Source organism: Balaenoptera physalus, assembly GCF_965194825.1.
Source record: "Balaenoptera physalus genome assembly, chromosome: 7".
Classification (NCBI taxonomy): Eukaryota; Metazoa; Chordata; class Mammalia; order Artiodactyla; family Balaenopteridae; genus Balaenoptera; species Balaenoptera physalus.
In genome coordinates this window covers 82,765,656-82,837,744 of record NC_138886.1, presented here as the reverse complement: position 1 = coordinate 82,837,744, position 72,089 = coordinate 82,765,656, and the positions used below count along the sequence as shown (strand labels likewise).

General features: G+C 37.3%; 2 protein-coding genes and 1 long non-coding RNA gene across 18 annotated transcripts in view; 1 reads left to right on the top strand and 2 right to left on the bottom strand.

Moving 5' to 3' along the window:
- The window catches only part of LOC309664517, a 439,565-nt gene extending 427,977 nt beyond the window's left edge, over positions 1-11,588 (bottom strand). The window contains exon 1 of the long non-coding RNA XR_014265872.1: positions 1-11,588. This exon is cut by the window's left edge and continues 11,530 nt beyond it. This is a non-coding gene — a long non-coding RNA (uncharacterized lncRNA).
- A 23,292-nt stretch (positions 11,589-34,880) lies between these two features.
- RMI1 (RecQ mediated genome instability 1) lies at positions 34,881-58,146 on the bottom strand. Its single transcript, XM_082469709.1, has 4 exons — positions 57,981-58,146; positions 52,876-52,936; positions 44,516-44,612; positions 34,881-43,745 (listed from the first exon to the last, which is right to left on the bottom strand). The coding sequence occupies exon 4, from the start codon at positions 43,707-43,709 to the stop codon at positions 41,826-41,828; it is 1,884 nt and encodes a 627-aa protein (XP_082325835.1). The 5' UTR covers positions 43,710-43,745; positions 44,516-44,612; positions 52,876-52,936; positions 57,981-58,146; the 3' UTR covers positions 34,881-41,825.
- Positions 58,147-58,222: 76 nt separating this feature from the next.
- On the top strand, positions 58,223-70,568 carry HNRNPK (heterogeneous nuclear ribonucleoprotein K). Of its 16 annotated transcripts, none has more exons than XM_082469776.1 (17): positions 58,224-58,359; positions 60,297-60,375; positions 60,483-60,567; positions 61,019-61,116; positions 61,794-61,850; positions 63,297-63,340; positions 64,216-64,288; positions 64,823-64,894; positions 65,398-65,511; positions 65,863-65,991; positions 66,607-66,914; positions 67,032-67,086; positions 67,392-67,475; positions 67,753-67,768; positions 67,860-67,927; positions 68,326-68,495; positions 69,269-70,568. In XM_082469776.1, the coding sequence occupies exons 3-17, from the start codon at positions 60,510-60,512 to the stop codon at positions 69,297-69,299; spliced, it is 1,377 nt and encodes a 458-aa protein (XP_082325902.1). In that variant the 5' UTR covers positions 58,224-58,359; positions 60,297-60,375; positions 60,483-60,509; the 3' UTR covers positions 69,300-70,568. The 16 variants fall into 16 exon arrangements, with proteins under 16 accessions (XP_082325909.1, XP_082325902.1, XP_082325914.1 ...); XM_082469788.1 differs by having other exon boundaries at positions 67,845-67,927; XM_082469789.1 differs by having other exon boundaries at positions 58,225-58,359; positions 69,209-70,568.
- The last annotated feature ends 1,521 nt before the right edge of the window (positions 70,569-72,089 follow it).

Sequence of the window (72,089 nt, the reverse complement as noted above, 5' to 3'; positions counted from 1 at the left end):
ATCCCCAGCTATGCAAAATCGAGGGGGATGATGGTATCAAAAGAAACCACTAATGTGTCCCGAGAAAGTCTGATCACTACTAAGTTCAGACAGAATTAGCCTTAAACAGCTTCAAAGCCCAGGGAACAACAGGCAGTTAAGATGTTTCCTATGCATGATCTCTTCAACCCTGGGTGTGTCAAGTCATGGATGCCAGGGGTGGGGGAGGTATGGTAATAGAGAGGAGGTGTAGCCCAACCTAATCTTAACTGACACAGAAGCATGCACCCTCAAAAAAGTGGTTGCACATATGCACCAAGACCTGTGTGAGGATGTTCATAGCAACATTTGTAAAAGCAAAATACTGAAACAATCTGAATGTCCATGGATACATGGATGCATAAAATGTGGTCTTTTTCTACAATGAAATATTATGCATCAAAACTTGTAAACTGGGCTTCCCTGGTGGCGCAGTGGTTGAGAGTCTGCCTGCCGATGCAGGGGACACGGGTTCGAGCCCTGGTCTGAGAAGATCCCACATGCCGCGGAGCAACTAGGCCCGTGAGCCACAATTGCTGAGCCTGCGCGTCTGGAGCCTGTGCTCCGCAACAAGAGAGGCCGCGACAGTGAGAGGCCCGGGCACCGCGATGAAGAGTGGCCCCCGCTTGCCGCAACTAGAGAAAGCCCTCGAACAGAAACGAAGACCCAACACAGCCATAAATAAATAAATAAAATTTTTAAAAAAACTTGTAAACTATAGCTACATGCATCAACATGGATGAATTTCAGGATTATAATGTTGAGGGGAGAAAAATGAGAAACAGAAAGGTATATATCACATGATTCAAATTATATAATTAACTTTATATAAGTTAATGCTTTTAAACTAATACATGTGACACTAAACAATATATTATTTAAGAATACATACAGAGTGGTAAAATTAAAAAGAAAAGCAAGAAAATGTTAAACAAAAAATTCAGGATAATGGTTCCTTCTGAAGGAGGGGAGTGGAATTGGGAAGGGGCATTCTAGGGAATTCTAAAGTACTGGGAATGTTCTAGTTCTAAAGCTGTGACACTGATAATTTGTTTTATCATCATTCTTTAAACCTTAAATGTATCTTACAAATGCAGTTAATCTATTCATTATTCAATAAAAACAAATTATAGAAAAAATAGAACCGTAGATATTTTCATTAGTCTGAAAATCCCTTAGTTTTCTTTCACTTTCATAATCATGTGGAATGCATGTAAAGCAATTAGCACAGTGCTTAACAAATGCGATCTATTTTCATGGACCTCCAACTCACCGCTTGTTTGTCCTGTGGGGATTTTAAAGAACTAATACAAGAGTAGCAAGAGCATCGATTTGCTGAGACAACAAGTACTCAGCAGCTTTACGTGGTCCCAGGCAGTGTCAGCACAACACCCAGTGGAAGTGGGAAGGCTGGAATTGTCACGCTACCCTTCCGATGCTGACTATCTGATTTGAATTATCTTCTCACTGAAGGGAATGTCTGTCCTTCCTCCACAACTATGTTCACCTTCACAACTTATCACCACCAGCCTGCAGCCTCCTGCTCCAGGACCCTCCGCAGTTACGTTCAGCATGTCGGATCAATAATGGCCATAACCCCATGTACAGAGTGCTACTCTGTGCCAGGCATTGCTATCTAGCCCCCCAAAACCCCCCAGGCATAACGAGTTTTAAGCCCATTTTACAGAAGAAAACAAGCTCAGGGAAGATAAACAATCCGTCTAAAGTCATAGTAGTATCAAGTACTGGAGGCAGAATTCAAGTCCAGGTCTCTCTGACTCCAAGAGCAAACCTCTCAACTGGCACCCAGCACTCTTCATCATGGGACTTCCCTTGTCTCTCCAATTTTCCAATGAACCCTCCTCTCCAGTGAGGCAGGCAAGTATCCTGAATGTTTCCTGGAAAAGTCAGGCTCAGTTTGTGTTCATGCCTTTCCTTATGTTATTTCCCCTGCTGCAAACATCCTCTCCTCCACTCATCCAAATACTACAATTCTTTCAAGCTTCTATTTGGGACTGTTCTTCTGAAGTCGTCCCCAACCAATCCGACTCCAGAGTGGTTTCACTTTATCAGAATCTTTTTTGTCTTCTAGTGTTCTTTTTTTTTTTTTTTTTTTTTGATTACCTAGGCTAAGGTTTCATAATAGACAAGACGCCATCTTCTTTTATATCATTTGGTTTTACTTTATTTGGGGTTCTCCACACCCAGTGACTGCAAAATAAATGAAGACAGTGATCCAGGTACTATACAGACATAATTATAATCCCTGTGGCAGTGGTTCCAAGGAGATTCCAAATTTCCCTCGGAGCTTGTTAAATCTGTAGATGCCAAGCTTCACTCCAGGAACCTAGTGAGTCAGAATCTCCTGGGGTTACAGGGTGGGAAGAACTATGTATCTGTATTTTTTACACATGATTTTAAGTGCACCCTCAGATGAGAACCTTACGCTTTGTTGCAGTTCAGGACCATGTCAATTCAGATAAACACATAAGGAAAAGTGGGTTAAAATTCTAAGAAATATGTAATTATAAGACTTATAAATACATCTTTCAAGAAATCTATTTCCTTACGGGCATGATTTGTTTAAGGGAAGAAGAAGGAGAAGGAGGAAGGGAAGAAAGGAAGCAAAGAGGGAGGAAAGGAAAAGAAAGGGGAGGGAAGGGGATGGGGCTGCAACCTTGTAAAACTTCATAGACTCTCCAAGCATCTTATTCTGCATTTGAGCAGTCCTGATTTTTTTTTTTGAAACTTTCTTAATACCTTATTTTTTTAATTTTTATTTTATATTATAGTTGATTAACAATGTTGTGTTAGTTTCAGGTGTATAGCAAAATGATTCAGTTAAACATATACATGTATCTATTCTTTTTCAAATTCTTTTCCCATTTAGGTTATTACAGAATATTGAGCAGAGCTTCCTGTGCTATACAGAAGGTCCTTGTGGTTATCTGTTTTAAATATAGCAGTGTGTACTGTTGGTGGGAATGTAAATTGGTACAGCCACTATGGAGAACAGTATGGAGGTTCCTTAAAAAACTAAAAATAGAGCTACCATATGATCCAGCAATCCCACTCCTGGGCATATATTTGGAAAAAAAGCATGGTTTGAAAGGATACATGCCCCCCAATGTTCATTGCAGCACTGTTTACAATAGCCAAGACATGGAAGCAACGTAAATGTCCATCAACAGATGAATGGATAAAGAAGATGTGATTCCATATATACAATGGCATATTACTCAGCCATTAAAAATAATGAAATAATGCCATTTGCAGCAACATGGATGGACCTGGAGATTATCATACTAAGTGAAGTAAGTCAGACAGAGGAAGACAAATATCATATGATATTGCTTATATGCACAATCTAAAAAAAAGATACAAAGGAACTTATTTACAAAACAGAAACAGATAAACAGACTTAGAGAACAAATTTATGGTTATGGGGGGGAGGAGGGGAAGGATAGATTGGGAGTTTGAGATTATCATGTACACCCTGCTATTTTTAAAACAAGGACCTACTGTATAGCACAGGGAACTCTGCTCTACCATACTCTGTATTAACCTAAATGGGAAAAGAATTTGAAAAAGAATAGATACATGTATCTGTATAACTGAATCACTTTGCTGTACACCTGAAACTAACACAACATTGTTAATCAACTATACGCCAATATAAAATTTTAAAAATTTGTCTAAATTTAAAATAAATAAATATAGCAAATCCTATTTTTTTAAATATAGGATTCCTATCCTATAATAATATTTTAATCGATTCTCCTTAAATTTTCTAACTTCTCCACTTGAAAAACAATGGTTAAACTACATTAGTACTCAGAATTAAAAGTAAATTATTCTGACTTTTGCTTCCGATTCTGATAGTCAGCACTGTCCCTTTGTTCTTTTTGAAGTATTCCTTTTCCTGTCTTCACTAACTCTTTTTTTTTTTTTTGCTGCGTCAGGTCTTAGTTGTGGCACATGGGCTCCAGAGTGTGTGGGCTCAGTAGTTGCAGCACGCGGGCTTTCTAGTTCTGCTGCACAGGCTCCAGAGTGCACAGTCTTAGTTGCCCCACAGCACATGGGATTCAATTCCCTGACCGGGGATTGAACCCATGTCCCCTACATTGGAAGGCAGATTCTTAACCACTGGACCACCAGGGAAGTCCCTTCACTCTTTATAATGAAAATCAAAACAAAATAAAATATAATGAAAGCATAACCCAGAGCTGAGAATTATAAATTCAGTAAATAAGTTTTTTTGGCAATTACAAGTGTCTTGCTCACAGAGACAAAGGGAACACACCACAGAGGCAGATGTTGGAGTGATACTTCCATAAACCGAGGAATGTCTGGGGCTACCAGAAGATGGAAGAGGCAAGGAAGAGTCCTCCCCTAGAAATTTTGGAAAGAGCATGGCCTAGCAAACACCTTGATTTCATACTTCTAGCCTCCAGAACTGCAAGAGAATATGCCAAAATAATAATAATAATAATAATAATAATAATAATAAATATAATGTCTTGCTCAATGCAAGAACAATACTAGCTCCGTGTAGAAAAATTAGATAAAAGCTGCACAAAAAGAATAAATTTTAAAATATCCATAATTAGTGATGTGAACAAAAATGGCAAAGTAAGGCCTTGAAAATTCTCTGCTCTGTAAACACAAGGAAAACACCAACAAAAATTATCCGAATCAACTTCTTCAGAACTCTGGAAATTAACCAAAGGCTTGCAGTAATCCAGGGAGTGTTTATTCCAGAAAAATGGCTTGATCTCAGTAAGAACAGCAAGTTCTGTGGCATTTTAATTTACCGTGTCTCTATCCCCCTTTCCCCATCTCTGCAAGAAGCCTTGAAAACCAATATCCAGAGACTTCCCTGGTGGTCTGGTGGGTAAGACTCCATGATACCAATGGCCAGGGTTCAATCACTGGTCAGGGAACTAGATCCCTCATGCATGCCACAACTAAGAGTCCCCATGCCGCAACTAAGAGTCCACATGCCACAACTAAGAAGCCTGCATGCCACAACTAAGAAGTCTGCATGCTGCAACTAAAGATCCCACATGCCGCAACGAAGATCCCACGTGCCACAACTAAGCCCCAGAGCAACCTAAATAAATAAATAAATAAATAATAAAATTTTTTAAATATTAAAAAAGAAAGAAAGAAAACCAACATCCCACTAGTGAAAACCAGCAGCCTGGCAGCCACTTGAAGGAGCAGAGTGGTTGGAACTCCTTCAAAGTCCCACTTACAGAGAATTGTCATTATTTGACCCGTCTGGTGGTTCCCTGGAAGACCCCACTCAGAAGGCTGTCTTTGTATGACCTAACTCAGAGGTCCTCTAGTGCTAACAACATTTTCCCTATGGGTGTTTGTCAAAAAAATCAGAGACAAAACAAAACAAGCAAAAAAATAAAACAGAAACAGACTCACAGATCCAGAGAACAAACTGTTGGTTACCACAGGGGAGAGGAGGAAGGGAAGGGGCAGAATAGGTAAAGGGGATTAAGAGGTACAAGATAGCAGTTATAAAATAAATGAGTCACAGGGACGTAACATACAGCAAAGGAAATATAGTCAATATTTTATAATAACTTCGTATAGTGTGTAATCTATGAAAATATCAAATTGCTATGTTGTACACCTGAAAACAATATAATATTGTAAGTCAAATATACTTCAATAAATAATTTAAAAAAAAGAAAAAACAGAGGTAACTTTTTAACAGTGTAGCTGCCTGAGGTGGTAGATAACAGTTATGTTAAAGCGAAAGAAACCAGACACAAAGGGCCACATGTTATATGATTCCATTTACATGAAATGTCCATAATAGGTAAACTCATAGAGATAGACAGTAGATTACTGGTTCCCGGGGGCTGGGGAGAAGAGGGAAGTAGAAGTGACTGCTTAGGACAGGAATAAAGATGCAGACGTAGACAATGGACTTGAGGACACGGGGAGTGGGAAGGGTAAGCTGGGATGAAGTGAGAGAGTGGCATGGACATATATACACTACCAAATGTAAAACAGATAGCTAGTGAGAAGCAACCACATAGCACAGGGAGATCAACTCGGTGCTTTGTGACCACCTAGAGGGGTGGGATGGGGAGGGTGGGAGGGAGACGCAAGAGGGAGAAGATATGGGGATATATGTATATGTATAGCTGATTCACATTGTTATAAAGCAGAAACTAACACACCATTGTAAAGCAATTATACTCCAATAAAGATGTTTAAAAAAAAAAAAGAAGTGACTGCTTAATGGTTAAAGAATTTCTTTTGGGAATGATGAAAATGTTCTTGAATTAGTGATGATATTTATGCAACTTTGTGAATATATAAAAACCACTGAATTGTTCACTTTAAGTTAGAAAATTTTATGGTATGTGATTTCTATTTCAATTTAAAGATAGCAATTTTTTAAATTATATGTACCCACAATTATAATTTTTTAATTTAAATAAAAGGAAATTCATAAAAATATTATCATAATCCCATAATCCAAATATAATCACTATTAATATTTTGGTCTATTTCTAATCTTTCTCTACTGCATCAATGTTATTATGCATTGGTTAAGAGCACTCACTCTGGATCCTCAGTCTGAGTTAGAATCCTGCACTTACTAATTGTGCAATCATGGGCAAGCTCATTAACCTCTCTGGTCTGTTCCTCATCTATAAAATGGAGATAATAATATTGACTTCAAATGGCTGTTGTGAGAATTAAGGGAGTTTAAAAATGTAGAGCCCTTAAACATGTGGCTGGCACATAATAAGTGTTCAATATAGGCTGGCTATTTTTATTACTGAAAATAAAGCTGTGTGAATATCCTTGAATATATATCTTTTCATTTGTCTAATTTCTAAAATTAATTCCACAAAGTGAAATTGCTGTTTCAAAATATACGCACATGAAACAGACAAAATGTTATTTTAAGGTTGCCTGAGAGTTTTCTATTACTGGAAATGGATATACTACTGAGTGTTCACAAATTTGGAAACATGTGAAAAAAAATCAAAATAAAGAAGAAAAATAGTCCTGGGAGAAATAATCAAGGGAGAAAAAAAAAAAAAAGAGTGTTTAAAAGTTATAATCATAATTCTCAGAGAGATTTAAGAAAATATGGGTCCATAAAATAAGAAAAGGATGCTGTGAGAAGAAAATAATTTGTGAGTAAGAACTAGCTTTTGGAAATTAAAAAATATAATTTCCTGAACTAAAATTTAGTAAGGAGCTAGAGACAGAGCTGAGGACATCTCCCAGGATGAAAAACAAAAGGCAAAAATAGAAAAAATATGAGAGAGGGGTAAGACACAGAGAGAGTCAATCTGAGAAGCCTCACATTTGACTGATAAGGCTCCAGCAAAAGAGAAGAGAAAAAATGGAGGATTATCAAAGACCCTGTACAAGAGTTTATGCCAAAAAGAAGAATTTATCTTCATTTTGAAAAATCCACAGAACGAGTGAAAAAGACATACACCTAGACATATCTCTATGAAATTTCAGAACTCCAAGATGAAGAAAAGATCTCAAAATCTCCTGGAAGGGGGAAAGGTATGCACTACCCTGCTTATCAGCAGCCCAAGGTTCTAGAAATCAATGGCACAAGCCCTTCAAACTTCCGAGGGAAAATGATTTTCACTTTAAAATTCTATACTCAAACTTTCAGTCAGTAGGAGGAGAAAATAAGGACATCATCAAGCATTCAAGGACACAGAATTTTTACTTAATCCATATATAAAAGTAACTTCTTTGCAAGTTACTTGAGGATGTACTCCAGCAAGATGAGGGAGTAATAAAGCAAAGAAATAAAAGAGGAATATTCAAAGGAAAATCCTAATATGATAACCCTGTAGCAATTGTAGAAATTGACCAGTCCAGATTGGAGCAAGAATATGGAGGCTTCTGGGAATGGGTGAGTGGTTTGCTATTGCCAGCTCCTACCAGCTCACAAAAGCCCATTGTTAAATTTCAGGAATGTTGCAAGTCAGTTGTTTAAAACATTGTTATTAAAAATTAATGTCTACAAGGGAGAGACCTTCAAGATGGTGGAGGAGTAAGATGTGGAGATCACCTTCCTCCCCACAAATACATCAGAAACACATCTACATGTGGAACAACTCCTACAGAACACCTACTGAATGCGGGAAGAAGACCTCAGACTCCCCAAAAGGCAAGAAACTCCCCACGTACCTGGGTAGGGCAAAAGAAAAAAGAAAAAACAGAGACAAAAGGATAGGGACAGGGCCTGCACCTCTGGGAGGGAGCTGTGAAGGGAGAAAAGGTTCCACACACTAGGAAGCCCCTTCACTGGTGGAGACGGGGGGTGGCCGGGGGAAAGCTTCGGAGCCACAGAGGAGAGCACAGCTATAGGGGTGCAGAGGGCAAAGGGGAGAGATTCCCGCACAGAGGATCGGTGCCGACCAGCACTCACCAACCTGAGAGGCTTGTCTGCTCACCTGCCGGGGGCGGGTCAGGGCTGGGAGCTGAGTCTCAGGCTTCGGAGGTCAGATCCCAGGGAGAGGACTGGGGTTGGCTGCGTGAACACAGCCTGAAGGGGGCTAGTGCACCACAGCAAGCCGGGAGGGAGTCCAGGAAAAAGTGTGGACCTGCCTAAGAGGCAAGAGACCATTGTTTCAGGGTGCGCAAGGAGAGGGGATTCAGAGCACCGCCTAACCGAGCTCCAGAGATGGGCGCAAGCCACGGCTATCAGCGTAGACACCAGAGATGGGCATGAAATGCTAAGGCTGCCGCTGCAGCCACCAAGAAGCCTGTGTGCAAGCACAGGTCACTATCCACACCTCCCCTCCCAGGAGCATGTGCAGCCTGCCACTGCCAGGGTCCCGTGATCCAGGGACAACTTCCCCGGGAGAACACACGGCACGCCTCAGGCTGTTGCAACATCATGCCGGCCTCTGCCGTCGTAGGCTCGCCCCGCATTCCATACCCCTCCCTTCCCCCGGCCTGACTGAGCCAGAGCCCCCTAATCAACTGCTACTTTAACCCGGTCCTGTCTGAGTAAAGAACAGACACCCTTGGGCGACCTACATGCAGAGATGGGGCCAAACCAAAGCTGAACCCCAGGAGCTCTGCGAACAAAGAAGAGAAAGGGAAATCTCTCCCAGCAGCCTCAGGAGCAGCAGATTAAATCTCCACAGTCAACCTGATGTACCCTGCATCTGTGGAACACCTGAATAGACAATGAATCATCCCAAAATTGAGGCGGTGGATTTTGGGAGCAACTGTAGACTTGGGGTTTGCTTTCTGTATCTAATTTGTTTCTGGTTTTATGTTTATCTTAGTTTAGTATTTAGTGTTTATTATCATTGGTAGATTTGTTTATCGATTTGGTCGCTCTCTTCCTTTTTTTTTATATACAGATATATATATTTTTTCCTTTTTCTCTTTTTGTGAGTGTGTATGTGTATGCTTCTTTGTGTGACTTTTGTCTGTGTAGCTTTGCTTTTACCATTTGTCCTAGGGTTCTGTCTGTCCGTTTTTTTGTGGTTTTTTTTTTTAGTATAGTTTTTAGCACTTGTTATCATTGGTGGATTTCTTTTTTGGTTTGGTTGCTCTCTTCTTTCTTTCTTTTTTTCTTTTTTAATTACTTTTTAATTTCTTTATTTTTAACAATTTTTTTAATTTTTTATTTTAATAACTTTATTTTATTTTTTTCTTTCTTTTTTTTGCCCTTTTCTTCTGAGCTGCGTGGCTGACAGGGTCTTGGTGCTCTGGCGGGATGTCAACCTGAGCCTTTGAGGTAGGAGAGCCGAATTCAAGACACTGGTCCACCAGAGACCTCCTGGCTCCACGTAATACCAAATGGCGAAAGTTCTCCCAGAGATCTCCATCTCAATGCTAAGAACCAGCTCCATTCAACGACCAGCAAGCTACAGTGCTGGACACCCTATGCCAAACAACTAGCAAGACAGGAACACAGCCCCACCCATTAGCAGAGAGGCTGCCTAAAATCATAATAAGGTCACAGACACCCCAAAACACACCACTGGACGCAGTCTTGCCCACCAGAAAGACAAGATCCAGCCTCGTCCACCAGAACACAGGCACCAGTCCCCTCCACCAGGAAGGCTACACAACCCACTGAACCAACCTTAGCCACTGGGGGCAGACACCAAAAACAACGGGAATTATGAACCTGAAGCCTTTGTAAAGGAGACCCCAAACACAGTAAGTTAAGCAAAATGAGAAGACAGAGAAATACGCAGCAGATGAAGGAGCAAGGTAAAAACCCACCAGACCAAACAAATGAAGAGAAAATAGGCAGTCTACCTGAAAAAGAATTCAGAGTAATGATAGTAAACATGATCCAAACTCTTGGAAATAGAATGGAGAAAATACAAGGAACGTTTAACCAGGACCTAGAAGAATTAAAGAGCAAGCAAACCATGATGAACAACACAATAAATGAAATTTAAAATTCTCTAGAAGGAATCAATAGCAGAATAACTGAGGCAGAAGAACGAATAAGTGACCTGGAAGATAAAATAGTGGAAATAACTACGGCAGAACAGAATAAAGAAAAAAGAATGAAAAGAACTGAGGACAGTCTTAGACACCTCTGGGGCAACACTAAACACACCAACATTAGAATTATAGGGGTCCCAGAAGAAGAGAAAAAGAAAGGGACTGAGAAAATATTTGAAGAGATTATAGTTGACAACTTCCCAAATATGGGAAAGGAAATAGTCAATCAAGTCCACGAAGCACACAGAGTCCCATACAGGATAAAACCAAGGAGAAACATGCCAAGACACATATTAATCAAACTATCAAAAACTAAATACAAAGAAAAAATATTAAAAGCAGCAAGGGAAAAACAACAAATTACATACAAGGGAATCCCCATAAGGTTAACAGCTGATCTTTCAGCAGAAACTCTGCAAGCCAGAAGGGAGTGGCAAGACATATTGAAAGTGATGAAAGGGAAAAACCAACAACAAAGATTACTCTACCCAGCAAGCATCTTATTCAGATTTGACGGAGAAATTAAAACCTTTACAGACAAGCAAAAGCTAAGAGAATTTAGCACCACCAAACCAGCTTTAAAACAAATGCTAAAGGAACTTCTCTAGGCAGGAAACACAAGACAAGGAAAAGACCTACAAAAACAAACCCAAAATAATTAAGAAAATGGTAATAAGAACACACATATTGATAATTACCTTAAATGTAAATGGATTAAATACTCTAACCAAAAGACACAGACTGGATGAATGGATACAAAAGATCCATATATATGCTGTCTCCAAGAGACCCACTTCAGACCTAGAGACACATACAGACTGAAAGTGAGGGGATGGATAAAGATATTCCATGTAAATAGAGATCAGAAGAAGGCTGGAGTAGCAATTCTCATATCAGAAAAAATAGATTTTAAAATAAAGACTATTACAAGAGACAAAGAAGGACACTACATAATGATCAAAGGATCAATCCAAGAAGAAGATATAACAATTGCAAATATTTATGCATGCCACATAGGAGCACCTCAATACATAAGGCAAATGCTAAGAGCCATAAAAGGGGAAATTGACAGTAACACAATCATAGTAGGGGACTTTAACACCCCACTTTCATATGGTTTCAAAAACCATATGATCATCTCAATAGACGCAGAAAAAGCTTTTGACAAAATTCAACACCAATTTATGATAAAAACCCTCCAGAAAGTAGGCATAGAGTGAACTTACTTCAACATAATAAAGGCCATATATGACAAACCCACAGCCAACATCGTTGTCAATGGTGAAAAACTGAAACCATTTCCTCTGAGATCAGGGACAAGACAAGGTTGTCTACTCTCACCACTATTATTCAACATAGTTTTGGAAGTTTTAGCTACAGCAATCAGAGAAGAAAAAGAAACAAAAGGAATCCAAATCGGAAAAGAAGAAGTAAAACTGTCACTGTTTGCAGATGACATGACACTGTACATAGAGAATACTAAAGATGCTACCAGGAAACTACTAGAGCTAATCAATGAATCTGGTAAAGTAGCAGGATACAAAATTAATGCACAGAAACCACGTGCATTCTTATACACTAATGATGAAAAATCTGAAGGAGAAATTAAGGAAACACTCCCATTTACCACTGCAACAAAAAGAATAAAATACGTAGGAATAAACCTACCTAAGGAGACAAAAGACCTGTATGTAGAAAACTATAAGACACTGATGAAAGAAATTAAAGATGATACAAATAGATGGAGAGATATACCATGTTCTTGGATTGGAAGAATCAACATTGTGAAAATGACTCTACTACCCAAAGCAATCTACAGATTCAGTGCAATACTTATCAAACTACCAATGGCATTTTTCACAGAACTAGAACAAAAAATTTCACAATTTGTATGGAAACACAAAAGACCCCGAATAGCCAAAGCAATCGTGAGAAAGAAAAACGGAGCTGGAAGAATCAGGCTCCCGAACTTCAGACTATACTACAAAGCTACAGTAATCAAGACAGTATGGTACTGGCACAAAAACAGAAATATAGATCAATGGTACAGGATAGAAAGCCCAGAGATAAACCCACGCACATATGGTCACCTTATTTTTTATAAAGGAGGCAAGCATATACAATGGAGAAAAGACAGCCTCTTCAATAAGTGGTGCTGGGAAAATTGGACAGCTACATGTAAAAGAATGAAATTGGAACACTCTCTAACACCATACACAAAAATAAACTCAAAATGGATTAAAGAGCTAAATGTAAGGCCAGACACTATAAAACTCTTAGAGGAAAACATAGGCAGAACACTCTATGACATAAATCACAGCAAGATCCTTTTTGACCCACCTCCTAGAGAAATGGAAATAAAAACAAAAATAAACAAATGGGACCTAACGAAACTTAAAAGCTTTTGCACAGCAAAGGAAACCATAAACAAGATGAAAAGACAACCCTCAGAATGGGAGAAAATATTTGCAAATGAAGCAACTGACAAAGGATTAATCTCCAAAATTTACAAGCAAATCATGCAGCTCAATATCAAAAAGCAAACAACCCAATCCAAAAATGGGCAGAAGACCTAAATAGACATTTCTCCAAAGAAGACATACAGACTGCCAACAAACACATGAAAGGATGCTCAACATCACTAATCATCAGAGAAATGCAAATCAAAACTACAATGAGGTATCACCTCACACCAGTCAGAATGGCCATCATCAAAAAAATCTACAGATGGTAAATGCTGGAGAGGGTGTGGAGAAAAGGGAACCCTCTTGCACTGTTGGTGGGAATATAAATTGATACAGCCACTATGGAGAACAGTATGGAGGTTCCTTAAAAAACTAAAAGTAGAACTACCATACGACCCAGCAATCCCACTACTGGGCATATACCCTGAGAAAACCATAGTTCAAAGAGAGTCATGTACCAAAATGTTCATTGCAGCTCTATTTACAATAGCCAGGACATGGAAGCAACCTAAATGTCCATTGACAGATGAATGGATAAAGAAGATGTGGCACATATATACAATGGAATATTACTCAGCCATAAAAAGACACGAAATTGAGTTATTTGTAGTGAGGTGGATGGACCTAGAGTCTGTCATACAGAGTGAAGTAAGTCAGAAAGAGAAAAACAAATACCATATGCTAACACATATATATATGGAATCTAAAAAAAAAAAAAAAAAAATTGGTTCTGAAGAACCTAGGGGCAGGACAGGAATAAAAACGCAGATGTAGAGAATGGACATGAGGACATGGGGAGTGGGAAGGGTAATCTGGGACAAAGTGAGAGAGTGGCATGGACAGATATACACTACCAAATGTAAAATAGATAGTTAGTGGGAAGCAGCTGCATAGCACAGGGAGACCAGCTCGGTGCTTTGTGACCACCTAGAGGGGTGGGATTGGGGGGTGGGAGGGAGATGCAAGAGGGAGGAGATATGGGGATATAAGTATATGTATAGCTGATTCACTTTGTCATACAGCAGAAACTAACACACCATTGTAAAGCAATTATATACTCCAATAAAGATGTTAAAAAAATTAATGTCTATAAATTTATAGTTAAATAAGTTATATTTTTTATAAGGGTCACGTCCTTTTTTTAATTTATTAATTTATTTATTTATTTGGTTGCAGGATCTTTTTGTTGCAGTGCACAGGGTCTTCGTTGTGGTGCACGGGCTTCTCAAGTTGCAGCGTGTAGGCTCTCTAGTTGTGGCGCACAGGCTCTAGAGAGCACCTGCTCAGTAGTTGCCGCACATGGGCTTAGTTGCCTGTGGCATGTGGGATCTTAGTTCCCCGACCAGGGATCGAACCCTCGTCCCCTGAAGTCCCTAAATAAGTTATATTAAAAATAAAGATAATAATCACGCAAAACTCTTCAATTCCTAATTATTTATTTTATTATCTATGCTTTTGAAGTTATTTACATCTATTTTATCTGCTTGGTGAAAATAATATGTAATAAATAAAAGAATATGGGCTACTATATATCCCTTTCCATTCAGTACCATCATGTTGGTAGCTTGAAATTGGCCATGGTGGGAATATTTACACCATGAAAATTGGTAAACGTTACAAATCAGGTCTTTATTTATTGTTTTCTTGTCTATCTAGACTTTAGAAAGTGTCAGATAAAATGTTAATAACAGACTAAACTTTAAAAGAGGTCATATCTGTAACTATTACATTATAAATAGCACAAAAATTGTCATGCAATTGCAAAATCATTATTGATTTGCAATCATGGGTTGGCTACAGATACAAGAATTTGGCAAAAATCAGCATCCTGTGAGAATAAATTGGCTATATGGAATTTACAAAGAAGAGTATTTTATACTTTATTATAATTTGTAAATTGTGTGCTACACATCCTTCATATCAGTAAAATTCATAATAAACATATATGTACTGTATTTATATATATTATGTATATATACTATATAAAACCCAGTTGTTAAACAATTACTAGCACACCACTAGACACTAGAGAGTCTAGTGACAAAGTTTGAGGCTTCGATAAAGGGAATTAGAGATTCCATTTGAACCTGGCCCCAGGAATATTCTCTTTTGAGTGGCTCAAGTTTGGGGATGTAGAACTCATAGAAAAAGAAATATAACTCAGTAGCATACATGGTTCTATGGGTTTCAACTTTAAACTTCAATCTGTTAAAATTCATCTTCTACCCTCTAAGAAGACTGTAACTAAGCAGGACCCTACTGGGCCTTCCCAGTGGCAAGCCATTGCCCCATATCCTCTGCTTTAGCTCCTCTCTGAAGTACCTAGATAACAGTATCTGGTGCACATTTCCTGAGTTGTTTTACAGATGTGAAAACCCCCACCACATGGAAGTTGTTAACCACTTGATGACCATGAGCACATAGCCTCCAGGCCTCCTGGAGCCTGAGGATCGATAATGTTAACCCCTGTGACACCATCCTGTTACCTCACCATCAACCAATCAGAGAATTGGGCAGTAGCTGATCACATACCCTGCAACGCCACTCCCTCACCTGGCCTTCAAAAATACTCTGCTAAACCCTTTCAGGGAGTACAGGGTTTTTTGGGCATGAGCCACCCGTCTCCTTCCATGGCCCTGCAATAAAGCTTTCCCTGCTCCAAACTCCAATGTTTCAGTTAGTTTGGCCTCACTGTGCATCAGGCACACGAACTTATGTTCACTAGCAAGATGAGCTAGCCAAACATACATATGGAAAAATTGTAAGAGACATGCAAGTGGCCTGCAATCCTAATTTAGATTTATTACTTCTATGGGAGAATACACCAAAATTTGGTGCTAGTGATTAACGGCGCTAGTGGTAATAGTGATTATTAACTGTGCAAGATGTTTGCATACTTTGTCTCATTTAAGCCTCGCAAGACTGTAGGCTATAAATCATCACTCTCACTCTACCAATGGGAAAACTGGGGCTCAAAGAAATTAGACAATTGCCAAGGACACATTCCCTAACACCACCACTTGGAAGCCCAAAGCCCTCCCTGGGACACTGGATCAGACTTGTCCTCTTCCAGGTGAACATTTGCTCTGAGAACTAAAATACTGCCTGCCGTATCAGTAAACAAAGGATGTTGCAGCCATCAAGCCATCACATTACAGCCCCCCAGACGGTGAGCCCTGAGGGAACTCAGGATGGAGACAAACAGGCTGCCCACTGCCAACCCCATCTAGCAGTCAGCTGCTGCAGCCACCTCCATCGGTGCAGCCTGAGGAAACTCAGGATGAGAAAACACAGGATACTGGCTCCAGATAGCTGAGGTGCATGATAGCAGAGGAATGATTTCAGTGAGCCCACATGCTTGCATCTTCCCATACATAGAAAAGCAATAAATTCCTTGAGATATCTGGTTTTCTTTTATTAACAGTAATCTTTTGATATTCCAACTACTTGATCTTTTGCTGCAAAAACTCCTATATACTCTGGCTCCCCACCCTTGCCTCTTTGGAGCAGTCTCTCAGAGTTATTTGAGACACTGACTCCCAGGCTTGAAGTCCTAAGACTGTCCTCTGAATAAAGCGTAACTCTCAACTTTAAGTTACGCTTTTTTTTTTCAGTCAACAGCTCCATTATTATTTATGGGTTATCAGTCAGTGAACAACCATAAAAGGAGTTGAAAATTGTATGTCCAATCAATATAATTCACATTAAGAAGTAAAGGCATTTTAATAAATTAATTTCTTAAATCTCTAGAATGTTGGAGGGGAGGGAAAGATTTCATTTTGTTTTGTTTGGGACATATATATGATGATTTGGGAGGCAGAAGCTGGTCAGGCGGTACCTTCCTGTTGCCCCTTAGCTACACTTCCACTCCATCACAGAAAGGCAGGAGTCGGGAATTTGTTCTCCCTTCTGAACATTTGTGAGTTCCAAGGACAAAGCCAAAACAGAAACACTTGAGACACTTCTCTTCCATTCTCCTTCCACCTTCTACTCCTTCTTCCCCTACCTCCACTCAGAGTTAAAAGTTAAAAATTTTTAAACTCTTGAGTAAATAGCTTGATAACATTTAGTGATGTTCATAATGTAAAATTACCAGGGACAATCTGTCAATCTGTATTTCCAGGAAATGTAACCTAACAAAAACATCTTAGCTCTCTGCTTCTTTTCCATAAAAAGAACATGGAGAAAAAAACAGATTAAATAAACTTGGGCTTATGCAGCTCTGTTTCATTTCATTAGCATTGAGGTCCCATAAAATTGACAAAAAAAAACAGGCAAACATGGAAAAGTAATAATGTCAAATACATATTTAAAGTTGATTTATATTGAATCTTTTAAACACACTCTGAGTCTGATGCCCTGAATCTCAAAGCCACAATGAATACCAACAGCATGAATTCACAAATAAGACACCAAATTTATTGAATTTACTCATGGGATAATCACCTGTCTTTCACTCCTAATTGTTAGAGACTGTTCTAAAACGTTGGTGCCCTATTGTTCATTCCAATGTTTAAGAAATACTTAAGACCATAATTAAGGAAGACAATTCACAAAAGAAGAAATACAAATGATCAGATTGGCAATGAATTTTTAATGATAATAGCTTATAAGTATTTGAGATGTTGAGAAGCCACAAACTCTTGAACACTCCAGGTAGGAATATGAACTGGAAAAACTAAAAAAAAAAGGGTAAAGTAGCTATCACTGAGTACTCACCATGTGTTAGGCACTGTGCTAACTACTTTAAAACAATATATTTTCACATTATCTCTGTTTTATGGATGAGGAAAATGATGCTCAAAAAGGGTTAAGTAACATATCCAAGAACACAAAGATAGTGGAAAACAACAACAACAGAGCTAGAATGCAATTTGGCAATGAATATTAAACATCTTTAAAATTTGTATATTTTTAGAGCCAGCAGTTCTTGGAGTTTATCATAAAGAAATAATTAGAGAAATATATAATTATATTTATACAGCAATGTCCACCTTAAAATTATTTATAAAAAGGAGAAGTGGCAACAACCTAAAGGTCCAACAATAGCCAAATGGCTAGTTTCAGTGTATTGTGCATTGAAGCAATGGAATACTATATGGCTATTTTAAATGATGGTATAACTCTATACTTATTGAAATAGAAATCTAGTCCATGTTTAGTGGAAAAAGCAAAATACAGAGTAGTGTATATAGTACAACTTTATTAAAAATAGTGTAGGTATGGATGGTGACTAGACTTATTGCAGTCACCACTTTGCAGTGTATAAAATATCAAATCATTGTTATATATCTGAAACTAATGTTATATATCAATTATATCTCCATTTTTTAAAAAGTCTATTAAACCATAAAAAATTAGCATAGGTATGAAAAAAACATGAAGAATATACTCCAGTATGTTAACTCATTATGTCTTGTGGTGGCATTTTGAGTGATTTATTTTGTTTACTCACATATTTTTAAATACTTCTATAACAAAAATGAACTACCTATGTAAACATTTGTTTAAAAGGTCATAAGAGAACTCTAATACACTGCTCATGGGAATGTAAAACAATACTACCACTTTGGAAAACTGTTCAAGAGTTTCTTATAAAATTAAGCATATACCTGCAATATGACCCTGTCATTCTACTCCTAGGTGTGTACCTAAGAGAAATGAAAGTGTATATTTACACAAAGACTTGTGACAAATGTTCAAAATAGCTTTATTAACAATAGCCCCAAACTGAAGACAATTCAAATATCCATCAACAGGTGAACGAATAAACAAAATGTAGTACATCCATACAATGGAATACTACTCAGCACCAAAATGAATGAAACACTGATATGCCTGTATACACAACACAGATAAACCTCACATTCATTATACTGAGTAAAAGAAGCCAGACACAAAAGAGCACACATTATATCATGTTATTTACATAAAATACACAAGAATGCAAACTAATTTATAGTGACAAAAAAAAAGATCAGTGATTGCCTGAGGCCAGAAGCAGGAGGAATAGACTACAAAGAGACATGAGAAAATTTTGGGGGGAGGGTGATGATGGAAATGTTCTGTATCTTGATTATGTTGTTTTAAAGGTATATATAGTATTCATCAAACTGTACCCTTTAAAAGAATGCAGCTTATTGTACATACATAATACTTCAATAAAGTTAAGTTTTTAAAAAGTTTACAGGAGCTTAATTCTTCAAAATATATATATAATTTTTTCCTAAACTCTGTATACAGGAATTTCAGGTCACCAGATTGGTTTTAAACTTAATAGTAATAACAATAACAATTGCAAGTAACATTTATAATATTCCAGAAGCTATCCTATCAATATTTTAATTCTGTTTTCACAGAAAGACAGAAATCCACCCTAAAATTCACATGGAATCTCAAGGGACCCCCAAATAGCCAAAACAACCTTGAAAAAGAATAGCAAAGTCAGAGATTTCACACTTCCTGATTTCAAAACTTATTACAAAGTCAGTAACCAAAATGGTGTGGTACTGGCATAAAGATACACACGTAGAACAATGGAATAAAACAGAGAGTCCAGAAAAAAAAAAGCCTTGCATTTATGGCCAAATGAGTTTTGACAGGAGTGCCAACACCATTCAACACCACTGAAACAAATAGTGCTGGGAAAATTGAATATTCACATGCAAAAGAATGAAGTTGAACCTTTATACACCACACACACCATATGTAAAAATTAACTCAAAATAGATCAAAGAACTAAATATGAAACTCTTAGAAGAAAACACAGGTGAAAAGCTTCATGACATTGATTTGGAGTTCAAGAATGATATCTTGGATACGATACCAAAAGCACATGCAACAAAAGAAAAAATAAATTAGACTACATCAAAATATAAAACTTCTGTGCATCAAGGAACACAGTACACAAAGTGAAAAAGCAACCTACACAATGAAAGAAAATATTTGTAAATCATGTATTTGATAACAGACTAATAGTCAGAATATATAAAGAATTCCAGGGGCTTCCCGGGTGGCGCAGTGGTTGAGAGTCTGCCTGCTAATGCAGGAGACACGGGTTCGAGCCCTGGTCTGGGAAGATCCCACATGCCGCGGAGCAACTAGGCCCGTGAGCCACAATTGCTGAGCCTGCACGTCTGGAGCCTATGCTCCGCAACGGGAGAGGCTGCGATGGTGAGAGGCCCGCGCTCCGCGATGAAGGGTGGCCCCCGCTTGCCACAACTAGAGAAAGCCCTCGCACAGAAACGAAGACCCAACTCAGCCATAAGTAAATAAATAAATAAATAAAATTAAAAAAAAAAAAAAGAATTCCAACAACTCAACAACAAAACCCAATTTCAAAATGGGCAAAGGACTTCACCAGACGTTTCTCCAAAGAAGATATGCAAATAGCCAATATGCACATAAAAAGATGTTCAACATCACTAATCACCTTAAGTTAAAAGAAATAACCAACTGTTCCCATTTATTATTTTTATTTATTTATTTATTTATTTTTGGCTGTGTTGGGTCTTCATTTCTGTGCAAGGGCTTTCTCTAGTTGCAGCAAGCGGGGGCCACTCTTCATTGCGGTGTGTGGGCCTCTCTCTATCGCAGCCTCTCTTGTTGCGGAGCACAGGCTCCCGCGCAGGCTCAGTAGTTGTGGCTCACGGGCCTAGTCGCTCCGTGGCATGTGGGATCTTCCCAGACCAGGGCTTGAACCCGTGTCCCCTGCATTGACAGGCAGATTCTCAACCACTGCGCCACCAGGGAAGCCCTCCCATTTATTATTAGTTAGGTTCAAAACCTAATAGCAATACTTTGTGTGGTGTTCAACAGATTACACTGTGTCTCTTGAAAATGTAAGTTCCTGTAAGTTCACTGGAATGCCTGGAGCACCTCAGCAAACAGTTTGGGAACCATGGATATAGATAATCACTAAGAATAGAGAAGAAATATATAGTGAGGTTAAATACAACAACTCAAACTAAATTACACTCAAGGTTTTAGACTTGTCTAAAAACTGTGAGATTTTTTAAAAGGTGTAGTCACCGTTTTAATAGTTCTATCATAATATGGGAAATCTTATCACTATAATATTAAACTGTGTTGCTCAGTATTTGGCTTTGCCCTCCAAGTCATAAACTGAAGTATTCTATTTTCTTCTTCAAAATGTGCTTGATGCAGATTTCTATTCTACAAGACATAGTTTCAGAAAGAAGCCATTGACTGAGCTAGTATTAAATGCACTCAGATTTAAATTTAAACTTAGTTTACAATTTAGATTCAAAGGTCCCTGGGCTATAGTTGCAGCTGTGATCAGAAATGATATCTGTTACTTCTAGGCAAAGTCAGTTAAGAAACAGGCATGCCTTCACCACCTTTTCTTAGCCTGCTGGCTGGATGCAGAGAACTCTGAACTCTTAAAGGATAGCAGAGCCACAATATGGAAGAAGCCTGGGTCTCTGAATGAGCTCTAGAATAGACATCTGCTGAAGAGGAACACCCACATTGTACTGCTATATAAGCAAGAAATGTACTTCTATTTTGTTAAGCCACTGAAACTTTGGAGTTGGTCTCTTACAGCAATTAATACACTCCAAACTAAGGCCCATTTCTAATATAATTGAGACTGCTTTTCAAGTATTACTATTAAGTATGACACATGCTAAACTTCCTTTGATACATCCTTTTCATCACCTTGAGTAAATTCCTCATATTCCTAGGTTGCTAAGAGATTTTGTAAGCAAGTGTATATGTTTATTGAATGTCATTTTGTCAAGAACTGTGAAGGGAGCAGAAGCAAGAAGAACTACAGTCCTGCAACCTGTGGAACGAAAACCACATTCACAGAAAGATAAACAAAATAAAAAGGCAGAGGACTATGTAACAGATGAAGGAACAAGATAAAACTCCAGAAAAACAACTAAATGAAGTGGAGATAGGAAACCTTCCAGAAAAAGAATTCAGAATAATGATAGTGAAGATGATACAGGACCTCAGAAAAAGAATGGAGGCAAAGATCACGAAGATGCAAGAAATGTTTAACAAAGACCTAGAAGAAATAAAGAGCAAAGAGAGATGAACAATACAAAAACTGAAATGAAAAATACACTAGAAGGAATCAATAGCAGAATAACTGAGGCAGAAAAACAGATAAGTGACCTGGAAGACAGAATGGTGGAAATCACTGCCACAGAACAGAATAAAGAAAAAAGAATGAAAACAAATGAAGACAACCAAGATTACGCTTCCCAGGAAGGATTTCATTCAGATTCCACGGAGAAATCAAAAGCTTTACAGACAAGCAACAGCTAAGAGAATTCAGCACCACAAAACTAGCTCTACAACAAAGGCTAAAGGAACTTCTCTAAGTGGGAAACACAAGACAAGAAAAGGATCTACAGGGCTTCCCTGGTGGCGCAGTGGTTAAGAATCTGCCTGCCAATGCAGGGGACATGGGATCGAGCCCTGGTCTGGGAAGATCCCACATGCTGCAGAGCAACTAAGCCCATGTCCCACAACTACTGAGCCTGTGCTCTAGAGCCCGTGAGCCACAACTACTGAGCCCGCATGCCACAACTACTGAAGCCCATGCACCTAGAGCCCATGCTCCACAACAAGAGAAGCCACCACAATGAGAAGCCCATGCACCGCAATGAAGAGTAGCCCCCGTTCCCCGCAACTAGAGAAAAAAAAACCCACATGCAGCAATGAAGACCCAACACAGCCAAATATATATATATATATATATATATATATATATATTAAAGAAAAGGACCTACAAAAGCAAGCCCAAAACAATTAAGAAAATGGTCATAGGAACATTCATTTACCTTAAATGTGAATGGATTAAATGCTCCCACCAGACGACACAGGCTCACTAAATGGATACAAAAACAAGACCCATATATATGCTGTCTACAAGAGACCCACTTCAGACCTAGGGACACATACAGACTGAAAGTGAGGGGATGGAAAAAGATATTCCATGCAAATGGAAATCAAAAGAAAGCTGGAGTAGCAATACTCATATCAGATAAAATAGACTTTAAAATAAAGAATGTTACAAGAGACAAGGAAGGACACTACATAATGATCAAGTGATCAAACCAAGAAGAAGATATATCAATTATAAATATTTATGCACCCAACATAGGAGAACCTCAATACATAAGGCAAATGCTAACAGCTATTAAAGAGGAAATCAACAGTAACGCAATAATAGTGGGGGACTTTAGCACCTCACTCACACCAATGGACAGATCATCCAGACAGAAAATTAATAAGGAAACACAATCTTTAAATGACATAATAGACAAGATAGATTTAATTGATATTTATAGGACATTCCATCTGAAAACAGCAGATTACACTTTCTTCTCAAGTGCACACGGAAAATTCTCCAGGATAGATCACATCTTGGGTCACAAATCAAGCCTTGGTAAATTTAAGAAAACTGAAATCATTTCAAGCATCTTTTCTGGCCACAGCACTATGAGATTAGAAATAAATTACAGGGAATAAAACATAAAAAACGCAAACACATGGAGGATAAACAATACGTTCCTAAATAACCAAGAGAGCACTGAAGAAATCAAAGAGGAAATCAGAAAATACCTAGAGACAAATGACAACGAAAACATGATGATCCAAAACCTATAGGATGCAGCAAGAGCAGTTCTAAGAGGGAAGTTTAAAGCAATACAATCCTACCTCAAGAAATAAGAAAAATCGCAAATAACCTAACCTTACACCTAAAGGAACTAGAGAAAGAAGAACAAAGAAAACCCGAAGTTAGTAAAAGGAAAGAAATAAAGGTAAGAGCAGAAATAAATGAAATAGAAAAAAAACAATAGGAAAGATCAATAAAACTAAAAGCTGGTTCTTTGAGAAGATAAACAAAATTGATAACCTTTAGCCAGACTCATCAAGAGAAAGAGGGAGAGGACTCAAATCAATAAAATTAGAAATGAAAAAGGAGAAGTTACAACGGACACCACAGAAATACAAAGCATCATAAGAGACTACCACAAGCAACTCTATGCCAATAAAATGGACAACCTGGAAGAAATGGACAAATTCTTAGAAAGGTATACCCTTCCAAGACTGAACCAGGAAGAAATAGAAAATATGAACAGACCAATCACAAGTAATGAAATTGAAGCTGTAATTAAAAATCTTCCAACAAACAAAAGTCCAGGACCAGATGGCTTCACACATGAATTCTACCAAACATTTAGAGAAGACCTAAAACCCATCCTTCTCAAACTTTTCCAAAAAATTCCAGAGGAAGGAACACTCCCAAACTCATTGTACAAGGCCAAAATCACCCTGATACCAAAACCAGACAAAGATACTACAAAAAAAGGAAATTACAGACCAATACCACTGATGAATATAGATGTAAAAATCCTCAATAAAATACTAGCAAACAGAATCCACCAACACATTAAAAGGATCATACACCATGATCAAGTGGGATTTATCCCAGGGATGCAAGGATTCTTCAATATATGCAGATCAATCAATGTGATACACCATATTAACAAATTGAAGAATAAAAACCATATGATCATCTCAACAGATGCAGAAAAAGCTTTTGACAAAATTCAACACCCATTTATGATAAAAACTCTCCAGAAAGTGGGCATAGAGGGAAGCTACCTCAACATAATAAAGGCCATATACAAAAAACCCACAGCAAATATCATTCTCAATGGTGAAAAACTGAAACCATTGCCTCTGAGATCAGGAACCAGACAAGGATGTCCACTCTTCCCACTATTATTCAACATAGATTTGAAGTCCCAGCCATGGCAATCAGAGAAGAAAAAGAAATAAAAGGAATACAAATTGGAAAAGAAGAAGTAAAACTCTCACTGTTTACAGATGACATGATACTATACATAGATAATCCTAAAGATGCCACCAGAAAACTACTAGAGCTAATCAATGAATTTGGTAAAGTTGCAGGATACAAAATTAATGCACCGAAATCTCTTGCATTCCTATACACTAACAACGAAAGATCAGAAAGAGAAATTAAGGAAACAATCCCAGTCACCATTGCAACAAAAAGAATAAAATACTTAGGAATAAACCTACCTAAGGAGGTAAAAGACCTGTACTCAGAAAACTATGACACTGATGAAAGAAATCAAAGATAACACAAACAGATGGAAAGATATACTGTATTCTTGGATTGGAAGAATCAACATTGTGAAAATGACTATACTGCCCAAAGCCATCTACAGATTCAATGCAATCCCTATCAAATTACCAATGACATTTTTTACAGAACTAGAACAAAAAATCTTACAATTTGTATGGAGACACAAAGACCCCAAATAGCCAAAACAATCTTGAGGGAAAAAAACGGAGCTGGAGGAATCAGACTCCCTGACTTCAGACTATACTACAAAGCTACAGTAATCAAGACAGTATGGTACTGGCACAAAAACAGAAGTATAGATCAATGGTACAGGATAGAAAGCCCAGAGATAAACCCACACACCTACAGTCAACTAATCTACAACAAAGGAGGCAAGGATATAAAATGGAGAAAAGATAGTCTCTTCAATAAGTGGTGCTGGGAAAACTGGACAGCTACATGTAAAAGAATGAAATTAGAACACTCCCTAACACCATACACAAAAATAGACTAAAATGGATTAGAGACCTAAGTGTAAGACTGGACACTATAAAACTCTTAGAGGAAAACATAGGAAGAACACTCTATGACATAAATCACAACAAGATCTTTTTTGACCCACCTCCTAGAGAAACAGAAAAAAAAACAAAAACAAATGGGACCTAATGAAACTTAAAAGTTTTTGCACAGCAAAGGAAACCATAAACAAGACAAAAAAAAACTCTCATAATGGTAGAATATCTTTGCAAACGAATCAGCAAAGGATTAATCTCCAAAATATATAAACAGCTCATGCAGCTCAATATTAAAAAAACAAACAACCCAATCCAAAAATGGGCAGAAGACCTAAATAGACATTTCTCCAAAGAAGACATACAGATGGTCAAGAGACACATGAAAAGCTGCTCAACATCTCTAATTATTAAAGAAATGCAAATCAAAACTACAATGAGGTATCACCTCACACCAGTCAGAATGGCCATCATCAAAAAATCTACAAACAATAAATTCTGGAGAGGGTGTGGAGAAAAGGGAATCCTCTTGCACTGTTGGTGGGAATGTAAATTGATACAGCCACTATGGAGAACAGTATGGAGGTTCCTTAAAAAACTAAAAATAGAATTACCATATGACCCAGCAATACCACTACTGAGCATATACCCAGAGAAAACCATAATTCAAAAAGACACATACACCCCAATGTTCATTGCAGCACTATTTACAATACACAGGTCACGGAAGCAACCTAAATGCCCATCGACAGACAAATGGATAAAGAAGATGTGGCATATATATGCAATGGAATATTACTCTGCCATAAAAAGGAACAAAATTGGGTCATTTGTAGAGACTTGGATGGACCTAGAGACTGTCATACAGAGTGAAGTAAGTCAGAAAGAGAAAAACAAATATCGTATATTAACACATATATGTGGAATCTAGAAGAATTGTACAGATAAACTGGTTTGCAAGGCAGAAATAGAGACACAGATTTAGAGAACAAACGTATGGACACCAAGGGGGGAAAGTGAGGGGTGGGGGTGGGATGAATTGGGAGATTGGGATTGATATATATACACTAATATGTATAAAATTGATAATAAGAAACTGCTGTATAAAAATAAATAAAATTTAAAAAAAAAGAACTGTGAAGGATCTGAGATTTTATGCTACTTGAAATGGAATACTGCTCAGCAATAAAAAGGAATGAATTACTGATACACACAACAACAAAATCTCAAAATCATTACACTGAGTAAAAGAAGCCACACACTAAAGAGTGCATCAGTATTTCTTTCCTTTTTGTTGACAAATAGTATTCCATTTTATAGATATACTGTATGTTGTCTATCCATTCATCAGTTAATAGAGATTTGAGTGGCTTCCACTATTGGTTATTATGAATAACACTGCTATAACATTCATGTACTTTGATGTATAAATAAAACATACTGTCTGATTCCATTTATATAATGCTCAAGAACAGGCAAAACTGGGACTTCCCTGGTGGTCCAGTGGTTAAGAATCCCCCTATCAATGCAGGGGATGAAGGTTCAATCCCTGGTCAGGGAACTAAGATCTCACATGCCTCGGGGCAACTAAGCCCATGCACCGCAGCTACTGAGCCTGAGCCACAACTAGAGAGAAGCCCACACTACAACTAGAGAAGCCCATGTGCCACAAGGAAGAGCCCATGCGCCACAACGATAGATCCTGCATGCCACAACAAAAAGATCCCATGTGCCGCAACTAAGACCCAATACAGCCAAATAAATATAATTAAAAAAAAAAAAAAGAACAGGCAAAACTAATTTATGGTCGTAGAAGTCAAAAGAGTGGTTACCTAGGGGCAAGCAACTGGTGTTTACTGAGAAAAGGCACAAAAAAACTTTCAGGGCAATGAAAATGTCACATATCTTTATCTGGGTGGGGGTCACAAAGGTGTAGATGTATAAAAAGTCATTGAACAATGAGATGCCACTTAACACATAATAGAATAGTTATGATAAAAGAGACTAGTAAATGTTAGCAAAGATGTAATGAAGCAGAAACCCTCATACATTGCTGGTAGAAATGTAAAATATTACCACCACTTTGGAAAATAGTTTGGCAGTGCCTCAAAATGTTGAACATAAAGCTACCATATGACTTAGTAATTCTCCTAGGTCTCTACCCAAGAGATATATGTCCACACAAACGTTCACAGTGGCATGATTCACTGTAGCAAAAAAGTGGAAACAGCTTAAATGTCCATCATCTAATGAATGGATAAACAAAATGTGGTATATACATAAAATGGAACAGTATTTAGCAACAAAAAGGAATGAAGTACTGACACTTGCTACAACATGAATGAACCTCAAAAACATTATGCAAAATGAAAGAAGCCAGTCACAAAAGACTGCATATTGTAAGATTCCATTTATATGAAAGGTCCAGAATAGACAAATATAAAGAGATAGAAAGTAGACTAGTAATTGCCAAGGCCTGAGGGGGAAGAGGGACAAGGAGAATGGGCAATGACTGCTAATGTGTATGAGGTTTTTTGGGGGGGCAATGAAATTTTTCTAAACTTAAATTATGGTAATGATTGAAAAATCTGTAAACAGACTAGAAACCATTGAATTGTACACATTAAACAGCTGAATTTCATAATATATTAATTATAGCTCAGTAAATCTGGGGTTTTTCTGTCATCAAGCAATCTATATTAAATTTGTGTATTCAACCATATGTAAATTATACATCAATAAAGTATTGATCAAAAGGTATATTAAGAACCACCAAAAACAAAATAAGTAGAGCTGAATAATAGAATCAGAATTCTGTGGGAGGATAAGATCTTTGAAATCATCTGGTCCAGCCTCTTCACTGTATACATGAGGAAACTGAGGTTCTGAGAAACAAGACTTGCTCATTCTCAATGGTAAAACTGAATAGAAAATCAAGGAGTCAACTCAGTGATCAGTGCCAGGATATAAACTGAATATTTAAAACCAGGTTTCTGGCATTCGATATACAGATTACTATGTTTAAATATACAGGTCTCTTCTAGAGTTTATAAAGCAGTATTTGCTGGCAAGTGTTAACCAGATCTCAACATGGCCACCTGGTACATTTCTGTTTTATAGACGTCCCTTAAGAATAAGCCTTCAGGGAAAAAGATATAGGAACAAATTTATGTTTTATGTATGCCACTTTAAGCCACCCCACTGCCCCTTTTCTGTTATTGTTCATTTCTCCAAATGATATCTATTCTTTTCCATTGCACTTCTCTGATTAAAAAAAATTTTTTTTCAACAGACAAAACAGTTCTAAATAAATCAAATAATATGAAGCAACTAATGACTGATTAAGGAGATGCAAAGTGGAATAATACAGAACAAACATAAGTTGATACATTTTAGAATGTATCATCTGCCAAACATAATTAGGAATCACATACTTAACCAGGTGTATTCTGAGTTTTTGAAAATGAAATAGTCCAAGATATAATATGTCTGCTGTCTCCTAGGGTATTTCTAAATCTCTTAGAATTTCTTAGTAGTGAATTTAGAGAGAAAACAAGAATATGAAGCTCTGGAGTAGAGTTTCTGGGATTTAATTCCCACTACATCATCAAATAGCTTATTTGTGTTAGAAAAATCTATTTAACCTCCTTGTGCCAATGTTTCCAAATCTGTAAAATAGAATTGTATAAGGTTGTTCTGAGAATTAAATAATTTGTTCCTCTTCAAGATGATGAAGAGCCAAATGCTTTTTGTTAATCTCTCTGAAAACCTTATTTAAATAACCCTGAAAGTTATTTTCAGGGTATAAACCCACAACATTTAAGAGAAAGGAAGGAAAGCCATTAGAAAACACATTATTTTAACAAATTTTTGGGAAACAGAAAGAGGATGAAAGACCGATGACTAATAAAGCAGGGCAGGAGGAACCACTACTTAGAATATGAGTGGAAAAGAATGTAATGGAGGAGTGCACCAATATTACCTGAAGAAACCCAAAATGCTTAAGAGCCAGGAAATTCTGACTAGGATGGACAACAGGAGCTGGGTCCGAAAGCAGGGGAATTAATTAAAGACTGTATATGGAAAGCACTCACTCTCCTGCCAAGAACCAGGAAGCAAAATAGCCATCAGACAGGTGATTATCTTTGGGACAAAAAATAATAATAATGCAGGAAGTGGTAGACAGTAGAAAGCATGTTCTTAACCATGAATACTGCATATTTTGTTTTGTTTTGGTTAACTTTCACAACAAAGGAGGAGAAAGACCTGCAGAATGCAAACTATAAGACATTGATCAAAGAAATTGAAGAAGACACAAATTAATGGAAAGATATTCCATGCACATGGTTTGGAAGAATTAATATTGTTAAAATGTCCATTTTACCCAAAGCAATCTATAGATTCAGTGCAATCCCTATCAAAATTCCAATGACATTTTTCACAGAAATAGAACAATCCTAAAATCTGTATGGAATCACAGAAGCCCCCATATAGCCAAAGCAATCTGGAGAAAGAACAAAGCTGGAGGCATCATGCTCCCTGATTTCAAGCTATACTACAAAGCTGTAATAATCAAAACAGTATTGGCATAAAAACAGATCAATGAAACAGAATAGAGAGCCCAGAAATAAACCCATATATATAGTCAATTAATTTACAACAAAGGAGCCAAGAATATAAAATGGAGAAAGGACAATCTCTTCAATATATGGTGTTGAGAAAACTGGAAAGCCACATGAAAAAGAATGAAACTAGACCATTATTGTACACCATACAAAAAAATTAACTCAAAATGGATTAAAAACTTGAATGTTAAGACCAGAAACCATAAAACTCCGGGAAAAAAATATTGACAATAAGCTCCTTGACATCACTCTTGGCAATATTTTTTTTGGATCTGACTCCAAAGGCAATGGCAACTAAAGCAAAAATAAACAAATGGGCCGACATTAAACTAAAAAGCTTTTGCACTGCGAAGGAAACCATCAACAAAACAAAAAGACAACCTAGTGAATGGGAGAAGATATTTGCAAATCATATATCCAATAAGCATATCCAAATATATAAAGAACTCATATAGCTCGAATAACAACAAAAAAAATCCAATTTAAAAATGGGCAGAGGATCTGAATAGACATTTTCCCAAAGACATACAGATGGCCAGGGGACCGTATATATATATTATATATACAAAACATGTTATGTATATATAATATATATACATATACAATCAACTATACTTCAATTAAAAAAAAAAAAAAGTGTGCCTGGAATCACCCAGGGAATTAGGTTAGAGGTAGGTAAAGAGGAGAAAAATGAGGAATTTGGAAAGGGAGAATCCTCCAAAACTGGAAAGCAGATGGCAGAGTGTGGGACCTCCAATAATAAAACCCATTCCCCACCCCACCCCACCCAGCCTGTCAGTGCCCTAATAGGTGACAGGCCTCAAAGGGGAATGGCTATTGGTGTACCTAGGAAAGTTGGGCTTAGCACCGGGGCTCAAGAACCTAAAGAAAGAGTCAAACAGCCTTATGGCCAATATATGGGGAAGCTGAAGAGAAGTAAATCTTTGCAAATTCTGATGAGACCAAAAAACCCTTACATTATCCCTCATCTTCCCCCATATATATATATATATATATATATATATTTTTTTTTTTTTTTGACTGTGTTGGGTGTTCGTTGCTGCGTGGGCTTCTCATTGCCGTGGCTTCTCTTGTTGTGGAGCACGGTCTCTAGGCACGCAGGCTTCAGTAGTTGTGGTGCACAGGCTTAGTTGTTCCACGGTATGTGGGATCTTCCCAGACCAGGGATCAAACCCGTGTCCCTGCTTTGGCAGATGGATTCTTAACCACTGAACCACCAGGGAAGTCCCCCTGCATGTATATTTATATTCTCTAGGCTATTCTGGAGGTTCTGTCCTTGGCAAAGTTGAATGTACCCCACATGGCACAAAAGGAGTCATTTGGGCTTATACCATAAATATCAGCTGTAAACATCATGGACTAGGGACCAGTGGGGCCTCATCTAATGTTCAGCTGCTTCTAAAGCCCTCTGGAAACTTCACACAAATCTGAGTAATGGAACCCAACTATTATCTGTGGTTGAGCTTTCCACCAACCCAAGAAGGATTAAAGTCAAATTAAAGATGTAGGGGGAAATGTGTGCTACAATAGAAAACTACATCTTGTGTAGATAACTCTCCTCCAAGTTTTCTAATTCTGATCCTAAGGGAGCTATTTTACAACTCTGTAAGTTGTAGATACCTGATAGCAATGCAAAACAATTGTCTATAGACATGCAAGTTGTCTTATCTGACAGAGGATCAGCTAAGTTCCTGTCCTCTCTGTGGAAAGGCCAGTTTTGCCTCCATTTGTACATTAATTTCAACATCCCTTTACATCATATAAATTTGTTTCCTATTCTGATTACATATATTGTAAGCGTTTATAGGAAATACTTGCTGAAGTATTTGGGGGTGACACAGCTTAAGTTTGCATTTTCATATAAATTTTAGAATCAGCTCGGTTTACACTAACATGTTCTACTGAAAATGTGATATTGCATTGAATCCATAGATCAATTTGGGGAGCACTGACATCTTTAAAATATTGAGTATTCTAATCTATGAACTGAATTTACTTAAATCTTTAATATTTTGTGGGTTTTAGTGTAGAAGTCTTATACATCTTTCATTACATTCACTGCAAAGTATCTGATGCTTATGCGAGTAAATTGCAGTTTCTCTTTTCATTTTATATTTGTTCCTGATACATGAAAATATAATCAAGTGTTTTTTTCTATTGTCCTATATACAGTAACATTGCCAATTACAACGCACTACTAATAGTTTATAGATTTTGGATTTCCTACATACACAAGTCATTGGCAAAGAAATAAAGAAGTTTCTTTCTCTCCAACACTTGTTTGGTTTTCTTTTTTCTAGCCTTATTACTCTGGCTAGGACCTCCAGAACAGAGTTGAACAGAGGTAGTAATAGCAGATATCCTGGTCTTAATCCCAATCCCAAGTATGATGTCTACGATAGGTTTTATGTAGATAGCCTTCATTAGAATAAGAAAACTACCTCTTAGTAGTTTGCTTTTATTATGAATACATAAATTTTATCAAATGCTTCTTCTGCATCTACTGGAATGGCCTTCTAGTTTTTATCTCTTAATGTGAATTACATTGACTGGTTAAAATATCCTTGCATTCCTGAAATAACCCCACTTTGTCATGATGTATTCTTTTTATATTTTTAGGTTTAATTGCTAATATTATATTTAGGATGAATTTATATTTTGAAATTATATTCAAGAGAGGATTAATCTGTAATTCTTTTTTTCAATCTCCTATGCACGTTCAAAGTTATGTCAGCCTAGTAAAAAGAATTGGGAAATATCCTCTTGCTGCCTAATCTCTGGAAGAATTTATGTAGAGTGGTGTTAATTTTTAATATTTGGAAGAACTCACTGGGGATGCCATCTAGGTCTGGATTTGTGAGCTTTCAAATAGTAGATCACCCTTTTAAAGTGTACAATTGACTGTGGTTCTTAGTATATTAATAAAGTTGTGCAACCATCACAACCATCTAATTTCAGAGCCTGTAAGTCATCCCCCAAAAAAGCCCATATCCATTAGCAGTCATTCACTGATTATCCTCCCTCCTGCTCTGGGCAACCAAGAATCACTTTCTGTCTCTATGGATTTAAATATTATGGATATTTCATATAAGTGGGATCATACACTGTGTGGTCTTTTGTGTTACTTTTTACACTTAGAATAATGCTTTTCAAGATTCATCCATGTTGTTCCATTTATCAATAATTCATTCCTTTTTATGGATGAATAGTATTCCATTTTACATATGTATGCATTTTGTTTCATCAGTTGATGAACATTTGGGTTGTTTCCACTTTTTGGTTATTATGAGTAATGCAGCTATGAATATTCATATATGTTTCTGTGTGAACATACACTTTCAATTTTCTTGGGTAAGAATGGAATTGCTAAGTCATATGGTAACTCTATATTTAGGAAATGTCAGACTGTTTTCCAAAGAGGCTGTACCATTTTACAGCCCCATCAACATATGAAGGTTCCAATTTCTCCACATCCTTGTCGAAACTATCATTGCCTTTTTGATTATAGCTATCCTAGTGAGTATATAGTACCTCACTGTGGTGTTCATTTGCATTTCCCTAGTGACTCATGATCTTGAGCATTTTATGTACTTATTGGCCATTCATAGATCTTCTTTGAAGAAATATCTATTCAAACACTTTGCCCATTTTTAAATTGGGTTGTCTTTTTATTGTTGAGTTGTAGGATTTTAGATACTAATCTCTTATCAGATATATAACTTACAAATATATTCTCCCAGTCTGAGGGTTGTTTTTTCATTTTCTTGATAGCCTTTGGAAGCACAATTTTTTTTTAATTTTTATGAAGTCCGATTTATCTGTTTCTTCTTTGGTTGCCATGTATAAGAAACCATTGCCCCATCCAAGGTCACAAAAACTTACAACTATATTTTCTTCCAAAGAGTTTTAGAGTTACAGCTCTTACATTTGGGTATTCAATCCACTCTGAGTTAATTTTTGTATATGATGTGAGCTATAGGTTCAACTTCATTCTTTTGCATGTGGCTATGCAGTTGTACCAACACCATTAATTGAAAAGACTATTATTTCCCCTTGTCAAAAATAAATTCAACTACTTTAACAAATATAGAGCGATTTAGATTTTTCTCTTTCTTCTTCTATCTGTAGCTTTTCAGGTATTTGACCACTTCATCTAAATTGTTTAATGCCTCAGCATTAAGTTATTCATAATATCTTCTTAGATTTTTAATATATATAGAAACAATAAGTGATGTCTCCATTTCATTTGATATTTTTGTCTTCACACTTTCCCTTCACTTTAATCTCAAAGAAGCAACTCTGAGCTTTAGTTTTATTATGTTTGATCCCTATTTCAATAAATTAAGCTCTTCTTCTTCCCCCTTTGTGCTTAATTTGCAGTTTTTATAACTTACTGGGATAAATGCTCCACTCATCGACTTTTAGCCATCTTTTCTACTAAATTAAAGATATAAAGTCCCCTCTAAGCACAGCTTTACCTACACCTCATGAATTGATACTTTATTTTTTAAATGAAATACTTTCTAATTTTCATTGTGGATTCTTTCTTAACCCAAGGTTACTTTGGAGTATGTTTTGTAGTTTCTAAATATATGAGATTTTCTAAACCCCGTTGTTGTTTTTTTTTTTTGTATCTCATTTTAATTATGGTCAGAGAATATACTCTGGTTACAATTCTTTAAATCTTGTTTAGATTTGCTTCCTGGTATGGAAAATGGACAGTTTTTGTAAATGTCCCACATGTCCATGAAAAACTGTATTATCCATTTGTTGAGTACGATAACCTACACATGGTTATTACGTCAATTGTACTTTCTACATCCCTACTAACTTTTGATTACTGAGTGTGTGATCTTCCTCTATGATTGTAGATTTCTCTATTTCTCCTTGTAGTCCTCTGATAAACTTAGAAGCAATATATTGAATTCTATAAATTTAGAATTGCAAAATCTTCCTAATGACTTAGTTCTTTTATCATTATCAACTACTAGTAAGTCTTAACTAGTAGTAAGTCTCTTTACTACTAGTAAGTCTTTTGCCTAAAATTCTGTTTGATATTAATATAATATAGCAGCTTTCTTTTGGTTAGTGTTTATATATTTTTTATATAAATTTTTCTGTATTATTACATTTTGTCTCTCTTGTATAAACAAGCATACCTCAGAGATATTGTGGGTTCAGTTCCAGACCTCCACAATAAAGCGATTATCACAATAAAGTGAATCACACAAATTTTTTTGATTTCCCAGTGCATATAAAAGTTATGTTTACACTATACTGTAGACTATTAAGTGTGCACTAGCATTATGTCTAAAAAAATGTACATACCTTAATTTAAAAATAACACTGTTGGGAAAATGGTGCCAAAAGACTTGCTTGACACAGGGTTACCACAAACCTTCAATTTATAAAAATCACAATAAAGCAAAGCACAGTAAAGCAAAGCACAAGGTATGCCTGTCAATTGGATTGTGTTGTTAACTGACAATGTTTGTCTTTTATTGGAAGAATTAGCTTATTTACATTTAATGGAATTTCTGATCCATTTGGATTTTTTTAACATCTTTATTAGAGTATAATCACTTTACAATGTTGTTAGTTTCTGCTGTATAACAAAGTGAATCAGCTACATGTATACATATATCCCCATATCCCCTCCCTCTTGCATCTCCCTCCCACCCTCCCTTTCCCACCCCTCTAGGTGGTCACAAAGCATCGAGCTGATCCCCCTGTGCTATGCAGCTGCTTCCCACTATCTATTTTACATTTGGTAGTGTATATACATCAATGTTACTCTCTCACTTTGTCCCAGCTTACCCTTCCCCCTCCCCATGTCCTCAAGTCCATTCTCTACATCTGCGTCTTTATTCCTGTCCTGCCCCTAGGTTCATCAGAACCTTTTTTTTTTTTTAGATTCCATATATATGTGTTAGCATACGGTATTTGTTTTTCTGACTTTCTTCACTCTGTATGACAGACTCTAGGTCCATTCACCTCACTACAAATAACTCAATTTCATTTTTTATGGCTGAGTAATATTCCATTGTATATACGTGCTACATCTTCTTTAACCATTTGTCTGTCAATGAACACTTAGGTTGCTTCCATGTCCTGGCTATTGTAAACAGGGCTGCAATGAACATCGTGGTACATGACTCCTTTTGAATTATGGTTTTCCCAGGGTATATGCCCCGTAGAGGGATTGCTGGGTCATATGGTAGTTCTATTTTTAGTTTTTTAAGGAACATCCATACTGCTCTCCATAGTAGCTGTATCAATTTACATTCCCACCAACAGTGCAAGAGGGTTCCCTTTTCTCCACCCCTCTCCAGCATTTGTTTGCAGATTTTCTGATGATGCCCATTCTAACTGGTGTGAGGTGATACCTCATTGTAGTTTTGATTTGCATTTCTCTAATGATTAGTGATGTTGAGCAGCTTTTCACGTGTCTCTTGGCCATCTGTATGTCTTCTTTGTAGAAATGTCTATTTACGTCTTCTGCCCATTTTGGGATTGGGTTGTTTGTTTTTTTAATATTGAGCTGCATGAGCTGCTTATATATTTTGGAGATTAATCCTTTGTCCACTGATTCATTTGCAAATATTTTCTCCCATTCTGAGGGTTGTCTTTTCGTCTTTTTTATGGTTTCCTTTGCTGTGCAAAAGCTTTTAAGTTTCATTAGGTCCCATCTGTTTATTTTTGTTTTTATTTCCATTTCTCTAGGAGGTGGGTCAGAAAGGATCTTGCTATGATTTATGTCATAGAGTGTTCTGCCTATGTTTTCCTCTAAGAGTTTTATAGTGTCTGGCCTTACATTTAGCTCTTTAATCCATTTTGAGTTTATTTTTGTGTATGGTGTTAGGGAGTGTTCCAATTTCATTCTTTTACATGTAGCTGTCCAATTTTCCCAGCACCACTTATTGAAGAGGCTGTCTTTTCCCCACTGTATATTCTTCCCTCTTTTATCAAAGATAAGGTGACCATATGTGTGTGGGTTTATCTCTGGGTGATCCATTTGGATTTAAATTTACCACCTCACCGTTTTTCCTATATACCATTTTTTCTGTTCTTTTCTCTTTCTTGCTTTCTTTTGGGTTGAGTACATTTTTTTGCTGTTGTTATTCTTTTTATTCCCATTAGTATATAGTGATAGACTACTTTTCAAATCTTTTAGTGTCTATACTCTAAATATTATAACATGCAACTTTGAATATTCAAGTCCAATATAAAACAGCAGCTTTAACCTTTTCTCTGACATAAGGACCTTAAAATACTTTTCTTTATCCCTCACTCAACTTAACTGCCATTGTTTTCATGTAGTTTAGTCCTTTGGTTTTTTTTAACCCTCAAGACATTATTTTCATTTCAAAATCACTATTCATTTAACCCATATATTTACCCTTTCAGTTGTTCATCATTCCTTCCTGCGTCTCCAAGCTTCCATCTGGTTATCCTTTTCCTTCTGCTTAGAGACAACCTTGGGCTTCCCTGGGGGCGCAGTGGTTGAGAATCTGCCTGCTAATGCAGGGGACACGGGTTCGAGCCCTGGTCTGGGAAGATCCCACATGCCACGGAGCAACTAGGCCCGTGAGTCACAACTACTGAGCCTGCGCGTCTGGAGCCTGTGCTCCGCAACAAGAGAGGCCGCGATAGTGAGAGGCCCGCGCACAGCGATGAAGAGTGGCCCCCGCTTGCCGCAATTAGAGAAAGCCCTCACACAGAAACGAAGACCCAACATAGCAATCAATTAATCAATCAATCAATAAATCTTTAAAAAAAAAAAGACAACCTTTTTGTGTAGTTTGTTAGGGAAAAAATTATTTTTGTGTGTGAAATTTTCTTAATTTTACCAATTGCACCCTTACTGTTAAGGGCATTTTTGGTTTGTATAGAACTCTAGGTTGGTACTTATTTTTTCCATCACTTTGAAGATGCCAGCCCATTGTCTTCTGATCCCCAAATTTTTAAATTGAGGTAAAACTGGCATATAAGTTTCAGGAGCACACCATCATGATTCCCACTGTCTTTATTTAGTCAGTTGTCATGTTTTTGGTCCTTTGAAATATGCCTTCTTTCACTGCTCTAGATTTTTTTTCTTTTTTTAGCTTTCAATGGTATTGATAATATTTGCACAGGTATGATTTTCTCTGAATATATTTTGCTTGGGGTTTGTGGGACTTCTGAAACCTGTAGCTTGATTTCCATAAACTTTATAAATTTCTTAAGCATTAACTCTAAGTGTTCTCTATTTCCTCTCTTTTGGGGACTACAGTTACATTAATGTTAGCCCTTCTTGGTGTTATATTGTTTTCTGGTTCTTTTCCATGCTTTTGCCTCTCTATACATTAATCTGAATTTTTTTCTTCTGACCAAATTTAATTCACTGTATCCTCAGCTGTGTTTCATCTGGAGTTAAACTCATTCACTGATTTTTTATTTTTAGCTATTATAGTCTTTTAGTTTTTTTAAATTCCCAATTCCCTATTGATATTTTCAAACTTTTTTCGTTTTCCTCTTGTGCATATTACACAGTTGTCCATGAGTGTCTGAGCATTTCTTGTAGTGCCTGCTAACCCCAGAACTGAGGAGATGTACCCACCCAGTCACAAGCAGTGGTGGACTAGGGCAGGGGCCAATACATGTAAGATATACAGAATGCAGGAGCAAAGAACATGTACTCTCTGAAAGCAGATTCACTCCTAAGAGGAACACAAAGATGATTTGAATATGCCCATTTTTTCCCCTTCCCATTTGCTTCTGCCAGCCTCCCACAGCATCATTCTTTTTTGAATTCTCAGTTGGAGATTATCACGCAGGTAACTTGAGTGTCTGCTTAGCCTCGCACAAGAGCAGACCTATGGCTACAAATTCTCAGGGAAAACTTTTTACCCCTCTACTAGAATCTAGGCGAACTCAACCAAGTTTTCTTATAGTCTCCCTTTGCTATTGGGCAGATTTTTCTAATTTACTCTTTCACTGAAGAAGATATTTGAGGTGCCATGTATGCAGAGGTTTCAGGGCTTTAAGTACCATGCTATTGAACACATGATGAGAAATCACTAAAAGATATTAAGCAAGGGAACACAGATGATCAGATATGTTGATTCATTTGTAATAACAATAAATACTTACTGGAGTTACAAAGGTAAATCACTTAGCCATACCCCCAAGCAGCTTATATTCCACTAAAGCAATGGTTCTCAACCAAGGGCAGCTTTGTCTCCCAGGGAATATTTTCTGGTTGTCACAACTGGAAGGATTCTACTGACATCACATGGGTAGAGGCCAGCATGTTGCTAAAGGGAGCCCATGACAGCTCTCTACAACAAAGAATTATTCTACCCAAAATATAGCAGTAAAGTAAGGGAAGCAAATAAGTACAATAAAACATATAATATTAGTCTGTACAATGTATAGAGGGGCATGAAAGTGGGCAGGGGAATTCATGAAACACTTCAATGGGCATCCAAAGCTTAAGCTGAGTGGAAATACAAATGAATATAGGAGGTAGGGGTATTACTATGAGCCATGCATGAGGTATATTCCCCACATCTGGAGAACAACTATGACTAAAATTTAGTGGCAGACCAGGTAGGTGAAGAATAAGGAGGCAAGATGAGGCTGAAAAGGCAGGCAAGAGGCAGATTGCAAAAGGCCTTACATACTATACATGAAGAGTTTGGACTTCACCCTGTAGGTAAGCGGATAGGAGGAGGTTGATATTAAAGGGTAACAAAGAGAAAACAAGAAATTTATTCAAGAAAGATCATTCAGGAAGAATTACGGGAAAAGGCTTAAGGGCAAAATAAGGCACAGGCCAATTAGTAAACCTACTGGAATACTTAAGGCCAGAGAAGACTAGAGCCAGAATTAGAGCACCAATTAGAAGGATGGACTGATAATAGTAAAGTACTATACCCAGTCTTTAGTGACGGAATATGAAGAGAAAATAAGGTTGAATCCCAGCTTTCCAGCACTACTCAAAGAGATAGAGTACAGGAGAACATTTACAAGAAAGATAATGAAAGATAACACCATCCATTTAGATCTCTTGCAGTAACAGAGCTATGCAAGTATATAGAAGCGGTTATTATCAGAGGATATAGCAGCAAAATCTGAATTGTGCCTTGAACTCTCATTATCATCCTTCAACCAATAATGACAAAAGACTCTTAGAATATTTTTCTACTATATCCATATCATATTTTTATATATGTATTTATCTTACTTCCAGATATTTTCCTATTACATTATTTTAACTAAAAACACAATGTCTTCATTTTATTATTTAAGTATTTGTTTAATGTTTTAAAATTCAAGATACTTTAGATTTTTTTAAAGACAAAAGAATAATAAAAATAATTTTACCTTTCAAATGTGACTTTTTAACAGCAAAGTGGAAAAGTGGGAAACAGTCTTCCTTATGGTTTTTTTTTGGGGGGGTGGGGGGCCAGGGGGAACAATCTCCCTTAAAAAAGAACAGCACTTCCAACAAAACTAAAGGAAGAACTTACATGTACACCTAATTCAGAAAGGAGACAACTGGGACTTCCCTGGTGGTGCAGTGGTTAAGCATCTGCCTGCCAATGCAGGGGACATGGGTTCGAGCCCTGGGCCAGGAAGATCCCACATGCCGCGGAGCAACTAAGCCCATGCGCCACAACTACTGAGCCTGCGCTCAGGAGCCCACGAGCCACAACTACTGAGCCTACGTGCCACAACTACTGAAGCCCATGCACCTAGAGCCCATGCTCCGCAACGAGAAGCCACCGCAATGAGAAGCCTGCGCACCACGACGAAGAGTAGCCCCCGCTTGCCGCAACTAGAGAAAGCCCGTGTGCAGCAACAAAGACCCAACACAGCCAAAAATAAATAAATAAAATAAAATAAATTAAAAAAAAAAAAAAGAAAGGAGATAACTAAAGACATGCATAAATACCTTATTTTAATCCAGAAAAAAAAAATGAAATACTTACTGGATCTTCTTAATAATAATAGATTATCGTTGAAAATAAGGTTTTTAACTATTCAATATAATCTCTGAAATGGTATCTAGTTAAGATAATATTTGCTTTAAATATACCAGACAAATACTTCCAATCAGCAAAACAAAAACCAGCACAACAACTTGCATCTGAGAGTCTGACATTCTAATCCACTGGATTTACATTTTTTCCTAAGAAAAATAATATAAACAAATCTTTTGGGGTACTCTACATATTAGAAGTACTCAACTACCTATTTGTAATTGTTAACTTTCAACAGTATGATTCATCAGTAAACACCAATACAGTACTTTAGCAGTCACCTTATGTGAAATAACAAGTGGAAAACAAAATTTCTCAACAACAGTGGGTCATCAAATTGCTTCAGCAGTTACTATAAAAAAATTTATTAAAAAAACTTACACACACAAACATAATTAAACATTTTAAAATTAGACTGAAATCAGTTATGAAACTTCCTTTTCCCCTTTTACGAAAAGAAAGTTGCAAAAGTAAAAGGACAAACTTAATTCTAAATATTTCCTTGTTTTTTTAAATTGCTTGCTAGTAAATTATTTCTTTACTCGCCTCTTTAGGTTCTCAAGGTGTTCCACATTAACATCTTGTAATGCCAGTACCGTTGCCTTAGACAAGGAGGGATTGAATGAAATAGTCATTAGACAGCACAAATCTATTAGATCTCTCTGACATTTCTGCAAACCTTCCAGGAACTTTTGGTATTTACAAGGATCCTTTTTTAACTGTTTCATTTGTAGCACTGAAAACCCTATCAGACCAGTAAGTATTTCATCTACAAAGTCTACATCTAGATATGCAGTACCATCAGAAATTTTTGCTGTTATACTCCAAATGCCACCAGAACTTGAGAGATTTCCAGTTAAGGTTACAATAAATGCTTTGACTTTCACTGTTGTAACTTCCTTTGGTTTGCTGGCCATTAGAAGAGACAAATAGATAAAAGGTGGAGAATATAAATCCATGCTGATAGAAAGATTAGTGCTATTCTCTGATGATCTTGAAGAACAAGTCTGTAAGTGTTGCTCATTTTTATTAGAAATGTGTGAACAACTTCTTGGTACATAATTGACCAGCTCTCCGTTTAATATTTTATTATTTAAGGAATGTCCCTCTGAACTGCTGGTTTGTTTTATTTTATTATATGTCTCTGAGTTCTTATCTTTATTTGTAAAATTATGGGGTACGGGTACATTATGATTAACTGAAACAATACTACTGTTTTGGTCTCTAGCAGATGGACAACTAAAAGATTTGTCTTCATTAGTTATTTGCTCAGATAAATTTTTTTCACTCCAATTATTATTTCCATTTTTGCAAATCAAAGAAAAATTATTCAGAGTATTAGATCTACGTGAAAATCTCTCTATACTTTCATCTGTAGTTCTGTTCAAAGTCAGTGGCTGTAATTCTTTGGTCTCTGTTTGTTCTTTCTGGACAGCTTCTTCTAAAAGCAAGGCCTCCTCCAATGAAAAGTCATCTAATTCCTCATCAGTAAAAAGCATAGACTGGTTTCGTGGTTTCTCCTTTGGTCTTGGAGAAATAACAAGTCCTGGTTCAAAATCTGACTGTCTGATGGTATTTGAAGTATTTGAAGAACTACCTGTGCTGAAACAACTTCTTTCCAAAGAGGTATTATTATTTGCTGCAAGCTCATCGTTTTCATCAAGACTTGCCAAGAGTTCTTCATCAGAAGGTCCTAACGCAGGCTGTAGAACATCTGTAATTCTGGGGATGCTTTGGTTAGAATTATTTGGTATGACTGGAACTATAGGATCAGGTTCCCCAATTAATCTTGCAAGAACTTTTTCTTGGGCATATTCCTCTAAAAGAGCATCTACTTCTCCTCCCAACACCTTCACATTTTCTGGTTTCAATAAGAGAACACCAAGACGGAAAGAAATGTTTCCATAAATCAAAATTTTTGTACCTGGAGGAAGATCACTATGAAGAGCTGGAATAGACTGATATTCCATCCCCTGTATTTGTACAATTCCATCCGTTAGCTGTAGCATCAACATTCGTGAAGGCTTTGCTTCCCAAGGTTTTGGGGTTACTTGTGTTTCAGCTGTAATTAGGTCATTGGTTGTATTCTTTCCTCTCAACTTTTGTATCTGGGCATACGCAGGTTGACTTACATCAACCAATGAATTAATCTGCAGAGCAAAAAATCCATTCAGTTCTCCTTTTGGAACTTCTAAAATGCCATCAGGTAAAAGACGATGCTCCAAATCTCTCAGATCAGTAAGGAGCCATTGCTCAAACACTTGTTTATTCATTTGTGCCTGACTCAAATTAACATTATCATTTTCTTCTTGGATCCAGTTAATACAAGCTTCCAGCCACATTAAAGGCACTTTAACATGCCATGTAGCTGAAAGCCAGGTTTCAACTCTTAATGCAATACTAGCTATACTCATTTCTTTTATATAAAAGAAATATTAGGCATCTATTACCTGAAAACAAACAAAAAAAAATTATGGTAATTCAGTACCTAAATACAGTTTCTATAATTCTCTACAATGCACAAACAGGAGTAATCAAACTTTTAGATTTTTCTCTCTTCAGCACCTTTATAATTCTTTGACTTTCTACATGGCAAAACTTCAAATGCCACAAGTAATCAGATGGTAAAATAAGAAAAGCAAAAGGTTTGAGACAAGATATACCTAGGTTTGAAGACTAGCTCTTCAAATTATAAGTTCTGTGACCTAGTATAAATTTCTTAACTTCTCTAGCCTAATTTTTTCATCTATAAAATGTCAGTACCACCTCCTATCTAACACAGTTGTTGTGAGGATTACATGATTAACATTTGTAAAGCATAATGTCAGACCTACAAAATACATGTAGTAATTAGTAGTTATTATGTCAATATAATAATCAGATTCTAATAATTTAAAATTTAGCTAAGAAACAATATTTACTAAGGTTCTTTCTATATCTATAATTCATACTCTATTAAAACTTATACCATTGTATTCCATAAAATTATAACAAGTAACAATAGATTCTGAGCTGATGTAAAGCATCTTATTTGTTTGGGTAAATAATTCTCAACAGTCCTATCAGGTAAATATACTTGATTTTCTCAGTATGATAAAAAAACGTGGCCAAACACTAAAGACTAACATTTTTTCACTAAAGTATTTTTTTCCTTCTACAGATGAAGATATCTAAGAGTTCGAATTTATAAAAGTTTTAACATGCCCATAAGAAAACTTACCATTTGGAACAGGAGCACAGGATTTGAGGACGGGATTTGGAACTGGTTGTTCAGTGGAGTACTTGTAACCTCTATTGCTCAGAAATGGCCCTGAGAGCTAAGACAAGAAGCAGTAAGGGTTATAAGAGGAAGCTGCAGAAAGAATCACTGGCCTATTTTCATAAGTGCAAAGTTTGATGGTATGGTTTGAAGTTTCCTATTATCAGTCAGGGTAGAGTAGAGGTAGTACAGAATAAAAACATGAGGTTTGGAATGAAATAAACAAAAGCAAGTTACCACGAGAAACTCACTCTACCTTAGCTTGTTTCCTTCCCTATATACTTACTTCATAGGGCTACTGTGAAAATTAAAGGATAGGAGAAGATGGCGGGCAGAGCACCAGCATAGGCACAAATCAGCTGACCCGAGGTGGCAATCCAATCATTTAGGCTGCTCACTTAGGCCCCAGCAATGGTTGCAGGCCAGAAGCAGGCCACCCAAAAGGTGTCCGAGGTCCGCAAGCAACCTGAGGCTGAAGCAGACCAAAGCAGCTGAAAGTGAAATTGAACAGTACCAACTGCAGAGGGAGAAAAGGTTCAAAGCCAGAGAAGCTGGAGCTCTGGGATTCCACGGCAGGGGCATCACTGGGGTGGAAAAAGAGACCCAGGTGATGACCATTCTCCAGATCTACCTCTGGCAAAACAGGGATGAAGTGCTAGATAACCTCTTGGCCTTTGTCTGCTACATCTAGCCAGAGATCCATGAAAACTACTGCATAAATGCATAGGGGAAGAAGCTCTGTTCCACGGACTGGCATTTTAGATGACTTCATGGAAAATGAAATTTTAACAAAGCTCAAGTTACATTCTTGTGAAAAGGCATTAAATTATCTCTGTATATTATATAGTAGGTTCTCTCACTTTTTGGAAAATAGCAAATCTAGCTTCCTTGTAAAAACTTAAAGCTAATCCAAATATTTCATTTTTTTAACCTTGCATTTCTTAGAAAATTTAATAGGCATATATTGTCTGGTTTCCCACATCTTTTAGCTAAAGCAACATATACGTATATATCAATACTGACTTCTTCTTTTGTAGATGTAGTTTTTTTTTTTTTAATTTTTAAGAAAAAAAGGGATTAATTTTTTCCCCCTAAAGCTTTGTGAAGGTCAGGGGATTTATCTATGAAAAAATAGTAAATAGTTATTTGTAACCTGTACTAAGCAGCATTCAGCCTTAAAACAGTCTTTTCTGGCTAAAGGTTAGAACAATGAATACTAGTATAATTGTTTGGGCTGCTTTTAATATCTTTTAATAAAAATTACTAGAAGACAGAAATCAAGAATTTGTTACATGTTGTTATTTGGTGTACCGATAATCATTTAAAAGTAAAACCCGCTTACCGTGTAAAAAAAAAAAAAGAAAGAAAAAAACAAAGGAGAGCCAGTATATAATCTAGCGGTTCAGCGTGCAAATGTGATGCCAAATTATCTTTCACTTACAAACTCTGTGACCCTAAACAAGTGGTCACATTATTAATTTAAGAAATAGTTAAAATTTAAAGGAAGAGTTACAGTTATTGTGAGGAATACAAGAATAACATTTTAAAGGAGGAATTAAGAAGGTCATAACTACCAAACTGATGAATCTTTACACTGAAGAAAATAATTTAGAGTACAGATATATAATTTTTAAATTACATGTGAAAAACAATGTAAAAATCCAAAGGTAGGAGAGGTCCCTGCCCATAGTGATAAAAATAAACCATGCAGAGTCAAATCGGCATGTCTCTTTAACAAAGAAACCAACAATCTCTACATTAGCCCTCTGATTTATCAAATGGAAATATTTTCTACCTTCTGGCTAAAAAAAAGCAAAACAGTGTGCTAACTTTTGTGTACAAAAGAAAGGAAAATAAGCACATTCTTCTTTATACATAAAGGACTTCTAGAAGGATATACAAGAAACTAGATAAAACTTTAAATACATAGCTACACTCAATAACAAAGAGTAAAATCTTGTGGGCCAGGGCTTCCCTGGTGGCACAGTGGTTAAGACTCTGCCTGCCAATGCAGGAGACACGGGTTTGAGCCCTAGTCCGGGAAGATCCCACATGCCACGGAGCAACTAACCCCGTGGGCCACAACTGCTGAGCCTGTGCTCTAGAGCCTGCGAGCCACAACTACTGAGCCCGTGTGCCACAACTACTGAAGCCCACGTGCCTAGAGCCCGTGCTCCACAACAAGAGAAGCCACCAGAATGAGAAGCCTGTGCACCTCAGTGAAGAGTAGCCCCCGCTCGCTGCAACTAGAGAAAAGCCCGCACACAGCAACGAAGAACCAACGCAGCCAAAAATAAAAAATAATTAATTAATTTAAAAAAAAAAAAAGTCTTGTGGGCCAGGAACAGAGGAGAAACCTAGAGTTTTAGTGCTGATATAAAGCCACCAGGAAAAGGGGACTTCAGGCTAAAGCTCCAAGGCTTTAAGTTTAAGGGTCCAGTGTGCCAATTATAGGTCAGAAGACCAGAACAGACTACTTGCTAGAACTGGGCCAAAAAAATCTTCCACTCAATACCTACCTATGGCCTATGGAGGGAACAGGGATAACCTAAGAATGGAAATGGGGCCTACATAACTTGCATAGTACATATAGCATGGTCCAGAACTAGGCTATTCACATAAAAACCCAAGTCTCTAATGACACAGCTGATTTAGAGCTATGCCAGCCAGAGGGTCAGGTTGAAGCAACTCCAAAAACACACAAAAGGGAAAAACACACATGGGAAAAACCTCTATCCAACATAAGCTCTCAAACCAAAATTATAACATATTTAAGGAAAATCACCACCATAAGCCACATCAGCAGACACAACAAACAGGAGAATTTATACCTGGAGAAATCTGTTTTTAAATGAAGAATCTTAAATATTTTTAAAATGTCTCTGAGCATACTAAATACACTTTAAAAGTAGGACTAATCCTTAAAGAATAGAAGATAATTAAACAGTAACAGACACTTATGAAAAGTATCAATTGGACATCTTGGAAATGGGAAACAGCCTCAGAAATTTAAAACTCAGTAGATGGGATAAACAAAAGGCTAAAAACAAATGAAGAAAGAACTTACACTTTGGAAATTACATAGAACAGAGTATGAAGATTTAAGAAATTAAGCAAAGAAGGGGAAAAAAAGGTAAGTAGGGAAAATAGGCTCCTACACTGAAGTAATCACAGTTTCAGAAGAAAATAGAAGAGGCGAAGGAAACAGTTTTGTTTTTTTTTAAGATAATGGTTGAAGGTGGTCAAAAGGAACAAATTTCCAATTATAAGATAAATAAGTAATAGGGATGTAAGGCACAACATGATGACTGTAGTTAACACTGCTGTACGATATATACGAAAGTTGTTAAGAGAGTAGATCCTAACAGTTCTCATCACAAGGAGAATTTTTTTTTTCTTTTTCTTCTTTTTTTTTTTTTTTGGCTGCGTTGGGTCTTTGTTGCTGCCTGCAGGCCTTCTCTAGTTGCAGTGAGCGGGGGCTACTCTTCCTTGCAGTGCGCGGGCTTCTCATCGCCGGTGGCTTCTCTTGTTTCGGAGCACAGGCTCTGGGTGTGTGGGTTTCAGTAGTTGTGGCATGTGGGCTCAGTAGTTGTGGCTCGCAGGCTCTAGAGCGCAGGCTCAGTAGTTGTGGCACACGGGCTTAGTTTCTCCGTGGCATGTGGGATCTCCCCGGACCAGGGCTCGAACCCATGTCCCCTGCATTGGCAGGTGGATTCTTAACCACTGCACCACCGGGGAAGCCCAATTATCTTTTTATCTATATGAGATGATGGATGTTAGCTTAATCTGTTGTGGTAATCATTTCACAGTATATGTAAATGCTATACACCTTAAACTTATATGGTGATATATGCCAATTATTTCTCAATAAAACTAGAAAAAAATATATAAATAAAAGTGAAATTTTTTTCATAATAAAAAAATAAAGAATAATGGTTGAAATTTTTCTAAAATTCAAAAAGATATGATTCTGTAGGGTGTAAAAGCTCAATATTGCTAAGCAACACGTGTAAAAATCCACCTCTAAACATAGCATGGTAAACTGTAAAACATCAAGGACAAAGAAAAAAAAAATCTTTTTTATTTTAAATCTTAAGATTCAACAAGCTGGATCTAAAATTTGAGGTAACAAAAATGTAGAAAATACAAAAAGAATTCAGAGGGAAGTTAAGGTATTATGTTTTGTCAAGGAGGATAATAGAGATTCTGATTATGTTTACTATTTTATAAGAAAAATATAAAAATTATGTGTTTAAGGGTAAAAATGAAAGATTGAAAAAACATTCTTATAATCCCCGCGAAACTCAGATAATAGATTTTTAAAAAGCCATACAATTCTAAGAACAAAGAAAATGGGAGAAGAAACAATGGCAACAAATTTTGGAAACTGGAAAGCAAACAGATTAGTACATGATTTAGCAGACACTAGAAAGTTGAATTCTAAGGTGGTATTAAGAATGGCTGATATAAAAACCCGGAACCCACAAAAGGCAATACTAAGTATGCCTGGAAGTAAAGGGTACTCTAAAAACAAGATTGATTAGACGATTCTTTAAGACATTTAAGACTGTGGCATCCCTATCCCACATCAGGAAGATACATAATGTACACTTCAAAACTGTTAAGAGTTAGGTAAATTTATGTTATATGTTTTTTACCATAATTTTTTAGAAAGAGAGAAACATCAAGAGGGAAGTAGAGGAGGAAAAAAAGGAAAAAATAAAATTACCTCTATTTGCAGATGACATGAATGTTTATGAAAAAATGCCAAAGAATGTACAAAGAAGCTATATCACCTGATAAATGAGTTAGCGAGATGCGTCTTTTTTGTGCTCTATTTAGTGCCACATTTTCACACTTTTGTGCTTTTTGTTGATGATTTCACTATTTAAAACGGCCCCGTAGCATACTGCTGAAGCGCTGTCTAGTGTTCCAAACCATAAGAAAACTGTGTGTGATGTGTCATATGTAAAATCTGTGTGTTAGACTAAGCTTCATTCAGGCATTAGTTATAGTGCCACTGGTCATAACTTCAGTTAATGAATCAACAACATATAGTGAATAAAGTGTCTTTAAACAGAAACACAAATAAAACAAGGTTATGTACTCATCAGTGGTGAAATGTCATGACCAGAGGCTCACAGGAACCTAACCTTGTCTTTTCTCTAGGAACAATAGTTCAGTATTCCCTAACTCAGTGTTCACAGGGACTTTATACAGAACATAACTACCAGGAATAATGAGACTTGACTGTACGAGCAATGAACAAAGAGTACAATTTACAGTAGCCCTCAAAACTTAAATCTAACAAAATATGTGCAGGATGTATATGCTGAAAACTACAAACTACTGGTGAAAGAAATCAAAGACAACCTAAACAAATGAACAGACATGCTGTGTTGAAGACTCTATGATCAAGTTTCAGTTCTCCCCAAACATATATATAGGTTCAATGTAATTCCATTCAAAATCCCAGCATTCTTTTTTTTTTTTTTAAAGAATGGCAAGCTGATTCTAAGATTTACATGGAAAGGCAAAGAAACTAGAATAGCCAAGGTAATTTCAAAAAAAAAAAAGTTGGGGCTTCCCTGGTGGCGCAGTGGTTGAGAATCTGCCTGTTAATGCAGGGGACACGGGTTCGAGCCCTGGTCTGGGAAGATCCCACATGCCGCGGAGCAACTAGGCCCGTGAGCCACAGCTGCTGAGCCTGCGCGTCTGGAGCCCGTGCTCCGCAACAGGAGAGGCCGCGATGGTGAGAGGCCCGCGCACCGCGATGAAGAGTGGCCCCCACTTGCCGCAACTGGAGAAAGCCCTCACACAGAAACGAAGACCCAACACAGCCAAAAAATAATAAATAAATAAAAATTAAAAAAAAAAAAAAAGTTGGAGACTCACACTGAGTTCAAGACTTAGTATAAACTACAGTAATCAAGACAGTGAAGTATTGGCAAAAGAATTTTACATATCGGTCAATGGGAAGACAGCCTAGAAAATAGACCCATTCATATATAGTCAATTGATTTTCTACAAAGTTGCAAAGGCAATTCAAAGGAAACAGGATAGTCTTTTGAACAAATGATGCTACAACAATTGGACATCCATATGCAAAACTATGAACCTCCATCAATACCTCACATCATATATAAAAATTAAATGGACCACAGACCTAAATGTGAAAACTAAAACTATAAAACATCTACAAGAAAAGTTAGGAGAAAAAAAAACCAAGCTCATAGATAAGAGAGAACAGACTGGTAGCTGCAAGAGGTAAGGGGTGGGGGTGGGCAAAATGGGTGCGGGGGCGGGTCACAAGGTACAAACTTCCAGTTATAAAATCAGTAAGTCATGGAAATGTAATGTACAGCATGGTCACTGTAGTTAAAATACTATATTGCATATCTAAAAGTTGCTAAGAGAGTAGATCTTAAAAGTTCTCATCACAAGAAAGAAAAATTTTTTGTTACTAAGTGTGGTGATGGATGTTAAGTGGATTTACTGTGGTGATCATTTTGCAATGTATACAAATATCAAATTATTATGTTGTATACCTGAAACTAAAAGGTTATATGTCAATTATACCTCAATTTTTTTTTAAAGGGGAAGAAAAGTTAGGAGAAAAATCTTTGTGATCTTGGTTTCTTAACAGTGTTCTTAGATACAACACCAGAAGCATAATCCATAAAAGAAAGAAATTAATAAACTGAGCTTCACCAAAATTTTAAAATTCTGCTTTATGAAAGACACTGTTAAGAGTATAAAGACAAGCCAAACACACACAAAGACAAGCCACAGACTGGGAGAAACACATAATTGACAGAAGACTTATATCCAGACTATATAAAGAATTCTAAAATTCAATAGGAAAACAAACTAATTTTAAAAGGAACAAAAGATTTGAATAGACATTTCACCAAAAGATATGCAGATAACAAGTAAGACATTAGGGAAATGCAAAATTGGAATCACAGTGTGATATTACACATCTATTAGCATAGCTAAAATAAAAAATAACTGACAATACCCACTACTGGAATTCTCATACATTGCTGGTGGGAAAGCAAAATGACACAGCCACTTTAAAAAACAGTTTAGCAGTTTCTTAGGAAGAAAAACAGTTTAGCATTTTCTTACAAAGTTAAACTCACCATACAACCCAGCATTACTAGGTATTTACTCAAGAAAAATGAAAACGTATACTCATTAAAAATCTCTATGTGAACATTTATAGCAGCTTTTTTCATAATCACCAAAAAACTAGAAACAACCCACATGTCCTTCAACTGGTGAATGGATTAACAAATTGTTGTACATCATTACAATGGAATACTATTCAGTAATAAAAAGGAATAAACTAATAAATGCAATAACATGGATGAATATTGCTACAGATGATATCACTCAGAAAATTCATATGTTGAAATCCTAATGCCCAATGTGATGGTATTAGGAGGTGGGGCCTTTGTGAAGTGCTTACATTATGAGAATGAAGCCCTCATGGGACTTCCCTGGCAGTCCAGTGGTTAAGACTCTGTGCTTCCACTGCAGGGAGCACGGGTTCGATCCCTGGTTGGGGAACTAAGATCCCACATGCCGTGCAGCATGGCCAAAATAAATCAATAAATCAATAAATAAAAATAAAGTCAGAATTCTGAAAAGATATTAATTTAAAAAAAAACTTACAACCCAATAACAAAAAAATAAATAAACAGTAGAGACGTCTCCACACAGCTACTTACCCCTTCTGCCATGGGAGATCACTGTAAAAAGACTGTCATCTAAGAACCAAGAAGCATGTCCTCATCAGACACCCACTAAATCTGCCATCACCTTGACCTTGGACTTCCCAGTCTCCAAAGAAATAAATCTCTGTTGTTTATCAACCACCCAGTTTATGCTATTTTGTCACAATAGCCCAAATAGACTAAGACAAATGTTAAATGCATCAAGCTAAGTAAAAGAAGCCAGACAAACACTGTATAAGTCCATTTAGATGGCATTATGGAAAAGGCAACACTATAGAAACAGGTGGCAGCGATGATGTGACCAATGTTTGTCAAAACTCATAGAACTATATACAAAAAAGAACATGAATTTTACTGAATGTAAATTATATCCTCAATAAAAATACTGAAGACAAACACCAAAAGGATAGATATTTAATAACTAATTTTCAAACTTGCTGAGGAAAACACAGAATAAAGAAAACAATCCAAAATAAGGCACAAAAGGAACTGGCAAGCACTATAAATAGAAAGAATAAACAAGGTGGTAGAAATAAGTCTAAATATATCAGCAATCATAATGAACATAGATTAACTCACCTGTTAAAAGATACTCTCAAATTGAAAAAACCAAGTTCAGCTGCATGCTTAAAAGATGACCCTAAAACAAAATAACATCGAAGCATGAAATTAATTAAAATAAGGCATGTTAAAATCTCCAAGCATGATATTATGAGGCCACAGTTGAGTGATATCTTATCCTCAAGACAGAGATCTGTACTTGTATAACCTAAGATTCCCAAGTGCTACTTTATCGCATCTGTTGTCATTTTTTTAACCTCAAAAATTAAGCAAGATCCAAGGCTCTTAGGTGTGCTCATTCAATTATAAGTTACCTTATTTCCTCCACTAAAATTTAAACACCACAGCACTGGCAAATGGGCCTAGTCTAACTGGCAGAGGTGTTGTAGTAATGAGATGACAGTCATTAAGTAAACTGAAATCAAGACAGTGTACTTTCAGTAGAGTTATAATTATTTAAATGAATTATCAAGTATAAATGCCACAATTAATTAAGTTGTTTGCAGAATGTTTTATACTATAAATTACTCGGTGTATACAGTATATACCCCTAAATTATTATATGCAGCCATTTAACACAAGTGTTATTTTCTACCTGAACCTGTTAAATAGTAGGAGTTAATACTGTTAGTACTTCTAGGAGGAGGAAGGAACCAATAAAAAAGAAAGACTGATTGATTGTGAACTGAAAAGGTCAAGGCTGGATAGAAAATGAAAGAAAGGAATTTCAGTGGTGTTAATTCTATATCTCAGCAGTACAGCTGTTTAAACAGAGAACTGAAGAAAAAGGTTTAAAATAAAAATTAAAACCTCTTATTTGTAAGATTTTAAACTTTTTCAAAATACATACTTTTACATCTGTAATATTATCTAAACCTCAAAATAGTCATTTATGATAGAAAGGGTAGGAATTGTCATCTATTTGGGTGAGAATGAAACAGGCATGAAGATTAAGACATACAGATCATACATAGTAGCAGACGCAGAACGAAATTCTGCTAACCTCCATTTCTATATCATTTTCTAGACCCTGTTTGACTTAAAAGAGAAAGTAAAACCAGTCCCTCATTTACATATACCGACTTGCATACAAACTATAAAACTCATTCATAAATGGCCATTCTATAAGAGCACTACACTATTACAATGAACAGACTTTTCTCAGATCTCATTTAAACGACAAGCTCACCTAGTATATTCTAAATTATTTCCTTTACAGAGTCAAATCAAAGAAACACAACATCACCTACTGCATCTATCTTTGTAACAGCTTCAAAACAGTGTTATCATTAAGTACTTTTCCTTTTGCTATAACTCTACTAAAATGACATAAAAGTTTTTTTAATTTTTAAATATTACAAACTGACATTTTAAAGCTTATGTATTCATTTATTTTATTTTTTTAATTTTGTAGTTATTTCAAACACGCACTTCCTTGTTTGTGTTGTTGAATACGGCAAGTGACAAAACTCCTTTCAGATGATAGTTGGGACAAATTCTGAGAAACAGTGCTCAATGAACCACAGTGAAATTGTTCTATTAACACGTGGCAGTTCTAATTAATAATTTTCTCCAACTACTACCTTCTAGGATTTAAATTTCCACTTCCAGAGCTACATGATATACTACAATTTTATAATAATGTTATAACTAAGTGCACATTTGCTACATAGAATTCTTCATTTAACAGCAAAGTAAGTAAAGTGGAGGGCATATTGATCTGAAACATGGTTTACTCCCCACAACTGTATGTTAAAACAATTTTAATAAGAAGATGTTTCTACATATAATAGGATTTTTTTTTCCTACAGGTAAAAAAGAAAAGCTTATTAAATTTTTTAATTAAATGGAAAAAGTATTATCATGTGGGATTATAAAGTCTAGACTGGGTTTCAATAACCGAGCCCCTTAATAATTTAGTAAATTGTATTACTTGCATCTACTCCTTCAAGAGAATTCCTAAGGTTTTTGTTCCTCCCTTTCTTGAGAAACTGAGTAACCATAGTCACCGCAGGTAGAAGCAACTCAGAGGGGAGGTGTTAGCTAGAGCAGCACAACTTCTCATCTGTTCATACATAAAGAACAGCCCCTGATCCTCCAGAACATCACTGTCCAAGAAAAAAATATGAAAAAGTATATGTTGTTGAAATTGTACATTAAGAAATGTTCACACCATATGATTTCAAAACTTAATCTTAAGAAAATAATCAGAAATGAAGACAAAGATTTTATGTGCCAGAGTGTTTATCATTGTGCTTTTACAGTGTGGAAAAAAAACAGAAACAATCTAAATGTTCAACAACAGTAAAAAAAAAAAAAAAAAAAAAAAAAAAAATTAAATATATTACATTGGATCCATGAAATAGTCTTCTGAAAAAACATTTTTAAGTACTATTTAATGACATGAAAATATGTTCATATTTTATTCTGTTAGGAGAAAAGGCCAGATGTAAAACTACATACATCTTAATCTCCATTAATTTTATAATCATGAAAAAAATGTTTTTTAAAAATTGATTTACATCTTGCGCTTGCTAAACTTGGCTGACCACACTAATCTACATTCTAGATCTTGACTGCAGGAACTGAGCAGAAGAGAATAGAGTAAGAAAATTCTATCATTCGCCACTAAGACTTAGGCAAATTTGATTTATAAGTTAATTTTCAGTCAGCCTCACATATTTCAATTTTTTAAAAAATAGAAAAAGAGGCAGAAGTACTGATGCCATCCATTTGGACACTGTATGTGGCATTCAATCAATAGCTAAGACTTAAAAGCACTAACAAATACTCAAGTTATAACCAGTCCATGTTTCCACTGTCTTCATCTAAAAAATACAGGTGAGTCTGTGTTTTAACTCCTTGGGGATGACTTTAAGGTAACCCCAGAATTTTGAGAAGGCACTCTGAAAATTATGGGGAAAAAATTTATATTTAATGACTGAAATCAGAAAGAAGTAATTAGTGGAGCTGTTTGTGGATCCTCTATAACCTAATGTAAGGAAAAGACAGAGAATAGGTTTAGGAGTCTGAATCTCATTTCTGCTATGTGACCTTAGACGTGTTCCTTAACTTTATCTTAACCACAATTTACTCGCAGAACTGTGATAAGCATTAAAACTGCCAGCACAAGGTCTGGCACAAACTCAGAAAATGGTAGTTAAAAAATTTTAAGTAATCATCCAGCTCGCTAGTGTACAATCTCAATTATATTAGTTTATCAAAAGTAAATCCCACAGCTAAGTAATACTAGCTCTAAATTCATCAGTAGTCCAAATAATCATACAATTATTTACTCAAGACAGGAGCCACAATGTATCAACCAAGTTGGTAAGTCCTTGAATGAGCACAGATGTAACATAGTTTGGCTGAAAACAATAGAGAATGAAAGGATGGTGAAAAGAGAGACTTTCCTCAAGCTAGCAAGTCCCTGAATGACGATGGTGGAAAAAACAGACCTTCTTGTTATTTAAAGAGTAAACCTATAAAGCAAATTAAAAGAGGTAAGGAAGTAAACAAGTAGAAAAAGAAAAAAGCAAAAAAAAAAAAAAAAATCTGACAATGGCATCTAAAAAAGAGGAATAAGACCTTTCAGCAGTTAGGGTCCAGTCAGAAGACAGTGAAACTGGGAATAAGTTCTTAAGATAAAGCTGCTTACTTTGCATTCCTGCCCATCAATCATCACTGTTTATCAAGGCAGAAAATAATGGTTGCAACAGAAATACTAACTTGAAAGAAAACATCATTAGTACAGTACCCCTATATGTACCTATTTGTGTTAGTGAAGTGTCCCAGGTTTTAAATGACAGATTCAATTAAATGCTGCAAATCCTGACTGGCAGATTAAATCTCTATAATCCAAGTATCCCCAGCCCCTTCATACACTCAATTTTCTTGGCTGAACATTAAATAAAAATCCAAACTATGTATCGTAAAACCAAATGCAAGTTAAGTTTTACCTCCCAACAAGACTATAATATTCTTCATGGTGGGGCCATTAAAAAATTATATTACAACTCAAAGAGCCTTTTAAAAACTCCACAATCCCAAACACTATGCTCTAACAGTATTTGTTAACTATCCTCCCAGCCAGTAAATGTTGGTGCTTCATGAAGTTCTCAGTTCCTCCTAAAGAGTTCTCTTCCTGATTAAGCAAGTAAAAGATAAAAGATGATGGAAATCAGACATTTTTTAAAAATGCTGGTTACATCTAATTTGCAAAGTATTCAAGAGGAAAATCAAGTTACAGCGGAATGAATCAGCACAAATTCATCATTACAAAAAAAAAAGTGTATTCTAACGGTGGGTTTAGCGTCCCATGTAAATTATAACATTTTTATGCTTCAACACAAGTTTGGGGTTGTGGGTGAGAGTTGGAGGGCTAAGAGTCAGGATGTAGATACTGGGTACTACTTACTGGCAATTTCCCAGGTTTGTCACCGATTCAGAGTGACCTTAAGTGCCTTAACAAAAGAAACCATCAAAGCCTGACACAGGGGCCTTAGAAGTAACCGCACACAAAGCAAGTATAAACTGAACACGCTAGAACGGTAACATATCTGAGGGCGAGGGTTTTAGTCTGTTTTAATCACTGCCGAATACCTTGACACACGGTGGGCGCTTTAAAGAGGTGAACGAACGCAAAGCGGATGTCTACAACGCATTTTGCGATTTGCATTCATTGTAGGATATGAAAGCAATACTTCCAGAAATTTTTCACACGTAGCGGCAGCACCGACACTACAAAATACTCGTACCTCAGGTCCCATTAACAAAAAAGAAAGAAAGGAAAAACAAAAGGTTTCGTCAGAACGGAGAGCCCTGTAAAGACCCCGGGAGTACAGGCTCAGCGCCGGAAGCAAAGGGACTGAGCTCCCCCGGACTCCGAGGCTCGCCCGCCACAGCCCAGCGGGACGGCCAACATCTCCCGGAACCCCGAGCCCAGCGGACGGCGGGCCGCGACCCTCCGGCTGCGCCCCCGGCCCGGGCCACGCCTGACGGGCGCTGCGGCCCGTTACACACAGCTCGCCCCGCAGCCCGGGCGAGAGGGGAGCACGGGGGAAGAAAGGAGACGCGAATGCGGGCTGTGGAAACGGGGGCATTCGTCTGGGCCTAACACCGACCTGGGCGTCCCGCCTTCCCCTCGTGCAACACTGGTTCCTGGGCCTCGCGACTGTGAGAACAGGAACAGCCACGGCGCGCGCCCTAATCCTTTTTTGCTCCTTCCCGCCCGTTTTGCCGCGCACTCACGCCCCTCCTCCAAACCCTGAAGACTCCTCAGGGCCCAGAGGACGGCTCTTCATCCGCCCCCTCCCTGTGCGCGTGAACTGGACAGCCTTTAGTTCTCGCGAGAGGTTTTCCCCCTCCCCCAGTTAGTGAGTGCGTGAACGAGAAAGGAGGAGGGCTCTCCAGGCGAAAGCACTGCAGGCGCCATTATCCTCTGTTTCTCTAGTGCACCAACCTCGACGTCTTGCCTACTTCCCGGTTATTTGCGGCCTATAGGTAATTAGGGTTATTGGGGCTTGAGTATTATGGGTTCGGGCGGGGGTTTGCCCTCCCTAAAGGCTGCGCTGACTTTTTCTAAGTCTGGTTTTTCTCGGGCCCTTAGCGGCCTTACAGCCTGAAGGGAGGCGCCGGCGGGAGGCGGGGCTGTCGCCTCCTCCAACGCCTTGATTGACGCGGCCTTGGGCCAATCGCTTCGCCCTCGCGCCACCGCTGTAGCTAGGGCAGCCAATCGGGCTCGGCGGCGGGGTAGGAGAGCGCGGGGAGGGTGGTGGGGGCCTACGCTCGTTCTCTGTCTAGCTGTGAGCGGCTGAGGCGGCTCGGCGGCATAGGAACGGTAGCCTTGCCCGGTGAGGAATGGGGCTGGGCGAACGGCGCGTGGGGGCGAGGGCCGGAGACCAGTTTCTCCACTTGAGGGAGGCGGTTGGGGCTGCTTGGTGGTTGGCCTGTTCTGGGAGGGAACGTTGCCGGGTTTCCCCTCCCCCCACCTCCGCCATTTCCCTGAGCGTATATCTGCAGTCTGCGCTGCGGTACTGGAAGCTTCGGGAAGTCGCGAGGCTTGTGACGGTGGGATGAGCTGCAGTTTTGTACTGTTGGGAACTAGGTTTTGTGGGAAGGAGAGGGGGTCGGCGGGCGGGCCCCGAGGGCGGTAGAGAACGCCGCCGCTCTCTTTGTGTGGGGCCCGGCGCACTTGGGCGCTCCCGGCCTGGGCCCGACGCGGGAGCGGGCGAGCTGGAAGGGTCGGGGTTGCCACCGTTGCTTTGTCTCTCCCGCGGTGGGGGGAGGGCGCGGGGGACGAGGTCTCGGGACCGCGTGGTGGGTGGGGGAGGGGGTCCGCGCTCGGCTCCGCCTAGTAGCACGTAGTCGCCATTACGCGGGCCGCCATTTCCTGTCGGATCCGGGTGAGGAGAGGTGCGGCGCTGGTGCTCTCGCCTCGGGAGCTTTTTCAACTCCTGTTGCTGGGCCGTTGCCGATCCCGGTATCCCGGGCGTTGGAGAGAGAACGGCATGTTTGCGCTTGGCTGGACACGCATGTACTTAGCGATTTTCATGGTCTGAGAAACGGTGACTAAAGGACCTGAAGGATACTTGTTTATTTTCGTAAATAGAGCTTGCGGTCTTTAAACCACGTTAGCGTTTCAGTTGGTCATTGGAAGAGTGGAAGGCGTAAATATGGCCTTGATTTTTAGCTCTAAGCTGTTTAGCTCTTCCTGGGGGCCGCAGGTCGCCGCTTTTTGCCAGTCATGAGAGGCGAGCTAAAAAAGGCTGTTTGCAGTCTTGTCGCTAGTGTGGTGTTGGAGGTATAATTGTCAGGTTATATCGCTTTTAACGTAATGTAAAATACCTCGCTAGTGATGGTGTTGGTGTTTAGGGGTTCTGTTGTATACTAGTATTGGCAGTTTGGGTGTGCTCCTGTATCAGCTTTGCAGGTTTATCGCTCCAGTAGATTGACCTGACGGTTGGGTATGGCTTGAATTCGCTTTTGTATTTGTAAACTTTAAAGATTTCAGAAGGTAGTTTTTCAAGTCACCAATGGAAAGAACCCCAAAAGCGGTTTAAAATCCCAATGTGAAAATAATTTTGTGTATCTTTTTATAAATTTATATTTTTCGGGAACCATAGTGAGACTCGTGGGTTTATTGATATGCCCTACATGTGTCTAGTTTTCTTTGTATTTATCATATAAAATAACTAATTGCTGTGGTGGGGCTTGATCCAAAGGCTAAAAATGTGTTTTTCCTTTTACAAAAGCATCAGATACGGTCTTTTGGTTTGTGTTTTTGTGTTTGAAGGCAATCGTTTGGAAGTTTAATTAAGACCCTAAAACAAAGAAGCAAGTTTTAGAAATAGGTTTTTTGTTCGTTGTGTTCAAATTGGTGTTGATTAGTATTCAGTAATAACCAAAAAAGCAAAACTGATTTGTGTTGGTTTTTATAGGCTACTGCAGCACTAGGGTGTCAGTTGGTCCCGCCCAGAACACTTCAGTTCTGCCCTGCGAGGATATATTTAATAACTGGTACGTTCTAGAAACAGTCATTACTTTCCCTTGTTTTTAACATTTAGCAAGATGCACAGCTTACTTTCCAATAAACCAATTGTACTAGCCTCTTTATTTTTCAACAGATTGGTGTGTCCCTTTAATACAAGAAAATGGAAACTGAACAGCCAGAGGAAACCTTTCCCAACACCGAAACCAATGGCGAATTTGGTGAGAAGACATTTTAACAATTTCATTTTTTTTGTTCTGTTAATTTCATTATTACTTTGTTTAATTTGAGATCCCTGTCAGTTACAGTTGAGCGTTTATTTATGAACCAGAAGTAACTGTCATTTGCATAGGTAACTGTAAAGTGATTAAAAGAAAGCCAGTAAATGTAAAACTAATTTTTTTCTTGCATTTTGAAGTTTCTTATCCTTTGAAGTGTTGTCACAATATCTTGTTTGGAAAACCATTTGGAGTGGAGTGCTTAAATTCATGCTTGAAAGTCCAAGAACCAGTGCCTTTGGCCTTTTTAAAACATACTTAAGATTAGCAACAAATCCCTTTAAACAGTGGAGTTAAAGTTTCTCTAATCTGTAGGTTAAAACTGAAATGTAATTAAACATAACTTTTCTTGAAGATGCTGGTGCTTTCTGAAATCTGAACTGTTAATTTTTAGGTAAGCGCCCTGCTGAAGATATGGAAGAGGAACAAGCTTTTAAAAGATCTAGAAACACTGATGAGATGGTTGAATTACGCATTCTGCTTCAGAGCAAGGTATAAATTTTATTCTTGAAACTTTGAAAGTGGTTCTTAAGTAGGAATTAAGAAAAGTTCTGATTGAGCCTTCTGGGAAGCTTGCAAAACCTTACAGGCTGCAGAATATAAAAGATTTGTGTGGCTTTTCCTAAACAGACTTTTTAGGCTATGGTAATTGTGTTATTTTGCCAGCAATTAAAAAGAAAGCCCTGAACATAGTGAGCCTACTACAGGGCTGAACTAGGAGATGGGTGTGGATGATCCTTAAAGCATTAATGGATTAAAGATTGTGTCTGATTACATTGTGAGTTCATTAGGAAACATCCTGGTTGGCAGCTTAACCCGACTGATAATACACCTCACAATGTGAAAGTACCTACTAGCGTTTAAATTGTTTAATTGGCTTGCAGAAAGGCATTGTAAAGTTAGTGCTATTGCTTAAGTTTTAGACTCAGTATATTTCTGGCATTCTCAGTATTTCAAAGCTCTGCCTTGGTGTTTAGTCCCCAAAGCACATAGACTTTTTAATTTTTGGTAACCTGATGGTCTTGATATCCCCAAATAGATTTTCATCTCTATAACCAAAAAAGAGGTTAGACATGTGTGGTGTTTGTTTTTGGCTAAAAGCTTAAGAGCGTAGGAAGACACATTAATTCTAGGAAAAGACAAAATAAGTTTCTTTTTATTTTCTCCAGAATGCTGGGGCAGTGATTGGAAAAGGAGGCAAGAATATTAAGGCTCTCCGTACAGACGTAAGTATTAAAGAGTTTAAACTACTACACAGGAAGCTTCAGTTTATGTGTTTGTAGGATTAAAGAATTGCATCATAGAAATCATTTAATAGTCTAGATTCAAGCCTTTTATAATAATTGGTTACATAGATGATTTTCAAGGTTTGACATTCCTGATTTAACAAAGTCCATATTGAGTTGGGGGGGTTCTATATTAAACCACCTCACTTTCTAATAACTTTACACCAAATTATTCACTTCAAGCAATATAACATCTTAATTAGAAATAACAATATAAAATTCCTTAATTGTACCATTTCCTGTGTATGAATCAAGTACAGTATTACTGAAAACCATTGCAGGTGGCTGATTAAACTCCAAAATTTTTATTCCTTTTTTTTCCCAATTTGCCCATCTGTTCTTTAACAGCTTGCACATGGAGCACAAAGAAATTAAGGTTGCATGATTAAGATACGGGTAAAGAATAGAGTAGGCACTTAATCTTACAACTGGGAAGCTGTTTGTCAATGCCAATGATTTGTTTGAGTCTTCATATTTTATAGTGGGTTGACTCTTGTGATTAGACACATTAAATGTTGGTATCACCAGAAGTGAACATATTTATAGGACTTGGGTACACCAAATTTCCTAAATTTTTTTTCTCATGTACACACTCTTGATGTTTCCTTGCTAAAGTTGAGGCAAATAATAACTGTGTTGAATACTTATTTGGTATTTTTTCATTTCTCTCTTGGTCACAGATCTTTGTATGTTCCTCTTGATTACTGTAAACTGAACTTGAAAATTTGTTTAAATTTTACAGACTTGCCTGTTAGGATTTAGGAGTGCGTTTTTAAATCTCCGGGAAACCAAACAGTCTTTTAAGAGTTAGGGTTTTTGATGGTGTGGGAATTTTTGTTTTGTCTTTTATAAACCTCTTTCCTTTTAATCCAGATTTTCTGTATAATTATCTGGGTTAATAATTTCCCCATTTCCTCAAGAATTCGAGTCATGACAGGTTTTGTGTCTACCCTCATGAGCCAGCCTGCTACTGAAACATTGTTTGTTTAAAAAAAAAAAAGTACCATCATTAAAGGTCCTTAAATGTTAAGCCACAGTCAGATATAGAGAAGTCCATTATTGTGTTAGTCTTCAGAACAACTTAAGCTTGTTTCATTAATTGAGAGTATGAGTATAGTTTGTATTAAATTAAAATTTATTGCTTTTCCCCCTTTTCCCTCTCCTTGTTTTTTTGGCCATATATCTCCGTTGCCCATGTACTGGATCGACTTACCCCTGCGTTGCCCACCATGACGTTGGCCCATCCGCCCCTGAACGCCCATGTGAAAACCCTGGTTGGCTATGCCCAAAAATGTGCTCGTTGCCAAACGGGTACCATACTTGACAACTTCTGATTGAATGCCCATGCCCAATGCCAACATCCACGAACGCCAATGACCAATGCAGTACAATGCCAGTGTTTCAGTCCCAGACAGCAGTGGCCCCGAGCGGTATGTCCCAACAGTTTATGCCTCACTGCCTGATTAGAAAGAGAGAAATGTATTTTATTACCTGCCTTTTATATAATTAAATAGTATCCCCTTTAGACGGTGTATTGTTTTTCAAGTTTCTGTCTTATTTTCCCCATTAAGTCTTTTTGTCACTGAACTTTTACCGTGAGTTGCCCACCCAAACGATCCACTAATTTTATTTCGATGGAAGGAGCACAGCTTCAAGTGTTGCATATTTGCTGCATTGTAAATCAAATTGTTACCGAAATAGTCTCTCGCTCTGTCTTTGTGGCCCACCTTGCTTCCCAACATTGCCTGTTTATAATTTTTTCTGATGAAATGCTAACTCTGGTTCACTTTCCTTCACTTCTCATTTGTGTTGTCTTTGTTTTTGTCTCGCATTTGTATTTGTTTTCTTGCAGAGCCCATTAGTGATCTAATTTCTAACTGGTATCCATAACCTTACTCCAAATATAATGTTCACCACTTGCATATTCCCCCACTTTGCCTAAGAGAAGGTGTGCCAGTTTTACCAATGTAACAGCGAGGGTATCCTTAATTAACTTAGTGGTGGCGGGGAACATAAGTATTCAACTCTGCTTCAGTTCTGGTCAGTTTATTGCCCACTTAATCTGAGCCCTTCCAAGAGCCCATTCTCTGTCTCTCTGCAAGTCTCCTAATAATGTTACCATGTTTGTATTGGGCATAAAACAAAATGCATGTGAAAATGTATAAATAGGCTACTTTAAATGGGGAGGATTAAATAATTGTATGTTCTTCTCTGTAAAAGTTGTTTGACTACTGGTGATGACCACAAAACTCATTTTTCTTTTCCACCTTTTTTTGTACTATCTGATATTTGTGATGTTTGACAGCATATTGAGTATCAGTGCTGACATTGAAACAATTGGAGAAATTCTGAAGAAAATCATCCCTACCTTGGAAGAGGTAGGCTCATTTTTAAAATGTATTTGGCAGTTGGGGGGTGCTTAAAGGATGTTTTAATGAGGCAAAATTTGGGAGGTGGAGAGACATTGGCTATAACAGTTTTGTAGCAGCAATGTGTTGTTACACTCTGCCACTTAATGTGCAGGGTTATTAACCGACATTACTTGTTTGAAAATGTAGTCTAGCCACTGGAGTAGATAGGAACTACCTGTGGCCATGCACTTTCATGAGGTTTAGCATATATTTTATGGGCTTTAGTTTTAGAGGAGGTTTTGAGTTAGAATATTGATTGTGGGACTGTGTCAGAAAGGACTGTGTTTGATCTAGTTCAAGGATTTTTAAATTTTATGTAATCATTTATTTACTAGGTGTACAGAGAAAAGCAATGTATGTTGATTCTTAATGTAGATAAGCAGTTTCTTGTTATTTAACGACATAGATGTGAAATATGTTGTAGTAGCTTTACCAATATATGCGACAATAGCCTGATCACACTAGACACTTAACCTATTACTCTTATTTTTCTACTTTCAGGGCCTGCAGTTGCCATCACCCACTGCAACCAGCCAGCTCCCGCTCGAATCTGATGCTGTGGAATGCTTAAATGTATGTCATAGTGCCATTGAACCCCACTGAAGTATGGAGCCTGGCCCATAGGATCAATTTTATTTTCAACATAGCGTACTTTTCCCGTCTCTATAGAAAAAAGGCTTAAAAACATGATAAATGAATGGTCTTACAACTCACTGTTGACCCTGCTCCATGCTGCAGTGGGAATTAACTACATTTGCAAAGTGCTTTGCAGTCATTTTTATTATGGTGTTATTTGAATGTTAATAATAATTTTGTGGTAACAGCGACATGCTAAATGGCTGCAGTGTGGGTATGGTGTTGCAGGACCTGAAAATAAAATAGTTTTTTAAGGTGGTGCAGAATGTCCTTTTTGGGCCTGGCTATTGAGGATAATAAGCACATAACTGGTAAAGTTATTGAAATATAAATTCAGGTTGCTGACTGCAACAGTATATTGGTATGCTTATAGCAGATAAGTGTGTATTCTTGGGGAATCCTTGATTTGGGACTAAAATTTTATAACTCTCCCTCCGCAGTACCAACACTATAAAGGAAGCGACTTTGACTGCGAGTTGAGACTGTTGATTCATCAGAGTCTGGCAGGAGGAATTATTGGGGTCAAAGGTGCTAAAATCAAAGAACTTCGAGAGGTAAAGTGATAGTTCTGTTTTCTCCTCCTGCCGTATTACTAGAAAATAGCTTTAGAAAATAGCTTTTTATGTGGACTTGGTTCCGTGGGCTTCTCTCATTCCCCTTTTTGAGTTTCCTCCCTTAAGTTTATCTAGTTTGCTAATGAAAATAAAACAGAAAGGCCTGGCCATGCTAGACAAGTTATTTTGCCAAAAATTTATCATGCAAAGTCCTAGTGTTACTAACAAGCTTTTTATATGGGGGAAAATTTTACTGAAATACAAATTAAATATGTCTAAACCTGGAAATTTTTTTGTACTGCATTTCCTTTTTTCTGATTGATTAATGCTTTTTTTGTAAACCTATTACAGAACACTCAGACAACAATCAAGCTTTTCCAGGAATGTTGTCCTCAGTCCACTGACAGAGTCGTTCTTATTGGAGGAAAACCTGATAGGGTTGTAGAGTGCATAAAGATCATCCTTGATCTTATATCAGAGGTACCTTCAGAACTCTTTATTTTACTTGCGTTTAATTTTGTAAAACAGATGTCTTGTTCAAAAGTACTTTGAGAATGTTTAGACAAATGGCTTTTACTTTTCTTTTTCCTTCACCTAACAATTTTCTGTCACCCTGCTTTTAGCTATCACTTTAACTTAGAAATACTTTGGGAGAATCTGGAGAGTTGTCTTTACATTGTTGGTGAGGTTTTTAATAGCTTTTGGTCTTTCAAAAGAAGTTCCTATGGTTCCTCTATAGTACTACACTGCATACCCAGGATACTGATCCCCTCAGCCCTTGGGGTGGTCACTTCTTCATAATCCCCATTGTGAAATGTGAAAGGAGTTTGTAGGCTGTTACTTAAGCTCTAAGGGTAAAATTAAGCTGTTAATCCTTACCTAGCAAGCAGTAAAACTCAATTTTTTTTTTTGTTTGAAACTCACCAGAAGTGTGTTTTTTAAATCCTTGCTATCTTTGCATATATCCCTATCCCTATCTCGAGTACCTCCCAGGATAAATACAAAGGGCTTGAAATGTTCTGTTTGTTAAAAGAATGGTTGGTGTGAACCAAGGCTTTTTCCTTAGTCTATAAAGTTGCTATGTTTTTGTTTCAGTCTCCCATCAAAGGACGTGCTCAGCCTTATGATCCCAATTTTTACGATGAAACCTATGATTATGGTGGTTTTACAATGATGTTTGATGACCGCCGTGGACGTCCTGTGGGATTTCCCATGCGGGGAAGAGGTGGTTTTGACAGAATGCCTCCTGGTCGGGGTGGGCGTCCCATGCCTCCATCCAGAAGAGATTATGATGATATGAGCCCTCGTCGAGGACCTCCTCCACCTCCTCCTGGACGAGGTGGCCGGGGTGGTAGCAGAGCTCGGAATCTTCCTCTTCCTCCACCACCACCACCTAGAGGGGGGTAAGTTTCTTTCATCCACACATTAATGTACAAGAAGCTACACTTTATGGGTAGAGGGGGTAGGTTTTTATTTGATAGTGTGATCAGCTGAGATTACAACAAGTACTATGCTTGCAGAGATCTAATGGCCTATGACAGAAGAGGAAGACCTGGAGACCGTTATGATGGCATGGTAAGAACTTTGATATTTCTTCAGTGTATTTATGAGTGCTAAAAGGGGTCTTCAGATAGCTAACATTTTGTTCAAGATTATTAACAGGAGTTTTGTCTTACAAACGGGCTTTTGTAGATAGCCACTTAAATCATTGTTCTGGGTGTTTGCTGGGATATTTAAGACTTGTTGCATCTTTTTTTCCCCCAAAATACATGATTACTGCCAGTTTATATAGAGATGTGAAATAGTAATTGGTCATATAAAAATGATGGCTCAGACAAATATAGTGCAGGTTCATGTTAATAGTTTTATCTCTAACACAGGTTGGTTTCAGTGCTGATGAAACCTGGGACTCTGCCATAGATACATGGAGCCCATCAGAGTGGCAGATGGCTTATGAACCACAGGTTGAGTATCATGGGTGTTTATTATTCATGTCACTGATAATTTTAAGATTCTCGTTTACTCATCGATAAGTGTTTTATTTCCCCCCATATAACATTTTTGTTTCTTGGGATGCTGTGTACCTGAATGGTTTCTTCCCCTGAGGATTGTCTTTGAAATTTACTTACTAGGGAAGATATGGGAGGACTTTGGTTTCCTAAACTCTGGGGGATTTAATGTTAAAATACCTGAAGTTTTGAAGGCGAAGTAATTTTCTATTTTTTTCTGTTCTGTTTTTAGGGTGGCTCTGGATATGGTAAGTTTTCTTCTTTGTGAAATCAAATATTATTTCATGCTTTGTAAATGAACTTAATACTCATTATTTAAATCAGATTATTCCTACGCAGGGGGTCGTGGCTCATATGGTGATCTTGGTGGACCTATTATTACTACACAAGTAACTATTCCCAAAGATGTAAGTATCTTTAATATTATAAGGGACATTTAATGAGTCATTATAAGTTCCTTGGCTTTTAATAAAAGGTTTTAACAAAAATATTCCATTTTAGGATTAAAATTGTGTTTCAAGGACTTCAGCTGAGGTGTCATTCTCCAGTTTAAGCCTTGTCAAAAGATGTTCAGTACCATTAAAAAGCAGTTAGGAGGGTTCTGAGCCCCTGGTTCATTTATTAAAGGACATGTCAATGGGTGATGTAACTACATTGTAATTCAAACCTTGACTAGTGGGGGGCATTAAATTAGCACAGCATAGTCAATAAGTTGTACAAAGTAAATACTCTTGATGGTCACTGAACATACAGGATAATACTTTGAAAGTATATAATAAACACTTGTTTTTAAAATTCTTTTCAGCTGGCTGGATCTATTATTGGCAAAGGTGGTCAGCGGATTAAACAAATCCGTCATGAGTCAGGAGCGTCGATCAAAATTGATGAGCCTTTAGAAGGGTCCGAAGACCGGATCATTACCATTACAGGAACACAGGACCAGATACAGAATGCACAGTACTTGCTGCAGAACAGGTCAGTTTGTTTAGCTTTATGTTAGCCTAAACATACTAAAACCTTAAAAAGCTTCTCTTCTCAACTGATTTTTCTTTTTAGAAGCCATGGTGTCTCAACCTTTTGGGGACCTAACTTCTAAACATTCTAATAGCTTTGCTTTAATTTTCTTCTGCTTTCTTACTAAAAAAAGAAGACATTCAATACTAATCTTGCTGGAAGAAGCCTTAACCAAGCAAACTTCTCATTTCTCTGGTGAAAACTGCTGCCAAAACCACTTGTTATAAATTATACAGAGCCTGTAGAAAATATAGAAGATTCAGTGGATGTTGGTCTAGTTCTGTGTGGAAGACTAGTGATTTTGTTGTTTTTAGATAACTAAATCGACAACAAATCACAGTCTGCCATATGGCACAGGCCATGCCTCTACAGGACAAATGATTGGTGCTGTAAAATGCAGCATTTCACACCTTAACTGACATTTCTTTGTCTTTTCTACCAAATATTAACAACTTTTGATTTTCTTAATTCTGCTCCACTAATGTCTGATTTACTGTTAATCTTTTTTCTTGGGTTTTACATTGCTCTAATTTGTAATTGCTAATGTTTTAATTCTTATCTCTGTGTAATGGACATGTTTATCATTTTAATTTAGCATTGAAATTGTCTTAATGTTGATTAAGATGTTACGAACAAAAATTCTAATTCGTACTTTTTTTTCTTTTCTTTTATAGTGTGAAGCAGTATGCAGATGTTGAAGGATTCTAATGCAAGATATTTTTTCTTTTTTATAGTGTGAAGCAGTATTCTGGAAAGTTTTTCTAAGACTAGTGAAGAACTGAAGGAGTCCTGCATCTTTTTTTTTTTATCTGCTTCTGTTTAAAAAGCCAACATTCCTCTGCTTCATAGGTGTTCTGCATTTGAGGTGTAGTGAAATCTTTGCTGTTCACCAGATGTAATGTTTTAGTTCCTTACAAACAGGGGTGGGGGGTGGGGGAGGGTGTGCAAAAACTAACATTGAAATTTTGAAACAGCAGCAGAGTGAGTGAATTTTAATTTTTGTTCATTGTTGGTGGTTTAAAAAAAAAATCCCCCCATGTAATTATTGTGAACACTTTACTTTGTGATCACTGTAACATTTGGGGGGGTGGGACAGGGAGGAAAAGTAACAATAGTCCATATGTCCCTGGCATCTATTCAGAGCAGTGTGCAGAATGTAATGCTCTTTTGTAAGAAACGTTTTATGATTTTTAAAATAAATTTAGTGAACCTATTTTTGGTGGTCATTTTTTTTTTTAAGACGGTCATTTTTCAAATGGCTGAATTCCCCCCAACCTGCCCCCAAACTAAACACTAAGTTTAATTTTCAGTCCTCTGTTGGATATAAATAAATGCATCTCTTCTTGGACTTAGGCGAAATATCTTAACACATTCAGTTCTGGTGATTTCTTAAGTGATTTGAAAGTCCATTGCTTGGGAGGAAATTCCACCACACATTCATGCTTATAATAAGCTGGGGATTTTTGTTTGTTTTTGCAAATGCTTGCCCCTACTTTGCAACGATTTTCTGTTTGTAATTGTGAAGAACCAAGGTGGGGAGCAATACAACAGATGGAGTAGTTGGTATAAGTATATACCAGAAGCTTAATGGCAGCAAGTTTTATTAATCAGAATAATACTTGGTTATGGAAGTGACTGATGCTAAATAAATTGATTATTTTTTATTAGATAATTTCTCACCTATAGACTAAACTGTCAGCTTGGTAGTGTCTATTAGTTAAACTTTGTAAAATATATATATATATTCTTGTTTTTCCATTGTATGCAAATTGAAAGAAAAAGATGTACCATTTCTCTGTTGTATGTTGGATTATGTAGGAAATGTTTGTGAACAATTCAAAAAAGATGAAAAAAGTTCCTGTGGATGTTTTGTGTAGTATCTTGGCATTTGTATTGATAGTTAAAAGTTCACTTCCAAATAAAACTCCCAAAATGCTAGATTTGATGTGTGCCCAATTCGAACAAAGGTTGATTGACACCTGTAAAATTTGTTAAAACATTCCTCTTGTAAGGAAATACAATAATCTTAAATTATGTATTTTTCGTGTGAAGTGTTTTTCTAGCATTTATAAATCAGATATGATAGGGGTGTTAAGTTAAAAATTACAGTAGTTGGGCTCTTAGTTTTAAAGGGAGGTCCAGCATAATGAGAGCTGAGTCATTCCAATTCTACAAGTCCTCGTATTCTCACATTACCTGTGAGCTGCTTTGAGTTTCTTAGGTTTAACTTTAAAATAGTTCCAGTTTGTTGTGAGAGTGTTTATAGATAAATGTAAACTATTTTTTTCTGGTTCTTGGCTCGTAAATCCTTACTTAAAATGCTACCTGTTAACTTCCAACTGTCCAGAAAGCCTGAGAACAACTCAGCAATTACATGGAAGAGAATCATGGATGCAATTTTGTTTAAGTTTAGAAAAGAGACTTGTGTATGATAGAAGAATGTGAAGTGAACAGAATTTTCTGAACTTTGTATGACTAGTGCACGCAAAGGTGTTTAACATTTCAGTGATACCCCTTTTAGTTTAGGGAGGGAGCTGGGGTGTTCTCTTGATAAGTGACAGTGATATCACAGCATCACTTAAAATGCTATCTGTGATAAGGTTTCCCCAAAGGTGAAATTAGTCTGAATTGCCACTTGGGTGTTAGTTTCCCTCTTGGGTATTTTAAGTATGGGTAAGTTTGGGTTGCCTAGTGTCAGTATAGTGTACTCATGCTGAAATGTGCCCCTCCCCTAGAGAAAAACTGTTGGTAATGACATTTTAGTCAAATTGTTACTTCTGTTGGAGGAAAGTATCCCTGGAGAGAACACTGGCTTTCAAAGTTTTCGTTTGTCATTCAAAAATTAGTTGTGTGGGGACTTCCCTGGGGGTCCAGTGGTTAAGACTCCCCATTCCAATGCAGGAGGTGCTGGTTCCATCCCTGGTCGGGGAGCTGGGATCCCACATGCCCTGCAGCCAGAGAACCAAAAAGCAAAAGCATTATTGTAACAAGTTCAATAAAGACTTTAAAATGGTCCACATCAAAAAATCTTTAAAAAAAATTAGTTACGTAAATAGACTCTTGGCTGAAAGTTTTTATTTTTGCCTTTTAAAAATCAGACCTTGAAGCGACGTACTGAAAAACTATCTGACGTTGGTAAATTGGGGATACAACTTTGGAGGGAGGGGCCTTTTTCATTTCCACTCTTACCTGGTAAATGGAGTCTGGACATAGGCTGGCAATTTGAGAAAATTCTCTGAAGTAAGCTTAAAATTCACTGAACAAATGGAATTTTGAACCTATTTTGTAAAAAGTAAATACTAGGCTGATTTATTGAAGTTTTAAAAGTTTAAATGTAGTTTCAAAAATGTTTTTAGCTTAACTTTTTGAAAATCAACTGATAGGCAAACAATGTGGGAAACCAGATTGCACCAAAGTGTTTCCAGGAGCGAGGAAAGGAATTTAAATCTTTACTATTCGAATGTTAATAGTTTGCATAATGAAACTGATAATAAAAGTACTTGAATTTTATTGAATGATCTGTCAGTTACTCTTTAATCACTGATACCACTGCAA

Excerpts from the sequence above, each read along its gene's own strand:
- HNRNPK (XM_082469783.1), top strand. The coding sequence starts at position 60,510 with ATGGAAACTGAACAGCCAGAGGAAACCTTTCCCAACACCGAAACCAAT. Across the intron at positions 61,117-61,793 it reads GCATTCTGCTTCAGAGCAAG|AATGCTGGGGCAGTGATTGG; the intron begins GTATAAATTTTA and ends TATTTTCTCCAG. Across the intron at positions 65,512-65,862 it reads AAATCAAAGAACTTCGAGAG|AACACTCAGACAACAATCAA; the intron begins GTAAAGTGATAG and ends AACCTATTACAG.
- RMI1 (XM_082469709.1), bottom strand. The coding sequence starts at position 43,709 with ATGAGTATAGCTAGTATTGCATTAAGAGTTGAAACCTGGCTTTCAGCT.